Raw genomic sequence first — 72,089 nt, forward strand, 5'->3', positions numbered from 1 at the left:
TTGTAGATTTTAGATTTTATTTAGTATGTTGATGATCATTATGAATATTTTCGTGCTTGTGTCATAACCCCCTGCTGTTCCTTGAAGGAAGGACAGTTTCAGTAACAATAAAACAGCCTGAGAGCGAATCTCTTAATTCATTTAATTGTTCTGGAGAATCAGTTTTTTACCTCTCATGCCATGACTCAATGACTCAACCACATTCCAAACATCTGATTTTGTAACTGTGAAATACGTAAGAACAGTTTTGCCCTGCGTTAATAATGAGTCAAATACACTGAGGTTATTTTGGTTAATTATAATTTGTGTTTTGGCAAGTGCACATGTTGATATTCATAAATAGTTCCTTCAAAGTCAAACTGAAATCAAAATTTACTGGTTTGGTCACTGCTCACATGTGCATATTGAGCCATGGGGAGCGTACCGCAAGGTTCAACGACATATCATGCACCGCTGTATCTCTATTATGACAGACAATGCCTACTGGAGTAAGCCTTTATACATGTTTCTATAGGTTTATGTCTATTTTCATGAAGAGCTTATGTAGGCATCATATATATATGCTATTACGATATGTCTGGTTTTCTCCTAGAATTTCCAAAACTTGAGTATTGCACTGCAGACTTCACCCATATTGTACATTCAAGTCCACAGAACATCTCTTGAGCCTATAAGCACTCTGCCCACAAATAGTCCCTCAGTTCTAAATGACATCAGGAAGTTCTAGTGGGACAGAGAGAAGATAAAGTTGTTGTCTGTCATAAAAGCTGCTTTTGTCAACTTTGATGTCAACACCCATGTTAGTTGACTCTGATGTTTGAGAGCATATAGATAAGATGGTTCATCACATGAAGGTAAGCTGGTCTTGCAGCTACAAAGCAATCAAGCAGATGCAGAAAGCAAGATGAAGCACAGTAGGGCTGTCATGTTAGAGTCCTGCCCCAGCATACCATTTAGCACTGGTTTGAATGAGAGCAGGAGGCTTATCAGTGAGACAAAACACATTGCTAAATAGCCTATGTTTGTTGTTCACAGTTGCCTCCTTAACTCAAGGTGTATGATGAACATCATGCAAACAGATACTTTTTGTGATTGAAGCATGCTGTGTCACAGTGTTCAGAGAGTTCACTCAGATACTTTGGGATAGGGTTTTATTGGAATGCTTGCATTCCCGTTCTGTTATAGAGCATCTGCTAAGATTGGTAAATCAATTACAAAACAAAATACTTAAGGTAAGAAAAACCTAGAAAACAAAGAAAAGATACAAAAAAGTTCAAATACAACAGATTTTCTTTTGTTCCTTTTTGGATACTTAAATATTAGCCTTGAATATTTTTATGAATATTATTACATAGTCAGTAGAATATGACATCAATGGCATAAATATTTAATGGCAAAGCATGGACTTCCTAAAATACAAAATTGCTATTTACTAGGAAACAATACCACATATTTAACAAACCATTTAAAAGTAATGTTTTACCATGATTATCTCACAAACATTATAAAGATTATAACATTAAGATACACGTCCTTCTTTTTTGGCCTGTATGAATAGGAAACACTACGTGAAAACTGTTTAAATGAATATTACAAAGCATTAATGTCATTTTGTTCATTTGGAAGCTTTGCCACTCTTGCAGTATTAACATTAGCATAAAAAAATACAATATTAATTAAATAATAATAATAATCCTAATAATCTTATATTTCAAGGCACAACGGTCAGTGCATAAACAAAGAATGTAATTCACCATACATAAGATATACGATCTTAACATACATAAGATCATAGGATCCCATATAACCAATTCCTTTCAAAATAATCTTTTCTGAAAGAATCTTTAAAAGCTTTGACCACCTCCAACCTTGATAATCTCCAGAAGGTCCCTGCCAAGCCTCGTCCAGTTTCCTAAAAGCATCTCAGAGTTAAGATCGTGTTAACTGGTAGAGAGAGTGTTTAGTGTGATGTCTGCTCTGCCTTTTATGGAACGTCGAAAAAATGTTTTAGAAATCCAGCCCTGACCTTTAATGACTAAGCAGCTATACAGGGCTCATGGATACTGGACTTGTTCTAAGAGAACCTCCATAAACCTGCTTCACTCCACAAGAGTTATTTTATTCTGTTCACTTGTTCCAAATACATCCTCCTCATGTTTTATCCCACCTGTTCCCCTCTGCAGTGTACTTATTTTCCCGGGCTTTAACCTGGATTCTCCACAAGTGTTACTGTATTCTGTTCACTTCCTTCAAGTACAGCTTCTCTGTGATTTACCCTCTGAAGGCCCATCTGCAGTGTATTTACTCTCTTTGGCTTTAATCCTGGCCTGGCATCATTATGAAGTTCTGAGTTGGTGAAATGTTCTGAACTAGAGTTTGATTAAGTCCAGTTGTTGCTTCCCCTAAAATCACATGTCTTTGCCCAGGGACCGTTTCCATGATGACAACTTGCTCACCCTTGAGTAACGTTCCATTGTTAAGGCCAGATGTGTGTACTACTACTGAATGACCACTTGTTGTAATCACAGCCTCTGACACAGTTTCTCCAGAGAAGGAACCCTGATGCATCCACCCTAAACCTCTGTGACACAAAACTTTAGTTGAGTTCGGATGTTGAGATGTAATGGTGATGTTTTTTTCAGAATTGCCACTGAGTGCTCCTTGCTGGTCATAACTTGGATTTTTCTCAGCATGATAACTTTGGTTAAGAATTATCCCTTCAGCTCCTGACATTCCATTGACCAGGTACATGCCTTGCCCTAATTCAACAGAGGCCTGTCCTGCTAGTAGAACAGTGGGGGGCACCTGCTCGACCATGTAGTATAAAGGTTCCTGAACCACGAACATTTGGCCTTGCATGGATGAATTCTCACTCATCAGTATCGGGGCTGGTGGAGACTCAACAATAATTTCATTTTCAGTTTCCATTGTGTGACTAGAGCTCACAACATCTGATCTTTCACAGGCAATTTCTCTTGCTTTCTCAAAAGTTGCTTTGGACTCAAGTTCTAACTCAGGGCAGGCTAATCCACAGATTTGGGCCAGGGTAGTAAATTTCGGGCCCAGATCATCCAGAAACTCGAGGTCATCAAATGATTCAAGAAGGCTATCACAAGTCACTGAACTGGCAGTTGATCCCTGCCCCTCATAACTGCACAACAGCAGAGCTTCCTTTAGTTGTTCATTCTCTGCTTCATGTCTTGCTTTCTGCAAAACAAAAGCCAAATACATAAATCACAGAGATTACTGTTATACATTGTCATTAGTGTGATTGTCTGAAGCCATATTAAGATTTGATTAGATAATCAGAGGCATGTCTATAAAAAACATTTCAGTGATAAAACTCCTGCATCCAGGTGCAGTAAAATTACTGCAAAAGTTGTAGGTTTTGGGCTGTAATTTCTACAAACCTGAACGTTTGCATCACATATGGCCATATCATCACACCCTACTTTGTGTGCAAAGTTGATGATGATATGCATATAAAGTAATACTTTGATGACATTAATATAACATGCTTTATACAAGTAGCCACCATTGTAGCCACCTCTTTAACCAGCATGCAAAATTTTGTTTCTCCACCTGCTAGTGTTATCACAGTGTAGAGAGGATGGAGATGAAGTTCTAGCACCAAATTCCAGTTAGTGATTGAAAGACTTCCAAATTGTCCACCGTTTCACAAAATAGTCAATGTTTACTATACACATGCATGCTAAAAGACTTTCAGCAAGCAGTGGTCAAAAAACTATTTTTTTCCAATGCAATGACACATCTGTCTGGAAAACCCATCCAAATCACAGAGATGTATATCTTGATGGGAATACATTTATTAAATGACCACTGAGGAAGGAGAAAAACACTGATATAGCCAATGTGGATAGAAATAAAATTACCCAGGAAATTGTCCTTCTAAATATCTTTGGGGTCTATTTGACCCCAGGCTGTTTTAGCTGTATAAAACAAAAGAAATAGCAAAAACAAAATTTTTGGAAGATATTGAGATCACTATAACATGCAATTTTATGATCTTCAAAAAAACCCTAACCCAACATAGTAGTATTAGTAGTAGTGTGAAAACCACTGAGTTCACACAACATAGGGAACAGGAAAGCACAATTCCCCCAAGGTTTCAATTGCTGGGTGCAAATTACAAAGTATGTGCTGAATACTGCACACTACTCCTCATAACAGCATGCAGTATAGTACCCAGAATACAACAAATACCATAAACAGTACAACAGGGCAAGGGCATGGGACTGGGACTGAGGCAATTAGACTGATTTGTAAACTGTCTTTTCTTAGCATCTTTTGCTGGCCAACTGGTGTCCACTGCTGTAGAAAAAACATACTGACCTCTAACTCCTCCCCATAACATGACAACTGAAAGTAATTCATAATAACATGAAAGTCAAATACCTGTGTGAAATATCTTTGTAAAAACTGATCAGACAAGGCCATGTCACTCGCTCTTAAATACTGGAAGTTGTCATCTCTTGAAGTGTTGTAGGCCATCTCCATTGCACCAGTCTGTGCATAATCATACCCACCAAACACACCAACTGTGGCAGGGGCTTGTGAGTTCATGTGTACAGCCATGTTTGAAGACACATTGCCTGCTTGGACTCTCTCTCCTTCAGGTAATAGGATTAAGAGTGGAGCACTCAGCAGAGGAACCTCCTGCAAAGAGCAAATGTATAGCAAAATGCTTAACTACACATGAGTCTGCATGTCAAATGATCTCTGTTGCACTGAGCAGAGAAATTCTGAAGTTGCATCACAACCTAACAGTGTCAGAAATGTATTGTTGCTTGTGTGGATAAAAGAGAATTGTGGGAATGTCGTACCCTGTCTTCCCCTGGTCCTTCGGTATGATATGCTATTAAATATTCTTTTCTATCAAATGGCATGTCATTAAAGTATTGTGGAAAACCAACTCCTCCATTAGACATCCCACAGGAACAGCTCAGCAGGAGCACAGGTACCACTAAAACACACAAAGACAGAGAGCAGATGTTAAGGTATCTTGTGTCACGTCAGTTCCAACATCTGGTGTAAAGGCTCCCAGAAAAGGAGAGGCAATTCCCATTCACAATACTCTTGATTTCAGATGAAACACAGAGCAGGTTTCGACAGGTTTGAAGACAGAATTAAAGTCAACAGTGGAGTTTTAAAAGCAAAATTGGCACCCAAATGTGAAAGTCAAAACAAATTGCTGCCTGCAAGTAATAAATGTAATCAGATATCAAAGATGACAGCTTCTTTCAAGCTTGAAAAACTGCCTCAGGAAAGAACAAACAGATGGACAGTTGTAGTGATTGCTTGAAAAACATTCATTCTTCAATTCTGAATGGGACTTCTGTTTTGACTACATATATATTTGTGTGTGTGTGTGTGTGTGTGTGTGTGTGTGTGTGTGTGTGTGTCTCTGTGTCTGTATGTGTGGGGTTGAGGAATTGATGTATTAGTGCAGGGGGTATACAGAGCACTTTATTAGGAGCACGACTAATATAGGGTATGATTTTCTTTGCTCTGACAGGAAGCAGAATTTGTGGTTCCATCAATTATAAGAAGTCATACATGTCTTGCAGAAGCAAAGCAGCACCAGGCTGTCATAGTACCACCATGATTGAGTGCTAGTGTGATGTTCTTCTGGTGGAACGTGGTCTTAGCGTTACACCAGATGTAACAGGACCCATATCTTCTAAAAAATGACTCACCAGTCCACAAAATATTACCCCAAAAGTCTTGAGCTTATCTAGATGTTTTTTGGCAAATGCAGGGCGAGTCTTTGTGTTCTTTTTATTCAGCTGTGGTTTGCGCCTTGCAACTCTCCTATGGATGCCATTTTTGCCCTGAGTCTTTCTTATTGTGGAATCATGTTCAGTGATCTTAACTGAGGCAGTGAGGCCTGCAGTTCTTTAGATGTTCATCTGGGTTCCTTTGTGACCTCCTGGATGAGTCATTAATGTGTTCTTGGTGAAATTTTAGTAGTCCAGCCACTCCTGGAAAGGTTCACCACTGTTCTACATTTTCTCCTTTTGTGAGTAATGGCTTTCACTGTGGTTCACTGGAGCGCCAGAGACTTAGCAATGGCTTCAAACCCTTTCCAGACTAGTAGATTTCAATGACTGTTTCACATCTATATCTGAATCTCTTTAGAGCATGGCATCATGTGCTTCTTTCTAGCTTGCTTACATTGCCAGACAGGTTCCTATTCAAGTGATTTTTAAATTCAACTGGTCTGGCACAGACAAACTCTGGCAGTAGAATGGGCCATTCTGAAGATCTTAGTGACTTTGAACATGGCATTGTCATAGGATGCCACCTTCAACACAAGTCTCTGAAGCAGTGGACACATGTTCTCTTAAGTGATGGATCACGCTTCACTATCTGTCAGTCTGACAGATGAATCCAGATTTGGGAGATGCTGGGAGAACGCTACCTATCAGAATGTGTAATGGCAACAGTAAAGTTTCAAAGAGGAGGAATAATGGTCTGGGGCTTTTTTTGGGATCGGAGGCAGTTATAAACGATTACATATTAATTCCCATATATATTTGACACACACACATACCTACCTTATATCTACATTCACAGTTTGTATTATTCATCCTCTAGTCATTCAATGGTCATAGGACACTACCCACAAAGTACAAGGAGGTGTACTTGAAGCAGCCAGTCAGTCAGTCAGTGTGTATAAGTTGTTCTGTGTATTAACTATCATATGCATGTCTAACCCTGCGTGTTTATTGTTTATTTTGCAAACTGTTGTGTGTCTTGTAGAAAACAGAGGCATCATTAAGGGCCTTGAACTACTCACAAAGGAGGATTAGGACTCCTAGAAGAAGAAAACCAATGCCTAGGGCTCCAAACGAAGCAGTGGCAGCAGTTTTAACAGCACGACTGTGGCTGCACGTTCCTTCCTCTGAGCAGGTGCACACCTCTATCTGGAGGACTTGTTTGTCAGGACAGGCCAAACCCTGTTGATCTTTGATTTCCATGGTGACTTTGTAGGAACCAGGCCACAGGCTTTCCTGTGGTATCAGTACAGCCGCTTCATCTGAAGAGGTGCATAATGAATTACAGACATGCTGTGGAGTACGATCACTGATTATTTGTGATTATTTAATGGTTTCATTTAGTGTGTAGTCGGTTATTGAAGCTCTAAGCTAATTTTGAACCAGCACTGACCACTTTTCATCTTCACGTTCCATTTTCCTGTTGTCTCCTCTGGAATCACAAGGAACTGAAGAGGAGCACCATTGGGATGAGCATCTGCATCCACTGCTGCAACATTAACCTCTGGGACATCACTGCACACACGCTGCAGTGTACTGAGCAATGTAGGACAGTTGTCATTGACGTCCTCTACCTCTAATGCTATGGTTCCTGTGGCAGTCTGAGACGGCATATCTAGGGAAGAAAATCTTCAAATTAAATCTATCTATTCAATTTTCATAATCTGACAGACTCTAATCCTAAGAGATAGTGATCTTCTGACTCCAGGAGTTTGTGAAGTTTACATTTGTTTCATACCATCTGTTATGCAGAGGATCTTGGCATAATAGGTCCCATTGACAACATATGGTGATTCTCGATCTGGTATCTTGTTGAGTTTAATCTCAGATGTGCTTTCGTCAATGGACAGCCAGTTAGCAGGGTCATATCCTTTAGCATATCTAAAAATAAATAAAGCACATAGCACAAATTATGTCAGTTAGCAAAGTCACATATTTTACATGTATGCGGCATTTTATACTAATGTCATCTGATTTATTAAAATTACTTGATGCTTGTTATTGTTTAGCATGTAATCATTATTTGTGGCTTTAAATAAGCTAAGCCTCATATAATGCTCTGTATCTCTTCTTTGCCTTGTTGTACAATGTTGACGTGTGGCCTGAAGAGATCTCTGCCGATTTTCATCTATTTATTTGTTTTTAATTATTTTTTAACAACCAAGCAAATCAAACATTTTTAATACATTGTTCTCGTAGGGGTCAAGGTTAAGTAAGGGCTACTCTTGTTGAATCTGAATTGGGGCCATGTTCCAACTAAATGCCATTCATTTTTTTTTTACTTTTGAAGCCTAATAATATTCTCTGAATGCCTGAAGAATCTAGACTCTAGAACACTAACCTGACTTTTTCTGCTGGTTTTCCTGTGTCACCATCCATGGCAGGGTAAGTAGCAATAACTCTTGGCATGGAACTGCCTTTAGTTTTCTCTGACACAGGCACAACTTTAGGACTTGGCCTGTATTTTGGTCCATCTGGCCTATTGATCACACTAACCCTTATCATGTATATCTTGTGCTTTATTAGACTTGTGCCTGTTCCTCCACTGCCAGGTCTTATTGGTCTGCCTCCTGTGTCACCCACTCCTAGTGTTCCAGCACTAGTCCCGGATCCAGACCCCATTCCTGCTGCAGCTCTTGCAGGAGCTTTGTTTTCCAGAACCAAACCCAAATCTAGATTAGTGACTGTCTCAAAGTCAATAGGCTGCGGGAGAGATGGAGAAAAAGTGGAGAACTCACAGTAAGTTGCCAGTAAACAATTACATTTACATGACCATTACAAGTTATTACATTAGTATAGCACTTTGCAAAAGTATCCTGTACTAATCCTTTAAATTTCCAGTCAAAATTGCCATTAAGTACAAGTTGTTTATTTTCAGGAGATATTTCTAAGGAGATTAGATATAAGATAACCCACTTGCATAAGGAAGAGAAAATGAAAGAAGCTAAGAGAAAAAGCAGGAGCTTCCAAAACTATTCAGTTTTTAGAAAACCATTAAAAGATAAAGAGAAAATGGTGATCCTAAAAACACCACCTAGTTGAGCACCAGAACTGTCACCATCAGATAAATACCACTTAAAGCTTTCATTTTATAGAGGGAATAGAAAACCTCTCCACTCTTGCTTCAGATCTAAAAAATACTAGTTAAATTATCTAGAATGTCTCAGGTTAAAATAGTTGTTAAAAGATAAGATGTTTTTATTTATTTATAGATTTGGTTTTATCGCAAATCATTTTATTTAGAAAGTTTTATTCTATTGGTAGATAATTTTGCTTGTTTCAGTGCATGGTGCTGATAATTTGGCTTATTTTGAGAAATAAGCAAATGTTAAGCAGCTAATAGAATAAGACAGTTTCACTAGATAAAATTACTTGAAACAAATAAAAAGTCTTGAAATAAGTTAAATAATCTCATAATATTTCTATAACTGTTGTATTTATTTCCATAGAATGCGTATTAGGAATTAATGCATTAATGATTAGATTTCAGATGATTTCACCTGCATTTTTGCAAGGGATGGAGTGGACCAGAGTCCAGACCAAAACATCTCTGAATATGTTTGGGATTATGCCTAAGACTGAATTTAGAGGTGTGTGAAAATATCCCTGCAGAATTCTTTGAAAAACTGAAAGCAAATCTATTGAAAAGAATGGAACTTCTTTTGGAAGTGGAACTTCCTAGAAAAAGAGTACTAAAAAAATATTGCGGTGTCGATCAGAGAAAGAGTCAGGTTAGGCTATCTTAGTTTTAAGATAGGCTTAGCTTTGCTCGGAAAATGCTCATTAATAGTTAACAAGGCACAAAAGGCCACTAGAAAAGGCAGGTCACTCCTAGCCCTACTGTTACTCATATGGTTATTAACAGAAACCAACACTAACCTCAAACCCAAAAGAGAATAACAAATAAACTCAAAGAACAACAACATATAATATGAAACACGACATAAACAGTCCCTATTTATTGGGGCCGCAAGTGTGTCCCATGAGCATCTTCGAAAGCATTTTGCATAGCAAAGCTTCTGTGCTCATGAGAGGCAGCGGACCCTCGGGCAGCCGCCACAATTTTATACATAGTTGTTGAGGCTTCTGTGTAATGTTATATTAAATATATGTTTTCTGCTTTTTGCTGATGCTGACAAATGAATATTTTGTACATAAAGACTGAAAATGAAATACATGAACGGTGGTCTCTGACCTTTGAACAGTATTAATTTGCAGTGTTGTTTTTTACAGTTAAGAAAACTACTGACCATTCCTTCATATAGCTACAGAGCCCTGCTGGTGACATCCTGTATAAATAAAAATAATGCATGACCATGACTTAGTAAGGCGTGGGAACAAGAAAATTAAGTTGTGGCCATGCCTTAGTACTGACCATTCCTTCATATAGCTACAGAGCCCGACTGGTGACATCCTGTATAAATAAAAATAATGCATGGCCACAACTTAGTAAGGCGTGGGAATAAGATATTTAAGTCGGGGCCATGCCTTAGTAAAGTGTGGGAACAAGATCCTAGTGTGTGGCCACAACTTAATAAGCCATGATCTCGTTTCCATGCCTTACTAAGTCATGGCCACGACTTAATTATCCCATTCTCACACCTTACGAAGTTGTGGCCACGCATTATTTTTATTTATACAGGATGTCATCAGCGGGGCTCTGTATGTAGCAGTAAACTTGCAGTAGTAATTGTACTGATAAACTGTGTTCTTGTGTAAAAGTCAAATAAAATGTCATGTGTAAGAAAGTGCAGGGACGGACCTTGATGAGGTACAACACCCCCTCGTTTGTGTCAGGGTCTGTAATAATACTGAAATATCCATCCTCATTTCCTGACACAAGCTGAAATACAGTGAGCCAGTTGTCTGTCCGTTCCTCATCTTTATCCAGGGACTGGATGCGTAGAACTTCCACATCAGCCACATGCTCATCCACAGACACTGTATACTGTAAGAAAAATATCACCCATTAAAACCCAATATTTTCCTAAAATGCATGGACTAATGTTAGTTTTAAGAGGGAATGCATGATCAATATTTAGATGAAGTTGGAAAGAAAATGGTGATTCTAGATTGTTTTTGGATACATTCTCATATATAATAGCTTCTCAAATTAACATTTATTTCTCTTCTTTTCACCATGCAGAGTCAGAAGGAGATAATATTGAGGACAATGTAATTAAAGTAAAACAGTGGGATAGAGGTCCTTTATAATCAGCAGTTCAGTGTAAGTTCTGATTATAGTAGTTTTATAAGATGTGTAAGAATGTAGAGAACCTTTTACCTCATCTTTCTCCAGAGTGGGCATGTTGTCATTAATGTCTAGGACATGAATATTTACTGTAGTCGTTGCTGTGTTGCCGTCTGGAGCTCCATCCATATCAGTGGCTTTTACAGTAAGAACGTAAGAGTTTTGCGTCTGATGGGGAAAAGTTCAGTGTTGAGAAGGAAGGGTGTGAATTAGTATCAATGGTAGGAATGCATGATTTACAAACATTCATGAAAAGGTTGGCTATGTTCATAACAGTGTCTGTGTATGATAGTAGAAATAGCACAGCTAAAATGATTAGCAATAACCTCTCTATCCAGCGATGAGTCCTTCACACTGATATGCCCAGAGTGTTTATCAATGGAAAAGAACTGCTTGCCGTCTGGCTCCTGCTTGATTATGCTGAAGGCAATCTTAGTGTGAGCAGAGTTTGGCAAATCTGCATCTGTAGCATTGACTGTTGTTACAAACGTACCTGGAAGTTAAGAAACTGTTGTAAAACAATGACCAAACAATGAGTGTCTAACAAATACAGAGTCAGACCAAATTTCCCCAGTGAGTTTGTTTGGAAATGTTGAGAAAGCTGAAACAGTGTTTCTCTGATGTTACAGAAGCAGCCATCCATGTCCAGGTGAGTAAATGCTTTTAACAGCAGATCAGCCTCACCTACAGGACTGCCTTCATAAACGCTGGCTGGTTGTGGTTTCATAAACACAGGTGGGTTGTCATTCTGGTCTCCCACTTCAAAGGGTAAGTTAATGGCCTCTTCAGCAATGGTGTTATTTCTGTACCATGCAACACCTACAAGCTGTAGAAAAGAGAAACACTGCATTAAATGGCAGCTGGTTAGGAGTTTACAGTGTGACTGCAAATATACACTATATTGCCAAATGTATTCAGTGAATTTTTGACCATTCTTCCAGAAACGCATTTATGAGGTCAGACACTGATGTTGGATGAGAAGGCCTGGCTCACAGTCTCTGCTCTAATTCATCCCAAAAGTGTTCTGTTGGGTTGAGGTCAGGACTCTGTGAAGGCCAATCACGTTCTTCCACACCAAACTCACTCATCCATGTCTTTAAGGAACTTGCTTTGTGCAGTGGTGTGCAGTCATGTTGGAACAGGAAGTTGCCATCCCCAAACTGTTCATACAAAATTGGGAGCATAAAGTCCAAAATCTCTTGGTCTGCTAAAGCAAGAGTTCCTTTCACTGGAATTAAAGGGTCAAGCCCAGCTCCTGAAAAACAACCGCACACCATGATCCCGCCTCCATCAAACTTTACACTTGGCTTAATGCCAAGTACCGTTCTCCTGGCAACCTTCAAACCCAGACCCATCCATCGGAATGCCAGATGGAAAAGTGTGATTCACCACTCCAGAGAACACGCCTCCACTGCTCTAGAGCCCAGTGGCAGCACTTTACACCACTGCATTCAACGCTTTGCATTGCGCTTGGTGATGTAAGGCTTGGATGCACCTGCTCGGCCATGGAAACCCATTCCATAAAGCTCTCTATGCTGCACATGAAGTTTGGAGGTCTGTAGCGATTGGCTCTGCAGAAAGATGGTGACCTCTGCGCACTATGCACCTCAGCATCCCCTGACCCCACTCTGTGGCTGAGTTGCTGTCATTCCTAATCGCTTCCACTTTGATATAATAATCCTGACAGTATAGGAATATTTAGTAGTGAGGAAATTTCATGACTGGACATTCACTGAGGTCCTGAGAGCGACCCATTCTTTCACAACTGTTTGTAGAAGCAGTCAGGATGGTTAGGTGCTTTGTTTTTATAGACCTGTAGCCATGAAAGTGTTTGGAACACCTGAATTCAATTATTTAGATGGGTGAGTGAATACATTTGGCAATATAGTGTATCTGCCTTTATAAAATGCTGTATAAAAGTCGTAGGACTGAAACTGAAGGTGTGGCTAGTCTGAGGGCTACAAGCAAAGGCTTATTGTAGCACGTGCCCTCTGACAGAGTGACTTGCCCCACTTCCTGACATTGTGTGTATATATATGTGTGTGTGCTGGTGTTCTTTCCTCACTTTATATGAAGAAATATCCTCTCTGTCCAGAATTCCTGTGATCTGGACCTTTCCTGTCTTTTCATCCACCACAAATAAGTTATAGGGTGGCTGGTCAGCTCCAGGACCTTTCAGAGTGTAACGCAGGTTATCACCCACATCTGAGCCGATCTGAGACAGTTTCCGGAGAAACACACACAAGTTTTATTATTTCAGTTATTTCACATTTTCTTACGCCTCTGTTATTTGAGTAAACAGTCCTTAAAACTGGGATAAGCTACACATATGGATGGGGCACATATTGTAGAAGTTGTCTTACTTGTGTGATGAATGGATATTTAGTGTAATCCACATTCTCCACAAGCTTTACTGCAGGGATAACCCAGTCCCTTTTCCGCCGCTGGTTCTTGTAGTGTTTCTGGCAGTAAACTGCGTCAGCCAGGAGCTGAGATAACACAAAATAAAGAGGACACATCAGTCATTTTCCTAAATTCGACTCCATTAATATCTGACATGCAAACATAAGGATTTGCATACTGTCAAAGCTGAACTGAAAAAATGACAATTTACTTTAAACTGTCATGTCAAAAGACTGCAGAACCTTGTGAAGTAGCTTCTTAGATGCTTCAGTTCTATGTACTCAGTAAAATGTGAACAAAAAAGGTGCCTGTTTCATTTGATGTGCTATAAAGGTAAAGATTAAAGATGTGTGTGATCAGCAGCTTTAACTTAGTCAGAGAATGTAGTAAACAGATCTCTGATGCATTTAACAGAATGTTTTTATAAAAAAGTTGCAGAAGCCAAAAGCAGTGAAGTTATGCAGTTATTCTCAGCTCAGGTTTTGTCATCTACCCAACGTTGAAGAACCACTTGCCACTTTATTGGATTATATGACATTGATTGCTACATCCAGGGGCAATATAAAAGTGACCGTGCCTCCGTCCATCGATTTTTGGTTTGGTTAGAGTTAAAGCTAGCTAATGTCAGCTAATAGCCAATATAAACTCATGTGAATTTTCCAAGACAACCAACCTTATGATGTGAAATTCTACACTAGGACAAGATGGTGCCATACTTGATTGAAATGTGTAATTATGATTATTATTTTTACTCCAGTTTCACTGACATGAGGAGATTTTCTGGACTAAAATATGTGCATTAGGGGATTCAAATGGAGCATGTAAACAGAAATACAGTGGAGTTTATTGGAGCAGATTTTGAGTGTTTTTTGAGCAGAAATACTGGCTAATATTTTTTTTTTATTTTTTTTTTTTGTGATACTGTTTTGATCCCACAACCGGGGAAATTCCATCTCCGCATTTAACCCATCCATGCAAGTGAAACACCACACACACACTAGGGGGCAGTGAGCACACTTGCCCGGAGCGGTGGGCAGCCCTATCCACGGCGCCCGGGGAGCAATTGGGGGTTAGGTGTCTTGCTCAAGGACACCTCAGTCATGGACTGTCGGCGCTGGGGATTGAACCGGCAACCTTCCGGTCACAGGGCCAGATCCCTAACCTCCAGCCCACGACTGCCCCTTCATCTACAAGAAATCACACTGGCAAGAAAGGGAGTGTTTTGAAACAGCTTTGGAGAAGTAATATCAGTTTATAGATTGGATTTTTGTCATTTTTGAAGCTGAAAATCCTAACGCTGATGTCACACCTCAATAATGTTGCTCTGGCTTGTGAGGGTGCGCACTGTGTCTGTAGCTTAAACATTTCTGAAGTTGTGATAGTTAGAGCAATGTATGGTTCATATTTGATTTGCATACTAGGAGTAAAAGTATGAGAGACTGATGTGCAGCCGCCTGTCGCTGCATGACTAAATCGAAACACGAGCATCAGAACAGTAAGATTGCAACTACCAGCGCCGGAGTGGTGCCTGTTTTCAGACCAGGAGTTGCATGACGCAGAACTGTCTACCTCAAAGTCTACACACACAAAGTGGGTAGGCAAACTTTACAGATATAATTTCAGTGTCCAGCAATGTCATTACATCAGGCTGTAGGCTATTCTTAGGAATAGCAGTGCAGTCATTGCTCTACATTCCAGCACTTCTGTGGAGATACAAAACAAAAGCAATCGACCAGAAAGCTGGATTCACATAAACACAAGCAACACTGCAGCACCTTCACTCACCACAGGCACAACTCGACTGCACAGAAGATGATAAAGTTAAAATCAGACACTTGAGAAGCAAAAAATGATGAAAAACAGCAGCAAACTTTCAAACCTAAACCTAATGATCGAAGATAACAGCATATTACCATGGAACACGCTTATGTTCCATTTATGTTTTCTCTGTACGGTTAGACGTTTTGCCAGATGCCAGATTATGTAGTAAAATAACATTGTAAGCACCAAATTTGCAGAAAACTGATGGCTTTGTTTTACATTTGTTTTTGGTCAGGTAGAAACTGACAAACTGCAAGGCACAGGTTTAGTTTTAAATGTCCACATAGGTAGGTTTATATGTGCTCATGTATCTGAGGTTTAGGCACAGGTTGTGTTGTGAGCTGAAGTAAGTTAATAATACAAGGTGAATTTGTGCCTGTGTCCTCATCTTTCCCAATTTGGTCAGCACATTTGGTTTAGCAAGCCAGTGGAAAATGCTGAAAAACAAATTGCATTGAATTCACTTTCAGATGTGTACATAATTCCTTCTTGAGCAAAACACATTACATTGACACATCACTTTTTAGAGTTACTTGCATGTAATTAGACAGATTATATGACTAGTTACAGATTCCATCTATCAGTGGAATTCTGTGGTACAGTAAGCAACAGTGTGTATGTGTATAACACACGTGTTACATATATTCGTTATGTATTCAATATTGTTGTCTAACACTTTCTTCAAGATCTCCAACACATTTAACCTATTCAACTCACTGAGACCACCGGTGGTTCCAAAATGCATTTCATCATATTCTTCATAACTTTCATATTTCATAAGCTACATTCAAAAAGTGGGTGTCATATGAACGCTGGAACTGTCTTCTTTCCAGTAAAATAGATGAGTGATATAATATTAAACCCTTATAATAGAAGCTGAGCTCACAATTCTTTTTTCTACTGTAAGTCGACCTATTTTTCCACAAATATGGCATCTCTTCAGTGATAAAAAAGATGTTTGGCTTTCAATAGTAAATTATAAGTATATAGCAATATCTGTATAATCATAAAACATATTCTGAGGGCTACAATAAATAAATAAGGCTGTCTTGGTCTGGAAGGTTGCCAGGTTCAATCCCCTGAGCTGACAGGATGTGACTGAGGTGCCCTTGAGCAAGACACCTAATCCCAACTGCTCGCCAGGCGCTGCGGATAGGGCTGCCCACCGCTCTGGGCAAGTGTGCTTACTGCCCCCTAGTGTGTGTCTTCACTAGTGTGTATATGGTGTTTCACTGTATGGATGGGTTACACTGTAGAGGTGAAATTTCCTCATTGTGGGACTAATAAAGGTCACTTAATCTTAATCTTAAATAAATTAAATAAAAATTTACATTTATTTTATGCAGTTACCGAATAATTTGCCTTACGATTTAGTCGTGTAAATTCAGATGGACAAACCAAAATATACTCTGGAGAATAAGAGGTTAATAATGTTAATAAATTATTATTAAGAGGTTAATAAAGGCGCCTCCTGCAAGATAAATAAGAGGTAAAGAGAGGGAGGCTATTCTGTGTCTTGTGCTGCTGATATAGTGAACAGAAGCAACTGAGAATAATTCGGAAATTAATGTAAACATTTTAAATTTCTACCTTTTCACTCAAATGTTATGCTGATCATTTGTAATGAAAAAATATTGTATTAGATTAGAACAGAATGCGAAATAGAAGCATTTTTACTATCAATTTTGGACCCCACTGTATTAACTATTAGTTATTTGACTATTATTATATAATGTAAAGATTTTTATTTTCTATTTGTTTTAATATATTTATTTAGTTTATTAAATTGTTATTGACATACTGAACTGTAAATGAGGGCATGCAGGATGTTTTTTTTTTATTTGCTCATTGACGGTGATAAAATGGTGATAAAATGGTGATAAATTGGTGATGGTGGTCTGTTGTTTGTGTTTAATAACACACGTAACAGTGGTCAAATCACTGGAGTCCACAGCATTTAATGGCATATTGCTTTAATTAATAAAGTCCCGGGGTCTAAACTGACTGTGTTTGAATCCAACAGCTCTGAAGTTTCCTGTGTCTGTTTGTTTCCCGTCTCCTATCTGTAGGCTTTTTAGTTCTGTCTGCCTTCATTGTTTTCCCTGTGACTTGTTAGTGTTGCAGTTTGTATAATTTGCCCCTTATTTTATCTTTCTGTTTTAAAGAGAACTGTAGTAATAAAAATCGACAGTATTATATAACACTTATAATAATCTATAATACAGTCGTCTCTCTGTAATTTGTAGTAATGTCCTATAGGAATCTATAATGCTTATGTGGTGTCCTGTAATAAACTGTAGTAACTGTTCGAATTCACTGTAAAAGTCTTATGATAATTCTGAAGAATTTCCTGAAGAATTTTTACAGATCTTTTTCATACGGATGACTTTGTAAACGCTTGCTTGTGGTTGCCTGTTTTTTGTGTTTTCAGGTGTTCCTGTATGTGCCAGTCTCCTCCCACTCCTAGTTTCCGTGTTCCTTGCATTTTTTTTTTTCAGGTTTTAATCTTATCTGCCTTTTCTCTGGTACCTAATCTCTAATCACCCTGATTTAAACCTGACTGACTGTTTCTGAACCTGAACTGCTAATAATGATAACCATTCCTGGGTTTGTCCACACAAAAAACTCAGCACATACAAAGCACTAATGCAAATCACTACCCATACTCTGTAGAAATTAAACATAGTATTAAAAATCCTACTTGTGTCTGCAACTGTAACTGCTAATTATAAAATATAGACATCTTGCAGTTGTTTGATCACCAGACCAACATCATGGATTTTGGATTATTATTATTATTGTTGTTGTTGTTCTAAAAACATTTGAATTTACAATATAATCTAAATACGCACGCAAATCGTCCGTGTTTGGACAAAACCTCATATCTCTGTTCTAGTCATCATCATTCAAAACCTACAGCTGCTCCTTATTCAGTTATTTAGTTTAGTGATGAATGTTTAATGGATATGCTTTAGAATTACTTGGAATAAAATACTTTTGCATTGGCTTCCATTAAAAATGTATAAAATATCTTACTTTTAGAAGGTGTTGTTCCATAACAAACAATCGCTAATTGTGGACAATAATTTAAATGCTAAGTAACCTTATTTACGTTTATGGTATTTGGCAGACACTCTTATCCTGAGTGACTTATAATTTGATGATTTTACACAGGTAGGCGAAGGTAGTGTTAGGAGTCTTGCCCAAGGATTCTTATTGGTATAGTATAGGGAGCTTACCGAGGTGGGGATTGAACCGCAGTCTACAGCATAGAAGGCAGAGGTGTTACCCACTACACTGCACCAACCACTGCCATCATATGTATGCTGATGGAATATATATCAGTGTTAATGTAAAGTCATCATTCTGGAGATACAAGGTTTTCTTTCGTATGTGGCATGATTATTAAATAGACAGTAGTGTGCCTTTTTGAATATGGCTGCTTTCCAAAATAAGATACTCCGTCTCCAAGCTGCCTTTGTGTTGTTGTGAAGACAAATCAACATATCAAGTTCCAAACTCGATATGATTTATCTCATATGAACATCCTTGTATTATTTATCTTACGTTGAATTACAAATTTTTTAGACATACGAATAATGCTGCATATATGCGCATATGCTAGAGATATGACATTGCATATATGTTGATACAAGGTTTTGTTCCAACAATGATGAAATATGCTCTCAAAATGCAGTGGCGCAGTAGAGGAACCATCATTAATGGCTACCTGCAGAACCTTTTAATGGATGGATCGAAAGGTCACTAAACATGGACAATAATTTAGACTTTTTTTGCCGCACTCAGAAACACAATACACTCGTTAACGCGAAACATGCTGATAATAGAAGCCAGTGGACAGTGTGTTTAGAGTCAACAGTGTGATTTGAGTCTGTTTTTTACTGAGTACAGGCAAAAGCGTCCACATTTCTGTCCATGATCAGCAACATTATGTTACCGATACGGCAGAAAGAAAATATGTTGTAAGTGTTCTTTCAATAAACCATCCTTTAAATGTCCATTAGAGCTGTTCTATGGCATCATTCCAACAAACCACTGTAAGAGTTTGAGCCCCGATGCAGCACTCTTCTCTGAACACATCTCTGACAGAAATGCAGGAATTAATGTTAGAAATTAGGCATAGAGATGGCAGGTTTGTACAGGCATAATGGCAAGTTCTCTAACAACTTAATTCATGGCGAGAAATTTCACTCTTGAGTGTCTAAACTTCCAGGATGTCTTTGAAGAAATGAAGATAACACTGCATTATGCGTTCTCTGTCTTTATCTGTTAACTTGTATCCAGAAATAAGACACTTCAGCCGCTGCTGTGAAAAAGCGTGTAGCTTTTGCCAGGAAAAAGGATGCGGATGATCGAACACTTATTTCAAACCGTACAGTGCGGCCAGCACTGAGTTTAAACTTTTATGAGCCGGAAATCCTAACATAAAATCCTCTAATTGTCTTCAGACTCACCTTTACAGCAAGGAAGAGCAGCGGAGCCTGACTCAGTAAAGAGCGGATCTTCATTCTGCAGCGAGGTAAGCACAAAGAATCCAAGAGAGAACCATATAAGCTCCCCGGGTATCAACCAAACTATGGCTTTTGGCCATACCTGCTTGAGGAGTGGCCATCGGATCATGTGGAAGTGCATGCCCAAGTGTTTGCGTGTGTGTGTGTGCGTGTTTGTGTTCATTTCGTTGTAAGTCTTTAAAGATATTTGCATTGATTTCTCTGGAACTCCTCACTAACTGTGAGGAGGAGGTGATAGTGTTCTGCTTGAACTACCAGAGAAATAGTCTATGCAACATGTAAGGCTGCTGTGGCTCTGCCACGTTAACTACATGGTGTTGCCATGACTTATTTTATCATTTTTTTGTTTGATTACGATATGAAAGTGCATTTTATTTTCTCTTTGTTTGAGATACTGAAAGCTTCACTTGTAACACGGCACACTTTTATCTGATCACATGCTTTACTGATGTAATCTGTACTTCATTGTTCACAAACTCTTTTTTTATTTTTACATACAAGGTTTTGGTCTGAAGTTCTGTCAGAGTGAAAACATATATTGTAATATTTAGTATGACACAATTTAAGGGAAATTACAATGCCCTTATCAGAAATGAAACCAGTTTAGATGTTATAGGTTTCATATAAAGTGCTACTTGCCATTGGTTTTAGACTCAGCCTCCCTTTTTATGCAGAAGGAGATTTTATATGCCCTAGACGGTTCTGGGTGGCTGAAGCTGGGACTTCTTAGGTCTCTTGGTACATCATTCCTGCTTCAACCTCACTATTAGCCGCTAACACTGGCCACCTTCTGCTTCTCCATCACAAGACTACTATTGCAGAAACCTTCTGTGAACTGTGCTACCACCAACTTATTGACTAAAAGCTACAAAACAGCCCATGGACTTTATTTGTGTTGGGTAATGGTCACTCACTCGGTGACTGTTTGATGGTGTGGGTTGGGAGCTGGAAATTACTTTGGTTTGTTTATTTAGTACATCTCCTATTTCCTATTTCCTCTTCTGATAAGGGGTCGAGAGGTTTCTGCCTTTGTGGACACTGGCAGCACGTATTCAATGTTGCAGAGGTCCCTGTGGGAAGAGTTGAAAGAAAAAAAGAGGTGTGGAGGCCATGTGGGATTCTGAGCTTCTTGCTGGCTGATGGACAGGCCCGAACTGCCAGGGGTGTGGTGGATCTTATCTGTCACCTCCAAGAACATCATATCCAACATCCCTTCTATGTCATGGACAATGAGGACCTAGCCTTTCCTATCACTGCTGGTCTAGACTTCCTCCGAACGTATGGTCTCACCATTGACTTCTCACATAACACCTACTGCCTGCCATATGGAACATCTACTCCATTCAGTACCCCTGACAGCTCTGATCCTCACCACCCTTGCACGGTAAGCATGCTCCTTTACCTGGCACAGTCAACTCTGCATCCCCTAGTCCAGAGACACAACAGCTATTAGAGAATCTAGTAGCAAAGGCGGATACCACAGATCAATATCGGCACCTGCTGAGGGACTTGCTACATTGATGGCCTACCATGTGTATTAACCAGCTGGGGCGGACTACAGTGGTTTCACATCGGATTACCACCATCGATGAGCTGCCTATCCGCCAGCGACCTTACCGGGTGTCTATGGAGAAACGAAAATTCATCAAGGAGGAAGTGGATAGCATTCCCAAGTCAGCCTTTGTTACTACCGAGGGGCTATATGAGTTCCTAGTTCTTCCATTCGGCCTCAAGAAAGCGGCTGCGTCCTTCCAACGCCTCATGGAATCTGTCATGGGGGACCTCTAGGGAAGATCTTGCTTCATCTATATAGATGACATTGTGGTGTATTCAGCCTCAGTCCAGCAACATCTTCACCACCTCCAAGAGGTGTTCGACTGCCTTCATCGAGCAGGGCTTATGCTCAATCTGAGGAAGTGCAGCCTGTTACAGACATCCCTCAACTTTCTAGGTCACATTTCCAAGGATAGTATTAGTATGGAACCCGGAAAGATAGAGCCGGAAAGAGACTTCCCTCAGCCCCGGTCAGTGAAGGAAGTTCATAGGTTTTTGGGATTGGCCGGCTGGTACCACCGTTTCATTCCACATTTTGCTGGAAGGACTGACCCCCTTAATGCCCTGAAATGGAAGAACTCTACTTGGGCCTGGACAGAGCAATGCCAGAAAGCTTTTGATGACATCAAGCAAGCTCTAATCACTGCCCCGGTCTTGGTTCCTCCTGACTTCAGTCAACCATTCCAGCTCCAGACCGATGCTAGTGAGGTGGGGCTTGGTGCAGTGCTCACCCAGGAGGCTGAGGGGCAGGAGCATGTTATCGCTTATGCCTCAAGGCTCCTGAGGGGGGTGGAGAAAAACTATTCCACCGCAGAGAAGGAGTGTTTAGCTGTAGTATGGGCAGTGGAGAAGTGGCGAGTCTATCTGGAGGGACGACACTTCCTGGTGTTTACGGACCATGCTGCTCTCACCTGGGTGTTTAACCACCCAAAACCATCTGCGAGGTTAACCAGGTGGGCTATCCGGCTCCAGGGATTCGACTTCTCTGTCCGGTACCGAAAAGGCAAATTTAACATTGTGCCTGACACTCTCTCCCACAGCTCTTTCGAGCACGCAGAGGGTGTCTTGGCTACATTTCGGGTGGCTGGTACTGTGATGGATGACCTCCCCGTAGATTGGTCTGAGTTGGCTAAGGCACAGGATGAGGATGATGCCCTAGAACCACTCCGACAAATAGCTAAAGACCCAAAGGCAAAAGAGGATCGGATTCATTTTGTTGTCAGGAATGGCATGCTGTTCAGGGAAGTGCCCAGGCAGCATCAGGGTCAGGTTTGGCAAGTGGTGGTTCCAACAAAGTCTAATTCGACAACATTTGAAAATAAGGGGGTGTTGATAGGAGACCTATCTTTGCCTCTCACTGGGAAAACAGAGGTGTTCCTCATTTTAAATATGTGTATATTTGTCAAGCAGAGGAAGTCTAAGGGTCTGTTATCTGTGCATCAGGACATAAATGACAGCTCTCAGACTACAAAACATGAAAAGAATAAATGTCCAGGGCACTCTTATCCATATTATTTGGGAATGTCCACCTGTTGCTGCATTTTGGAAAAAGGTAGCATCTAATTAATCAGACTTGATGTCTGAATCAGTGCCTGCAACCTGAATCAGTGCCTGGAAGCTGCAATGTTTAACATTTCTAAATAATAATGATAACAATGATAAAAACGTTTGTTTTAGTTGGTTTCACTGTTGCTGAGATAGTGATCGCAGTTCACTGGAAACCAGCTCATTCTCTCTCCATTAGACTCTGGATGTTTTCTGTTTAGATGTTAATTAACTTCTAAAACTTCCTGGAGCTACCAGTGGTTCGTCCAATCACTTCATCTTATTCTTCAGAACTTTCATATTTCATAAGCTACATTCAAAAGTGAAGTGAGTGTTGTATGAAAGCTGGAATTGTCTTCTTTCCAGTCAAATAGATGTGTAATGTAAATTTAAACCCTTATAATAAAAGAAACTGAACTCACAATTTTTTTTCTACTGAAAGTCGATCACGAATCTTTTTTCCACAAATCTGGGCTATAAACTATAAACAGATGGCATCTCTTCAGTGATTAAACAGTGTAAAAATGATTATTATAAAATAATACAAAGCGCATCTATAATTTTTGGCTTTCAGCAGTAAATTGTACACATATAGCAAAACGTGTGATCAAAGATGTTCTGTTCATTTGAGGGGAGCTTTTACAAAAAAATAAATAAATAAATAAAAATTTACATTTATTTCATGCAGTTACTGAATAATTTGCCTTATGATTTGGTCATGTAAATTCAGATAGACAAACCAAAATATACCCTGCAGACAATGAGGCTATATGGAACTCTCAATAGCTTGAATTAATAATGCTAAGTCACTCTCAATCACTGGTATAGTGCTATCGATGCTTTGAAAAGCTTTCTATAAACCTGTTATCTCTCTATATATGCTGATTATGTATAGATGTATTGTTTATTTGTTTGGTTATTTGTCTCTGTTTTATTTGTACTTGTATTGTTTTTACATATTGTTTCGGTTCGGCTTAAGCTTGTGACACAAATAGTTTGTTAATAAACATTTGATCAAAAATTGCAACATTCACAGAGCAGCCCGCAGGTCCAGACTTCTATTACATACGCAAATAACTCTGTAATAACACAGTTTTTTACCTGATCATTTTACACTGTCTTCTATGTGTATATGTGAAGAATAGACTCAGATGTGGATGCCATCAGTTTTGCTTCAAGAAAGCAGTGAGTTAAAAACACTGAGATTATTTCAGTTAATGACACGTTGTGTTTGGCAAGTGTACATGTTCCTAAATTCAGTTATGAAGATCCTTTAAAGTCAACCCTGATATCAGAACTGACCCTTTTTAGTTCATTATATTAACAAAATACTTTCTTTCCCCATAATCTTGATTTGTGAAATGTGATGATGTTTGCCTGCCTCTAAAAAGTCTTCTGGGGAAAAGAATAAAACTAACCAACAGTATCACGTTTCACATCCTACTCACACCACCTGTCATCGAAACTCTCAATCAGCTCAGAGTTTCAGGCTGACTTTTAATGAGTATAATATCTGAATACTATCTGCGTGTCACACTTCCACCTGTCTGCTTTCATTTTGATGAATATCAGTTTTAACTTGGTTGAAATTATTGTCCATGATAAGCAACTGTAAGTTACACATGCGACAGAAGGACAATATGATAAAAAAAAATAAATAAATAAATAAATCTTTTAATGAACCGTCCTTTAAAATGTCCCTTAGAGAACCAAACATAGCTCTTCTATGGCATCACTCCAACAAACCTGTTTAGGCCCAGATCTAACACACCTCTCCCAAAACATCTCCAGCAAAGAAATTCAGAAATTTAATGTGTTAAAAAATGAGGCATAGAAATGGCAGGTTTGTACAGGCTTTGGAGCAATAATAAGGCAACATGACAACATTATGGCATGTGTAAAAGTTACGGTATGTTTTATTTTTTAATTTTTTCTCCCCATGTTAAACCTAACATAAAAAATATAATTTTTAAGACAATGTAATGCCATATGTACATGTGTTCTTCTTAAAGGAGTTATTTTTACTTAGAAAATCAAAAAGATGTGTAATATTTATATTTTAAATTTGATCTAGTATATTTAGCATTTTAGCATTATATTTAGTTTAGCATTTATTTAGGAGGCTAAAATTGATATGGTGGACTGAGTTACACTGTAAAATATAGCCAAGTCAACTTAATATCATAAGGCAAGATGAACAGATTATTTTGACTTATTAGTTTACTTCACAATTTTCCTGACTCCTAATAGTAAGTGGTTGTAATAATGTAACAGTCTTTGTAGTACCCTCAGCTAGGGTCCAGCTCCCCTGCAACCTAGTGGGAGAAGTGGCTTAGAAGAAGATGTAACCTCAGCATTAATTCTGTTGTTTGTCCAAGCCATCCATCTTGTCCATCTTGTCCTAACCAAGATACAACCTTAAATGTGAGTTTTAATGGAACTAAACAGAACTAAATGTAAGTTATGCAACTCTAGTGCCATCAAGTTGAGTTTTCACAGTGTATATGGGAGATTTCAAATTGAGTTATGAATATATTATGAGTTATGAATGATATTTATTTATAGTTTTCCATAATGAACATTAGGCCTATATCTTCTCCTTTGGTTCAGTGATAATGTAATCATTGACTAATGCCTGGTGTTGTGTTAGTCTGTTTTTTCAGATTTATATTTAATGTTTGGTTACTGTCACATCTGCAGAGGAAACAAACTTCCATTAGATGTAGTCATTGCCAGGTATTGTTTTGCATGGCAACTACTGAGCATCCTTCTGAATGTCTTTCCGTGTATGATCTGTGCTTTATTTCATTGCGACTCTAGAGAAAGTCTTTAGTCTCTCAGAGAAAGGCTTTTTGGTCTGTGGCCAAGGTAACAAAGTTTTTCCAGCAAAATATAAACTTCCCAACTTGTGTCACCATGTGTTTCACTTCCATTTAAACTTGCCTGCAAACATGTTGGGGCAGGGACAATTTAAGACCAAGAACTTTGTTAAATGTTCAAAAAAGATCTTTCACAGGTGGTGTCATCATGCTCAGGTATAAAATGAACATCCAGGACAGGATGAGTAAGGATGGGTCGAGGCTTGTCACTTGCAAAAAAACCATTAGCGAATAGTCCAGCTATGTAAGAACAGCATGCCTCAATGAGTGATTGCAAGAATACTGCTTATTTCACCCTCTACAGCAAACAATGCCTTCAAAAGATTCAAAGAATTCAGAAAAATCACAAGGCCAAAAACCATAACTACACACCAGTGACTATTGACCCCTCAGATAGCCCTGCACTATAGCACTACACAAGCTCGATACTTTGGCAAACAGTGGTCAGTAAAGAATGTTTGTCGCTGTATTCACAAAGGCAAATTAGGACTGTACTACGCACAGTGGAAGTGATACATCACAATGTCCAGAAATGCTGTCAACTTCTCTGGGCCCAAGCTCATCTGAAATGGATTGATGGAAGTGGACACTACACTGTGGTCTGACAAATTGACCTTTCAGATTGTCTGTGGAAATAATGGACGTTGTCAGCCAAGGGAAAGGACCATCTAGATTGTTATCGCTGAAAATGTGTGACGCATTATGAGTGTAAAATACAATGCATACAACAGAAGAACAGCATATAATGCAACTTTCAAAACTAGAATCCTTAGAAACTAAGCATATCTAACTCTGTCATGTCTGCAGCACACTGTCCTTAAAAGAATGATAATACTTTACACAATTTTCATTTACTTTCTACACTTCTGTGCATATAAAAGCAAGTCATTTTGTACTGTTGTACTCACACAGAAATACAGACTGAGATTGTTAACTTTTACTCAAGTAATATTTATTTTTATAATTTATACTTTTACTTAACTGCAGTATTTGTGTATGTATATGTACTTGTATATTCATTCCTAAGGGAAAATACACATACAATTTTACTTTTCAAGGGCATCAAAATCTTCCACAGTACTATGGTGGTCTTAACTATGTCTCTATCATTACTCTGGAATAATAGCGTTCATAAATATTCAAGTATTACTTTATTTAAAGGTTAGGCTACCTTTAAATAAAGTGCTCCCAACCTGATAGGATTTGTTCTGTGCACATTGTTTTCCACCAGATTTCACTGGAGCTTATGGATTAGTAATGCTACATATAAGCTTTGAGCAATTGAGCACTTCTTTGAATTGTGTTGGTACAGGTTTTGTTCTGACAGTAACTAAATACACTCTTAAAATGTAATGGCACAGTAGAAGGACTAAGTTTTGTATCTTTTAATGGATGGTTCTTCAATGGAATATGCATTTCCACCTATTTTTTTTGGAGCACACAGGCGTGGTCACACAGCTGATCAGGGAAGCCCGGGAGAACAAGGGGGACCTGGTGGTGCTGTGGTTGGATCTCACAAACGTTCATACCCCACATCCCAAACAAGTTTAAAGACCACATTCTGGACTACAATGAAAGTTACAGTCTAAGAGTCTGTGCTGAGTCTACAACATCAGATTGACACAGGCTTGAGAAGGGGATCATCACTGGATCACAGCACCATTTCAGTGATCTTATTCACACTCACCATGAACATGCTGGTGAAGTCTGTAGACGCCCAGTGCAGAGGTTCCCTCACCAAGTCCGGGACTGGAAGAGATGATCACCTGTGCTCGCACGTGCTTCAAGCCAGCAAAGTCCAGATCTCTGGTGCTGAAGAAAGGAAAGGTCACCATATTGGCAGTGCAACCAACCTTGAGCTGGAAGCCTGGCTAGCCACAGTGGATGAGTCAGGCCTACCTAGCAAGCATCAGCAGGTTTCTACGGAAGTGGTTGGGTCTACTTTGGAGCCTGAGCAACATCGCCCTGTACGACCAGAAAACACGAGCTGACGCTCACCATCAGCAGCTTGAGTGAGGAGTTCACGGTGAGCTGTGCCAGGGAGGTGCTACAATACAGAGAGTCAGAGGACCCGAAGGTCTCCCAGGCTGGGATCGAGGTGAGGACAGGGTGGAGGTGGAGGGCAGCAGAGGCTGTGGATGTGGCTGAGTCACGGATATGGCACAAGGCATTGGTGGGAGTAGTGACTCCTGGAAGAGCTGGCCTGGGTAGCGGTACAACATGTCGCTACAACAAGGCGCAGGGGAAGAACAGGAGAGTGCTGGTGCAGTGAAAGGGTGCAGGCAACAGTAGAGGAGGAGCGGGCTAGCAGAATGGTTGGAATGTGGCAGCAGGGAGCATGGACAAGCTGAGAGCATGCAGTGGACCTCAAAGTCTCATGGCCAGAGCTTTGGGAAGCAGAATCCCATCGTATATGATTCCTGATCCAGGCTGCCCATGATGTACTACCAAGCCAATCCAACCTGTTCAGCTGGGGATTGGTGTAGGCACCTCCCTGCAACCTGTGCTTGAAGAGGGGCACCCTGGAAAAACATCCTCAGCTGCTGTTCGAAAGTTCTGGGTGACTGCTGGAGCCATGACCAAGTCCTGAAGGCCATAGCGAACACAATCAGCTGTGGAATTGGCCACTGCAAGCGCCTCCATCAAGTGAAGAACATCATTGCTTTTGTCTGGGCTGGGGAGAAGCCACCATCAGCTGCCAGGGCCGACTTCTCTGGGCCCAAGCTCATCTGAAATGGATTGATTTACAGTGGGAACTACATCAGCTGCCAGGGCCACCTCATCTGGCCTACTAGCAACAGCACAAGACTGGGAGTTGAAAGTTGACCTGGGGAAGCAACTGAAATTCCCAGAAACTGTCACCACTACAACATTGCAGCTCGACATGCTACTCATCTCAGAGATCTCCAAGCAAATCGTTTTACTGGAACTCACCATACTCTGGGAAGACTTACATTGAGGAGGCCAACGAGAAGAAGAAGGCAAAGTACACTAGCTAATGGAGGAGTGCTGGAACAACAGGTGGCAAGCACAGTGTGAGCCCATCGAAGTGGGATGCAGAGGGTTTGCTGGCCAGTCTCTTTGCAGGGCTTGCAATATCCTGGACATCACAGGGGGCAGTATGCGAAGGGCCATTAAGGAGGCCACGGAGGTGGCAGAAGTTGCCTCAAGGTGGCTGTGGATACGGAGAGGAGAACCGTGAGTGGGGTAGCGCTACCTGGACACAAGCTGGGGCCTGATCAACCCCAGCTAGGACACCTGGGTGAGAGTATGTGATGTTCGAAAGACCGAAAAGTTCGAAAATGTCCCTTGGAGAACCAAACATAGCTCTTCTATGGCATCACTCCAACAAACCTTTTTAGGCCCATATCTAACACACCTCTCCCAAAACATCTCCAGCAAAGAAATTCAGAAATTTAATGTGTTAAAAAATGAGGCATAGAATTGGCGGGTATGTACAGGCTTTGGAGCAATAATAAGGCAACATGACAAAATTATGGACTGTGCAAAAGTTACGGTACATTTTATATTTTAATTTTGTCCCCCCATTTTTAACTTAACATAATGAATAGAATTTTGTAGGATAAAATGCCAGATTTACATGTGTTCTTTTAAAGAACATTATTACATTATTAAAGTTGTTGTTGCTGGGAGATCACAGCACAGACACAGAGGAAATCAGTTCCAGTCACTTCATTTGCAAAACAGATGTGAGCCACTGCAAGACCTCAATGACTTTCCCAATAACAGTCAACATAACCCAGAAAGAACCAGAAGATTCAGCCATTCAGAACATCCCAGGAGAGCCACCAGGCTCCAGGCCGTAGCCACAGCAGACACCCTTGTTTTTGGGGGTGACTCTATTCACGGCATGAAAAACAATCAGAAACTCTTAGCTCGATGTGAGCCAAATATCACAGTTTCAGAAAATCACCTCAACTTCTCCACAGTCACCTACTGCCTCATGGACAACCCTTCTCCTCACCACCACCACACACCCCAATCAAGGAGTTAGTGAAAGGGGCCAAAATTAAGCTTAGCCAAAATGATGATTTATTAAACAAATCTCCCCCACAACCTCAAAGGAAAAAACAAGCTCATAAACCATCAGATAGACAGCTCCGCTCGCAAGCTCATCACCAGCAGGAGCTCCACCCACCCTCCACCACTGTAAAGGAACAGGCCACCCCATGTAATCCAGGAAATTGACATCTTTTGGGTCCGTGCTGCTACAGTGATGATATCAGCGGTTCATGTTTTCAAAACAAGCATGGACCCTGTGTCCCAATTATCTCTCCCATTCCCGTTCTTATCAGAAGCAGAAAGAACAAGGAGTTTAGGTCAGATACTGTGAATACATCCAACCTGCAGTATGTTAGAAGTAACTCACAGTCTTTGAAACAAAGTGCACAGGTTATTAGTTTAGCTCTACTAAATATCAGATCGCTTACAAACAAGTCTTATATAATTAATGATTTAACTACAACTCACAGGCTTGATTTTATGCTTTTAACAGAGACATGGTTAAACTCATATAGTGCTGATATTGTGTTAACTGAGACGGCTCCACCAAACTTTAACTTTTTAAATGTTTCACGCACCGGCTAGAAAGGTGGAGGTGTAGCAATGCTGTTTAATGATACTTTCCAATGCAAGCAGTTACCACTTGGTGATTTCACATCTTTTGAATATTTAGGTGCGATTTTAAAAGGGGCACAAAGAATATTACTAGTAACTGTCTACAGACCTCCAAGGTACAATGCTAATTTTATTGATGACTTCACAGATATGTTATCTTTTATTTCTACTGAATTTGATCATTTTGTTATTGCTGGTGATTTTAACATTCATATTGATAATCCCAAGGATAATTACGCCAAAGAACTCTATGATGTACTTGAATCTTTTGAACTTTCTCAGCATGTGACTGGAAGCACACATTGCCATGGTCACACTTTGGATGTGGTTATCTCAAAGGGTCTTAACATTTCAGCCTCTATTAAGGATGTTGCATTGTCTGATCACTACTGTGTATTTTTTGAAATGTGTACTTCAATCCACAGCAGTGCCAGGCAAGTTAGGTTTAAGAAAAGACAGATAAATGACAGGACAGCTGCACTTTTTGTTACCAAAATGTGCTCTTCACCTTGCCAACCATCTGGCTCTGTTGATGCTCTGCTGGAAAGTTTCAACTCAAAAACTGCCAGTGTTTTGGATCAGATTGCACCAGTTAGAGTTAAAACCATGCAATGCAAGCAGAAAGCTCCATGGAGAAATGATCCTGCAGTTCAGCACCAAAAGAGAGAATGCAGAAAGGCTGAGCGCAGATGGCGTAAAACCAACCTTCACATACACAAATTTTCAAAGATAGGCTGCGTGATTACAATAGAATAATGTGCAAAGCTAGACAATACTTCTTCTCTAGCATTATTAACAATAATGTTAACAATAGCAAAATGCTTTTCACTATGGTTGACAGACTAACAAACCCACCTACATATATGGCCCCTGAGCTAGTTTCAACTGAGAAATGTAATGAGTTTGCAAAATTTTTTAATACTAAAATCCACACCATCAGACAAGCTATCTGTACGCCTACATCTACCAACGAGACGTTTCTCTCCAAAACCACGCAAAAGCATGTTCAACATGTCCCAGTTTAGTGTTATTAATGAAGAAGGTTTAATCGATACAGTGAGCCATCTCAAATCATCCACTTGCAGTCTTGATACATTACCAACCAAGTTTTTAAAGAATGTCTTTTCCTCAATATTAGTGAACATTCTTCAAATAGTAAATTCCCCACTCATGTCAGGTGTATTTCCGAGTGCATTAAAAACTGCAGTTGTGAAGCCTCTCTTGAAAAAGAAAACTCCAGATACAAGCCTGTTAAATAATTATAGACCAATTTCTAATCTACCATTCATTAGAAAAATAATAGAAAAAAATGTCTTCAAGCAAATTATGCACTTTCTGTCCACAAATAGCTGTCTAGACAAATTTCAGTCAGGCTTCCAACCTAATCATAGTACTGAGACTGCACTAATTAAGGTTATCAATGACATTCGCCTAAATACAGACTCAGGAAACATGTCTGTTCTACTACTGCTCGATCTCAGCACTGCCTTTGACACCATTGACCACAAAATTCTCATAGATAGACTTGAGAACTGGGTTGGACTCTCAGGAACTGTCCTAAAATGGTTCAGTTCATACCTTCAAGGAAGGAACTTCTTTGTGGAAATGGAAGGTAATGTTTCTGAGACTGTGCCAGTGACCTGTGGTGTACTCCAGGGCTCAATTCTTGGGCCACTCTTATTTAATTTATATATGATTCCTCTAGGTGAAATCATGCATACTTATGGGATATCTTACCACAGCTATGCAGATGACACTCAGATCTACATGGCTCTCTGCCCAAATGACTACGGTCCCCTAGACTCACTGTGCAAATGCCTTGAGCACATAAACAAATGGATGAAACACAACTTTCTGCAGTTGAATAAAGATAAAACAGAGATTATTTTATTTGGGAATAGCAATGAAAGACACAGACTATCTAGATTTGAGAGGCCTAAAATCTAAAGAACTAGTACGTAACCTTGGTGTACAAATGGACTCTGATCTCATGTCAAAGCTGTCACCAAATCAGCTTTCTATCACCTCAAAAACATCAACAAAATCAGAGATTTTCTGGCTAAAGCAGACCTGGAGAAACTCATCCACGCCTTTGTTTCTAGTAGGATTGATTACTGTAATGGGCTCCTAACTGGACTCCCAAAAAAGACAATCAAACAGCTTCAGCTGATTCAAAACGCAGTTACTAGAGTTCTCACTATGAGTAAAAGAAGGGAGCACATCACTCCTATCCTTAAATCCCTACACTGGATACCAGTATGTTACAGAATAGACTTTAAGGTACTATTACTGGTCTATAAATGTCTTAATGGTGCAGGACCAGTATATTTATTAGATGTGCTCCAGCAATATGAGCCGGGCAGAACTCTCAGATCATCAGGAACTGGTCAGTTAGTGCAGCCTAAGGTAAAAACTGAACACGGAGAGGCGGCATTTAGCTACTACGCTGCTATGAAATGGAACCAGCTGACAGAGAGCATTAGAAGAGCCCCAACACTAGACACTTTTAAATCCAGAATGAAAACTTTCATGTTTGAGTAGGCCTTTAGCTCAGTTTAATCCACTTTTATCCTGTAACGGCACTCTTATCCTCATTCATTTCACTTCTTTATATCTATTGTTTTAATCATGTTTCTTATTTTTATTCTAATTTTTTATCTCCTTCTTTTAAATTTGATTAACTTCTTTTAAATCTATTGTTTTAATTGTTTTTTTTATTTTTTAATTTACATAAATTTTATTTTATTTACATTAATTACATTTTTCTGTATTTTTTCATTTGTAAAGCACTTTGAATGACCGTTGTGTATGAAAGGTGCTATATAAATAAACTTGCCTTGCCTTGCCTATGAGTTATGAATGATATTTATTTATAGTTTTCCATAATGAACATTAGGCCTACATCTTCTCCTTTGGTTCAATAAAAACGCAGTCAATGACTAACACCTGATGTCACGTGTTACAGTTTTTATTTAATGTTTTTACAATTTATATTTAATGTTTGTTACTAAACATATGTTAAAATAAAATCTTGAAGGAAAAACAACTGAGTGAGGGTGTGGGGGAAGTCAGAGAACTTTCTAGCAGAACAAATCAAACATCCTTGAGGGCTTTTTTGATTAGGCCTTCTTTAGTGTTAAGAGGTGGGTATGTGAGTTTAAATGCCTGCAGCTAAAAGAATCCAGATAAACCTGTTTCAGGTTTACGAAAGCATTCAGTTCAGGAGGAAAACATTCAGGAGTAATGCAAAATTCGTGTTCTGTGGCAATCTTTAGTTTCAACACAAGCAAAACACCGGGGCAATTATCTTCTCAAGAGATTAAAGACAGAAATCAATAATTTCATATGAGCAAAGCTGAATAAAAGTAATGCTCTCTCAGAGAAAGGCTTTTTGGTCTGTAGCCAAGGTAACACGTTTTTCCAGCAAAATGTAAACGTCCCAACTTGTGTCACCATGTGTTTCACTACCATTTAAACTTGCCCGCAAAAATGTTGGGACAGGGACAATTTAAGACCAAGAACTATGTTAAATGTTCAAAAAATTCTTTCACAGGTGATGTCGTCATGTTTGGGTATAAAATGAACATCCAGGAAAGGCCTCATTCTTTATGAGCAAGGATGGGTCAAGGCTTGTCACTTTGCAAAAAAAAAACAAAAATCACCAGTGAATAGTCCAGCTATGTAAGAACAACATACCTCAATGAGTGATTGCAAAGTTTTGGCTTATTTCACCCTCTACAGTGCATAATATCTTCAAAAGATTCAAAGAATTCAGAAAAATCACAAGGCCAAAAACCATAACTACACACCAGTGACTATTGACCCCTCAGATAGCCCTGCACTATAGCACTACACAAGCTCAGCGATACTTTGGCAAACAGTGGTCAGTAAAGAATGTTTGTCGCTGTATTCACAAATGCAAATTAGGACTGTACTACGCACAGTGGAAGCAACATATCACAATGTCCAGAAATGCTGTCAACTTCTCTGGGCCCAAGCTCATCTGAAATGGATTGATTTACAGTGGGAACTACATCAGCTGCCAGGGCCACCTCATCTGGCCTGCCACCAACAGCACAAGACTGGGAGTTGAAAGTTGACCTGGGGAAGCAACTGAAATTCCCAGAAACTGTCGCCACTACAACATTGCGGCTCGACTTGCTACTCATCTCAGAGATCTCCAAGCAAATCGTTTTACTGGAACTCACCATACTCTGGGAAGACCGCATTAAGGAGGCCAGCGAGAAGAAGAGGGCAAAGTACACTGAGCTAGTGGAGGAATGCCGGAACAACGGGTGGCGACCACGGTGTGAGCCCATCGAAGTGGGATGCAGAGGGTTTGCTGGCTAGTCTCTTTGCAGGGCCTACAATATCCTGGACATCACAGGGGGCAGTATGCGAAGGGCCATTAAGGAGGCCACTGAGGTGGCAGAAGTTGCCTCAAGGTGGCTGTGGATACAGAGAGGAGAACTGTGGGTAGGGTAGCGCTACCTGGACACAAGCTGGGGCCTGATCAACCCCAGTTGGGTCACCTGGATGAGAGTGGATGATGTTCGAAAGACCTGAAACACTCCATGACCCCAGGTAACATCACTGATGATGTGTCCAGGTTGCATCAAGTTGACGTATGTTACAAGTGACACTGAAACTCAAAGGTTTTTATAATAGAAGCCAGTAGGCAGTGTGTTTTGACTCAACATGTTCTCTTGATGAGTTCAGGCAAAAATGTCTAAATTATTGTCCATGATAAGCAACCGCATTTTACACATGTGACAGAAGGAGAAAATGATCAAAAAAAAAAAAATCTTTTAATGAACCGTCCTTTAAAATGTCCCTTGGAGAACCAAACATAGCTCTTCTATGGCATCACTCCAACAAGCCTTTTTAGGCCCATATCTAACACACTTCTCCCAAAACATCTCTGGCAAAGAAATTCAGAAATTTAATGTGTTAAAATTGAGGCATAGAAATGGCGGGTATGTACAGGCTTTGGAGCAATAATAAGGCAACATGACAAAATTATGGACTGTGCAAAAGTTACGGTACATTTTATATTTTAATTTTGTCCCCCCATGTTTAACCTAACATAATGAATAGAATTTTGTAGGATAAAATGCCACATTTACATGTGTTCTTTTTCAGAGTCTTTATTTTTACTTACTGTCTGTAAAGCACTTTGAGCTGCCATCAGTGTAGAAAGCGCACCAGTAATTAAATGATTATTATTATTATTATTAATAATAATAATAATAATAATAATAATAATAATAAATAATTATTTCCCTGGGGGTGTTCAAGCTGTAGCAAATGACTGTATATAGTATATTTAGCATTTTAGCATTATATTTAGTTTAGCATTTAGGAGGCTATAAATTTATATGGTGGGCTTAAAGTTACTCTGTAAAATATAGTCAAGTCAACTTAATATCATAAGGCAAGATAAACAGATTTTTTTGACTTATTCAACTTAGTTTACTCCACAATTTTCCTGACTCCTAACTGACTCCTCGACTCATTTCCTGACCCCTCCCCAGCCCCCTGCAACCCAGAAGGAGAAGTGGCTTAGAAGAAGATGTAACCTCAGCTTTAATTCTATTGTTTGGAACCTAACCAAGATACAACCTTACAAATGTGAGTTTTAATGGAACTAATCAGAACTAAATATACGTTATGCAACTCTAGTGCCATCAAGTTCAGTTTTCACAGTGTATATGGGAGATTTCAAATTGAGTTATGAATACATTATGAGTTATGAATGATAGTTATTTATAGTTTTCCATAATGAACATTAGGCCTATATCTTCTCCTTTGGTTCAGTGATAATGTAATCATTGACTAATGCCTGGTTTCGAGTGTTACAGTTTTCATTTTCAAATTTATATTTAATGTTTGTTACTAAACATATGTTAAAATAAAATCTTGAAGGAAAAACAACTGAGTGAGGGTGTGGGGGAAGTCAGAGAACTTTCTAGGAGAACAAATCAAACATCCTTGAGGGCTTTTTTGATTAGGCCTTCTTTAGTGTTAAGAGGTGGGTATGTGAGTTTAAATGCCTGCAGCTAAAAGAATCCAGATAAACCTGTTTCAGGTTTACGAAAGCATTCAGTTCAGGAGGAAAACATTCAGGAGTAATGCAAAATTCATGTTCTGTGGCAATCTTTAGTTTCAACACAAGCAAAACACCGGGGCAATTATCTTCTCAAGAGATTAAAGACAGAAATCAATAATTTCATATGAGCAAAGCTGAATAAAAGTAATGCTCTCTCAGAGAAAGGCTTTTTGGTCTGTAGCCAAGGTAACACGTTTTTCCAGCAAAATGTAAACGTCCCAACTTGTGTCACCATGTGTTTCACTACCATTTAAACTTGCCCACAAAAATGTTGGGACAGGGACAATTTAAGACCAAGAACTATGTTAAATGTTCAAAAAAGATCTTTCACAGGTGATGTCGTCATGTTTGGGTATAAAATGAACATCCAGGAAAGGCCTCATTCTTTATGAGCAAGGATGGGTCAAGGCTTGTCAATTAGCAAAAAAAAAATCACCAGTGAATAGTCCAGCTATGTAAAAACAACATACCTCAATGAGTGATTGCAAAGATTTGGATTATTTCACCCTCTACAGTGCATAATATCTTCAAAAGATTCAAGGAATCCAGAAAAATCACAAGGCAAAAACCATAACTACACACCAGTGACTTTTGACCCCTCAGATAGCCCTGCACTATAGCACTACACAAGCTCAGCGATACTTTGGCAAACAGTGGTCAGTAAAGAATGTTTGTCGCTGTATCCACAAATGCAAATTAGGACTGTACTACGCACAGTGGAAGCGACATATCACAATGTCCAGAAATGCTGCTGACTTCTCTGGGCCCAAGCTCATCTGAAATGGATTGATTTACAGTGGGAACTACACTGTGGTCTGACAAATTGACCTTTCAGATTGTCTGTGGAAATAATGGATGTTGTTGGCCAAAGGAAAGGACCATCCAGATTGTTACCGCTGAAAATGTGTGGCGCATTACGAGTGTAATATACAATGCATACAACAGAAGAACAGCATATAATACCACTTTCAAAACTAGAATAATTGGCATCTTCAGTCCCAAAACAAGTATTAAATGTTTCTTAAAAGGAAAGGTGATGTTATATGGTAGTAATCATGTTCCTGTCTCTACTACTTTGGAAGTATCATATTTAAAATATATTTCCATCCATCCATCCAATTTCTAAGCCGCATTCTCCATTAGGGTCGAGGGGGGTCCTGGAGCCTATCCCAGCAGTCTTCGGGCAGAAGGCAGGATACACCCTGGACAGGTTGCCAGTCCAAAAAAATAAATAAAAAATATTTGCAAAAAAAAAAAAAAGTTTATAAAGGTAAAACATCAAGTATTGTGTTTGGTATTGTTTTCTATTAAATACAGGTCAAACAGAATTTACAGAACACTTTGTTTTCACTAGTACTTCACACACTGTTCCAACTTTTTTGGCATGTGGTTTGCAGTATAAATGTATTATCAGATGTTTGTGAGGTACTGGTGAAGTGAGGCAGATTAAAGTGTGGAAGCAGCACTGATCCACTGCTAAAGCCAAAGGGCTTGTTATGCAAGACTGATCAAATTTCTAGTAGGGCACAGGACACACTGGCTATTTACATATAACCCTTATTTCAGCTCGTTTCAGGCTTCTGTGTTTTCACAATCTTTACACAAGTGTAACTGGAGTTGATTCAACAGGATTATGTTGAATATTGGCCCAAACTCTGATTTATAGACTATGAACTATCTACTACGAGCTTTTAGTCTTTTAAAAATATCTACTACACTGTTTAGAACTGAAAGGCTGTTGCCTGGAATGCACTTAATTACATGGTGACTGAAAGCACAGCAATGCAAATCATGCACACAATTACTACAACTAACACAACTACAGTTATACATTATAGTTCTAAAATAAAACTATAATAATAATTTAAAACTACTAAACTTCAAAATGAACTATTTTTAATTTAAGCACTTCACTTAAGATGACAACCTAAATGTAGGCCATCATGATCAAACTACTACTTTACAGGCAGCAATATATAGATAACAGTTTTAAATAACACAATGTTACTAAGATACTTTAGGAAGTATTTGCATGGATATGCCATCTCCAATTTCAGTGAATTCATTCTTTCTCGACAAGATGTTTTATTTACTTATTGTTTATTTGGTATTCCAGTGTATAATAAGCAAAACATCACCTACAATCTACATACCCACAAACAAAAACAAATACAGACATTACCTTTTGGCCCTCTAGTAGAAAAATGGCAGTGTATATCAGAGTACATTCAAGCTTACAATAGAAAATGTACTTATTTTTGCTTTTGTACTCTTTGATATTCTGCACATACAAAAACAAGAAGTACCTTAAGTCCAAGAAGTATGCCCTTAAAAAAAAAAGTTATGCCTTTATGATGGTCCAGTTGTACAGCAAATATACAAAATTCTTTAGGATCATGCAGCAAACTGAACCCATTTCTCCAAAAGCACAAGTAACCCCCTAAAAGCCATGTAACATTATCCCAGCGTTCAAGCTTGGTTTTGAATTCAGTTTTTAGTATCGTTTGACGTTTAGTGTCAGTAGTGCGATGTGTAAATAACTTCAGCCGTTGCGATCCAGATATTCAGGTTCTGAGCTCACCACAGTGAAAAGCGCAAAGAGTACAAAGAAGTTAAAAAAATTCACTCAGCAGACAAAGACCTACAATTTTAAGTAGTGAAATCTTAATAAAATGTAACTAATAATACCAACTGGCTGCAGTTTGAGTTATTTTGAGTTTTTAAATGAGAACCAAGACATTATATAAAGCACTGAATTGCCCAAACTGAAAACAGTGAATAAAAGTTAAAGCTGGGGACAGACTGAAAGGTAGTCTCTGTCACTGTAAAAAACACTGAACGATAGCTTAAGAATAGACTTCAGAACTTAGTTTTAGAATTGTTTATTTAATAAAAGGCCCACTTAAATCTAAAACCATTTGTCATTAGCTTCCTTAATGGATTAGATTTATTCTTACTTTCCCTCCAATAACCAATCTAGCATCTTCTGCTGATATCTGGCCTATTTAGATACCGATATGCCATCTATACCAATGTCCATTATTATTTTCCTATTACATAATTTAATAAATACATTACATCAAAATAAAATGTAGGCATTTAAGTTTCCCAAAGTTGAAAAAGCTCAGGTAGTAAAACCATCCAATCCTACAATCAGATACTAAGTTAGCTATTAAAAAGGGTAATTTAGTAATATAAATTTCTACATAAAACAGTTTGTCATATTTTTACATTTGAAACATTTGAAATAATAAAATATTAAGGCAAAACAGAGAAGCTTTAAAACATTCAACTAATTGAAAAGCTTCTGTCTGTAATAAGTTTAATTTCAAGTGTTACATGGCACAACCAACAACAATCTTTATTTTGACACGATTTTAAGAAAATCAAATTTTTTGAGCACCGAATGATAAAATGGACTATTCTGTTAACAATTAATTTGTACTATAAAATGTTCTATAAAATAAATGTTAATACACTAAACAGATTCTTGTAGATACAAAAAACACACATTATCATCATATCATATTCTTTCTAATAAATGTTTTGTTATCATTTTGAAAGTCCAAAACTGATATATTCAAACAATTTTCTGTGTCCACTGCTTTATCTGTTTGCCCAGGCTTACACACTCTGCTACACTATCCAATGTGCTTTTGATGCTACTGCTAATTTTTGAAGTCAAATAATTAATCATTTGAATTAATTCAAATATTGACTTTGCACAGCTGCTTTTTCTATCTCAGTTTTCTGGAACCTCAACTGAAAACACTAGTATTACTGTGGATGCATTTTGTGTGGATTTTAATATAGGATACGGACATGGAGCCTATGAAGCTACTGATGGAAGCTGACCCGTGTATATTTTAAAAGTGCTGGCAAATGACTAATGGTAAAGATTCAAAAGGGCCCTCTTTGCAATGTGACACTCAAAACCATATTGACGTACACTACTGAAGTTCACAAATTAAAACCTTAATAAAAAAAAAACAATCCTTTCAAATAAAGCTGAAAAAGTGTTAGATGTTACTTGTATTCAAAGACAAGTATGCAATGTGCAAAGTGTAATGAAGATAAAAGAAAGTTGAAAATCTTTCCAGGTCAATAGAAAGTTAATGCAATGAGGGGTTTTATTATCCATGCATCTTTACAGGGGGCTTTTTTGAGTTGACACAACCTTCTTCTCTTGGATGACCACTTTCTGTGAGGAGGTTGGAACTCTGCTTATCTGGATGGAGCTTCCGTTCAATCCCACAGTCCCGCTTTGTGACCCTGCGCTGGAGGTCATGCCCCTCTGCAGTGATCCATGAACAACTCCTGATGGCCCACCCTGCGCTTCCATATACAGCATGTTCTGAGACCCACCTGTGGCAACACCTCTTTGCAGAGATCCATGCATCATGGGGCCTGACTGGCCTTCCACTACCATTACACCTTGAGAGCCAGCAATTCCGCCTCTCTGCAGTGTCCCCTGGAGGTACTGCCCACCCTGTGCTCCCCTCTCCACCAGCAGGAGCTGCGAACCAGATAGGTTAGCTGTCTGCAGCAGTCCTGTGTTCAGTGCCTGGGTGGATCCTCCACCTGTCTCCAGCAGCATCACTCTGTCTCCTCTGCTTATCGTGCCTTGTGCAGGAACAGTGCCCTGGACTAGAACTCTCTCAGCCATTGGAGCACCGTTCAGCATGTACATGCTTTGTCCCAATCCAACGGTGGGCCCCTCGGCCAACAGCACGGTGCTGGAAACTTGTGGCTCCACCACATAGTACAGAGGCTGTTGCTGCACCAACAGGGTCTGTGCTGGCTGGACGTCAATCAAAGTCTGGGCAGGCTTCATGTCAATCAGAGTCTGAGCAGGCTTCCTGTCAGCCACTACTGAGGCTTGGCTGTTGGTAACCATGACATTCTCCTCCACATGCATGGATGAAAATGGTGCAGGCCTAGCAGGAACATTCATAGTATTGACAATGTTGGTTTCTATGGAGACTGGTTCTGAGCGTTCCACGATGGGTTTCGGAATAGAGGGAGGAGGGGCTGAGACCTCTGTTGTGAATGTTGTGCCTCCACATATCTCAGCGAGAGTGGTGAACTTGGGCCCGAGGTCGTTGAGGAACTCCAGATCATTGTGCGATTCAAGGAGACTACAGCAGCCAATGGAACCAACTGGTGAACCCCGACCTTCATAGTCATATACCAGCAGAGCATTTTTGGCCGTGACATCCAGCTGATGACTCTTCTGCAAAAAGGGGAAAGATGAATGCATGTTGAGCCCTGGATTCCAAAGCTTATTGTTAAATTATTAACCCTAAGTCTTCAAGGGATTAAAGTACTTTATATTTTAAGTTACTATATGTAACCTAACCTCCAATTGTGAATTTAATGCATTTCAAGTACTTTACTATATATAGAGCTAAACAGGACTACAGTAGAGAAGGGCACAGCACAGCAGAATTAGGTGTTTTGATAACACTTTATTTGAAGGCTACCTTGATTGGGGCTTTATAACACATGCATAAACATTCAAAATCTTATTGAAAAAATGTATAAAGCAATAATTGAGTATAGTTTATGGTAGTAATCGTAAGATGACATATAAAAAACATTAAGTGAATGATTTCCTATTGATATAAAAGCCCTTTAACTAAAACTGCCTTACACTGTTATGCCCTACAGAATCTCTAGGCAGAGGCCTTGTTAACAACACCATAAGTTCTATATTTTTTTTTATCAGTAAAGGTATAAAAGCACAATTTCCCCTAAGGATACCCAACTCTGTTTTGTCATGTCTGCAGCACACTGACCTTAAAAGAATGATAATACTTTACACAATTTTCATTTACTTTCTACACTTCTGTGCATATAAAAGCAAGTCATTTTGTACTGTTGTACTCACACAGAAATCCAGTCTGAGATCGTTAACTTTTATACTTTTACTTAACTGCAGTATTTCTGTGTGTATATGTACTTGTATATTCATTCCTAAGGCAAAATACATACATACATATACACTCACCAGCCACTTTATTAGGTACCTTGCTAGTAAAAGGTTGGACCCCCTTTTGCCTTCAGAACTGCCTTAATTCTTCGTGGCATCCTTTCAACAAGGTTTTGGAAACATTCCTCAGAGATTTTATTTATTTATTTGAGTTACTGTTGCCTTTCTATCATCTCGAACCAGTCTGCCCATTCTCCTCTGAGCTCTCACATCAACAAGGCATTTTCGTCCACATGACTGGTGCTCACTGGATATTTTCTCTTTTTCAGACCATTCTCTGTAAATCCTAGAGATGGTTGTGTGTGAAAATCCCAGTAGATCATCAGTTTCTGAAATACTCAGACCAGCCCGTCTGGCACAAACAACCATGCCACATTGAAGGTCACTTACATCACCTTTCTTCCCCATTCTGATGCTCGGTTTGCACTTCAGCAAGTTGACTTGACCACCTCTACATGCCTAAATGCATTGAGTTGCGGCCATGTGATTGGCTGATTAGCTATTTGTATTAACAAAGAATTTAACAGTACATACAGTACCTAATAAAGTGGCCGGTGAGTGTATATACAAATTTACTTAAATTCAAGGGCAACAAAATTTTCCACAGTACTAGTATATCGCTGTTGTCAGAAGAAAAATCTCCAAAATTAGAACTTTACAGGAGAAAGAAAAAACATACTGTAATTTTATTGCAAGTCAATGGAACCAGACATCATTCCAAGTCATTTTGGGCAGTTTCTTTTGCTCCACTCATCATGAAATTTACACACAATATATAGGGCAATAGGTCATTTGAAATTATGTCAAAAAAGGAGTTACGAGGTTTTCTTCCGACAGCAGCGATATGGTGGTCTTAACTAGGTCTCTGCCATTACTCAGGAATGATGGCGTTCATAAATATTCAAGTATGACTTTATTTAAAGGTTAGGCTACCGAATAAAACATTTTTAAAGTATTACTGTGCACCAACACTTCAATTAACTTCTAATGCAGTTGAACCATTACTGGTGAGTTGCACGTAAAGGAAGGCAAAACTGTGCCAGGAACCTCTAAATGTGGAGCTCACTCTCCTGCCAATCTCTGAACACTGCATTGTCATTGCTTGCTAATTCATATCTACTTACACGTGAGTAGTACAGATTCAAGAAATCATCTGAGAGAGCCATTCCATCATCGTCAAATTCCTCTCTTATTATATAGCCATCCTCGCCTGCAGACGGCAGGTAACCAGCTCCTGCTCCTTCTATACCGTTCCCACCAGGCCAATAGGTGCCTTTAGGTGCCATGTTGCCCAATCCACCATCAACCTCTGGTGCAGTGAGGTGCATGGGCATATCCTGTCAAAGTGAGGAGGGACTACATGAGCGCTTAAGCATTTTTTGCACTGTGCATGACTTGAGATGTTAAACATAACATAGATGTACAGCATAATAGAATTTTGACTTTCGAATGTTTGAAGGGGTTTAAAGGCTATTCAGGTAACCATGAAAATCTTCGTCTTCAGGGACCATCTTTGTTTGGGATCAAGGTTTCATAAATTGAAAAGTAACTTTTCCCTTGCAAATAAAGTTTCTTTATTCAAATGGTATGAATTAGCATGAAATATATTTCAAACAAACTCTGTAGCTAACTGTTTCATTTTGCCGTTCTTGGATATAATAAATGATTTGTGTAATGGGTTTTCAGGAGAGGACGTGATACTCTTGCTGAAGACATTATTCATTAACTCTCCCTTTTTTTAAAACTCATGAGCAGCATGTCCACTGCTGGCACTTTTTACAATCATATCTGAGATTTTTTGGGCATTAAGAATTTTGGGCATTACATATTACACTTGTACCGATGATGCCTTCCATGTCAAAATTACCTGACCTTTTGTAAGCTATTTGTGACTTTTTACTCCATTATCTTGTGATGAAATTTGCATAGTGAATGCTTAAACAGTCATTACAATTTCTGAATACTGGAACTCCATGTGCACAACTCAAACACACTCCTACTATATTAATCATACATTCCATAACTAGGATTAACAGAACAGAATGGAAGACAAAGTTAAAGTTTCTGGCTTTACCCGGTCTTCTCCCTGTCCTTCTGTATGGTAGGCGATCAAGTGCTCTTTGGTGTCAAAGGGCATATCAGCGAAGGCTCCTCCCATAGCGGCTGCACCACATTGACAGAAGAGCAGCAAAAGTGGGATAACTGTGGAGAAAAACTAATTAATCAGCTGAGGCTAAAACATGGTAAATATCAGTAAATAGGTTATTATGTACAACCTAATTCCAATGAAGTTGGAACATTGTGTAAAACATAAATAAAAACAGAATACAATGATTTGCAAATCCTTTTCAATCTATATTCAATTGAATACACTAAAAGACAAGATATTCAATGTTCAAATGAATAAACTTTTGTTTTTTGCAAATATTCACTCAATTTTTAATTTGATGCCTTCAACACGTTCCAAAGAAGTTGGGACAGGGGCAACAAGACTGGGAAAGTTGAGGAATGCTCAAAAAACATGTGTTTGGAACATTCCACAGGTGAACAGGTTAATTGGAAACAGGTCAGTGTCATGATTGGGTATAAAGGGAGCATCCCTTAAAGGCTCAGTCATTCACAAGCAAGGATGAGGTGAGGTTCACCACTTTGTGAACAACATTGTTGAGAACAATGTTTCTCAACATGCAATTGCAATGAATTTAGGGATTTCATCATCTACAGTCCATAATATCATCAAAAGATTCAGAGAATCTGGAGAAATCTCTGCAAGTAAGCAGCAAGGCAGAAAACCAACATTGAATGCCCGTGACCTTCGATCCCCAGGCGGCACTACATTAAAAACCCACATCATTCTGTAATGGTTATTACCACATGGGCTCAGGAACACTTCAGAAAACCATTGTCAGTGAACACAGTTCGTTGCTCCATCTACAAGTGTAAGTTAAAACTCTGCAATACAAAGCGAAAGCCATATATCAACAACACCCAGAAACGCCGCCGGCTTCTCTGGGCCCGAGCTCATCTGAGATAGACTGACGCAAAGTGGAAAAGTGCCCTGTGGTCTGATGAGTCCACATTTCAAATTGATTTTGGAAATCATGGACGTCGTGTCCTTCGGGCCAAAGAGGAAAAGGACTGTCCGGATTGTTATCAGTACAAAGTTCAAAAGCCAGCATCTGGTATGGGGGTGTGTTAGTGCCCATGGCATGGGTAACTTGCACATCTGTGAAGGCACCATTAATGCTGAAAGGTACATACAGGTTTTGGAGCAACATATGCTGCCATCCAAGCAACGTCTACGTGGCGTCGTAGTAAAAGAGTGCGGGTACTAGACTGGCCTGCCTGCAGTCCAGACCTGTCTCCCATTGAAAATGTGTGGCGCATTATGAAGTGCAAAGTATGATAATGGAGACCCCGGACTCTTGAGCAACTGAAGTTCTACATCAAGCAAGAATGGGAAAGAATTCCACCTACAAAGCTTCAACAATTAGTGTCCTCAGTTCCCAAATGCTTATTGAGTGTTGTTAAAAGGAAAGGTGATGTAACACAGTGGTAAACATGCCCCTGTCCCAACTTCTTTGGAACGTGTTGCAGGCTTCAAATTCAAAATGAGTGAATATTTGCAAAAAACAATAAAGTTTATCTGATTGAACGTTAAATGTCTTGTCTTTGTAGTGTATTCAAGTGATATAGGTTGAAAAGGATTTGCAAATCATCGTATTCTGTTTTTATTTATGTTTTACACAACGTCCCAACTTCATTGGAATTGGAATTGTATTTGCTCCATGAGGGTATACAGTTTTTAAAGTAAATACAAACGTCCATACTCAAGGGTTCCTGTGTCAATGTCAACTACTGTCACATTGCTACATTTAGGCCAAACTCCATTCCTCAGAAATCATAAGGGAATATTGCCTCCTCTAAGATCTAGTTTGGACCACTGAGATGAAACAGACACAACACTGAACTCACGTAAGAGCAGAAGGAGTCCCAGGAGAAGCAGACCAATTCCAGCTTTGCCAAGCACCGAGCCCTTCTGTTGAGCCCCACGGGCACCACATAGACCATGATGATTACAGGTGCATACATCCAGTTTTAGCACCTGTGGCTCTGGACATGCCTCCCCCTGCTGGTCACGCACCTCCACTGTCACTTCCTGAGTACCCGGCCACAGACTTTCATGAGTTCTCAAGATGGCCGTTGTCTCTAAAATAACATTGAAACAGTAACATCAAAGTAAAAATAAGGGAGAGCTGATACTGAAGACTGGTCATGTTATTTTAGTACTAGACAAAATTTTCTACACCCAGCTCCACAGTCCTTTTTGCTAAATACAAGCTATCATTTGTTTTTCATAGGCTAAAATCCTCTGAAGTAATTTTTGTTTACTCTAAACAACAACTCTAACTCAATCAACTAACACTGCATACCATTTAAGTGCTCCACACTCCATTTTCCCTTAGTTTTTTCAGGAACTATGCTGAAAGTGAAAGGGGCTCCATTGGGAGGAGCATCTTCATCTATTGCAGTGACATATATGGCTTCCTGGTTGGTGCACAAAGTCTGTGCCTGGCTCGTCAGAGTAGGGCAGTGGTCATTAAAGTCCTCCACCTGGATGGCAACTGTGCCTGTAGCTGTAGTATAGGGTACGTCTGTGATAAGAGATAATAATAATAAGAAGAATAAGAATAATAATTTACATTCATATAGTGCCTTTCACAAACCCAAGGTACATTTTCAGCTCCACTAAGTTTGGCTGAATGATTCTGAAAGCAGTTTCCAAATTTATAATGGAACAAAATGACAAACTAATCAAATCACAAGTACATTATCTAACATCTTTATTTCCATTGATCTGTGTTTTGCTGTATTGATGATAAATGGTGCTCCCTGCAGAACAAGTAATGCAGTAATTCCTGCAGTAACCTGTTGGCAGTATCATTAACAGTTCTACTGTGCAAGTAGGTGGTTATATAACAGCACTGCATAAAGAAGTCTTTTTTTAAATCTCCAAATACAATGCAGACTGAGAAAGTGGATACAGATTCTATTTAGACAGCTGGTCTGATTCGTATGTAAATCAATTCTGTAAGCACTTCATCAAATAAAGAATAATATAATTTTCACTGATACACCATGCTGCTAATGTTAATTCATGGTGCCCCCTACAGGACAGGTTGTATAAGTGCCATGAGCAATAAAACTTAGTAGGCAGACCTATACCACCCCCTAGTGAGTATATAACTGCATTGCTACAGTTTTCAATGTAGCATGAAAGACTAAACATATTTTACAGTACATTATCAGTTCTATATTCTCTGCAATTAAATCCTGAGTAAAAACAGCAGTCAGTCTTTTTAAAGCAATTACAGCGTGGATAATTTAGCAGGTTGAAGTCTGAATAAATGGATATCTGAACACACACACACACACACACACACACACATATATATATACACACACACACACACATATATACACACACACACACACACACACACACACACATATATATATATATATATATATATATATATATATATATATATATATATAAAACCAAGATAACTTTTTTGGCTTATTACTGCACACAAGGGGCTTTGTTACCTTGACTGATGCAAAGGATCTGGGCTGTGTATGTCCCATTGACCAAGTGTGGAGATTCCCGGTCTGGAATTTTGTTTAGTCTAATTTCAGCTGTTTTCTCATCAATGGACAGCCAGTTGTCTGGGTCAGCGCCTTTGACATATCTGAAAGAAAAAGGGAAAAAAAAACTCTGTATTTGTTTTGTAGATCAATCTTGCATGAACAAGTAATTCTATAAATTGTGGAAAGAAAATATAAAGGCACACTAACCTGACGTTCTTAGAAGGTAACCCTGTATCTCCATCGAGGGCAGGGTACTTAGCAATGACTTTCGTTATATCAACCGTCTTGCCATCTTCAGAAAGGGGGATTGCCTTTACTTTGGGGTTGAAGCGTGGACCCTCAGGCTGGTTTTTTACGTTGATGTTCACATTGTACACTTTACCACTTCCAAGGGTACCTGGGCTTCCTGGTACAATAGACCCTCCTCCAGTACTCCAACTTGATCCTGAACTTCCTCCTCCGCTACCACTACCGCTACCACTACCACCACCACTACCACTACCACTACCACTACCACTACCACTACCACTACCACTACCACCAACAGCTCCTGGGATCACCACTCCAATTGTTCCTGCACCTCCTGTCACTGAGGGATGGTAGGGAGCCTTGTTGGACACCGCAATGCCCAGATTCATGTTTTTGACCTCCTCATAATCCACAGCCTGAAAGCAGAGAATATGCATCACTTCATCTGTACATGCTAGTACAGATGCTGCAACTATTTGATGATCAAATGATCAAAGCAAAAGAGATTTTCATAATGTAGGTAATTATAGAATTATTGCACCGTTAGAAAAAAAAAGTTTTTTTTAAACTTAATCTTTTAAGACCCCAAAAACACAATAACAATACCATTTGAACCACACAGCAGCGCAGAAACTCAAATATGACATATTAATGTGTTTTTTTTTTCTTGGTTGAAAAAGCATGAATATTGCTTTGAGACTGCATGTTTCTTGTAGTTCTTGGCAGTGTGTTTGGCTTTGTTATCAGTTTTGCTGATAACACAGGACTGCTGTTGGCTGGCTATTTTTGGTTGACTGACAGCTCTGAATTGGTTTAATATATGATAAATAATAATAAAGTGTTTATTAGGAACATCTTAGAATTTAATTAGGGTTGTTTGAATTTGACCCCCACCTCCCTGCCCTCCTGTCTGATCCGATTCCTTGAACATGAAGTATCAGCGGAAATTGAGTATAATGTTTGTGTTGTGCAAAAATAAATAAATAAATAAACAAAACAAAAAAAATAACTTAAATAAAAAAGATTCTAAAAGGTTTTTTTTTTAATTATTATTTTAAAACATCACACTATATTTTTTCATTAAAATGCTTAAATGTAACAAGTTATATGTACAGCAAATTCGCTCAATGGGTGAAGCGGCAGGGTTAGGGTAACTTTCAGGCGTCCTCACAGGTGTTTTAAGGCAGCCCTGGTGCAATCAAATCTTTGTGTTTTCATAATTAATACAGCTGTACAATTCAGGTAAGACACACAAGGCCAATTTTTACAACTACTAAAATTAATACAACAGTAAAAGTACTTCATTTTTACTATGTACATAATACAACATTCTGGACTGATCTTTTATGATATGTGGAAAATTATCTGTCAACCTTGTTGAGCATCAGGACTCCCTCGTTGGTGTTTGGATCAGTGTAAATGCTGAAATGCCCCCCTTCATTCCCTGACACAATGTCAAACTTGGCCAGCCAGCTATCGGTGCCCTCCATGTCCAGATCTTTCGCTTTGATTCTCATCACCTCTACGCCATCTGTGTTCTCCTCAATACTGCCCTCATACTGCAGACAAGGAAGAGAAACAGTAAGTCTCTTTACAGTACAATAACAGCCTCGTTAATAGTCTCATTAACCTATATTTCTGTGTCCCAAAGAACCAAGAGCACAATCAACATTCACACTAAATGATGATAAAACAGTAAAAAAAACTTACATTTTCATTTTCTAGTGTTGGGACATTATCATTTACGTCCAGGACCAGGACTTCAAACGATGCTGTTCCTGTGCGGCACCCAGGGGCCCCATTGAGATCTGAAGCTTTTACAGTAAGTGTGTAGTGATCAACACTCTGCAGAGAGATTGGCATTTTAATTAGACACTGTTTTGACTTATGAGTAAAATACACTGATCAGGCATAACATTATGACCTTGTTTCTATGCTCATTGTCCATTTTATCAGCTCCACTTACTATATAGGTGCACTTTGTAGTTCTACAATTACAGACTTTGTTAGACCACTTTTACCCTGTTCTTCAGTGGTACTATTTGTGTGGTGGATCATTCCCAGCACTGAAGTAACATTGATGTGGTTGTGGTGTGTTAGTTTGTGTTGCGCTGGTCTGAGTGGATCAGATACAGCAGTGCTGCTGGAATGTTTAAACACCTCTGTGTCACTTCTTGACTGACAATAGCCCACCAATCAAAAATATCCAGCTGGGAGCACCCTGTGACCACTGACGAAGGACAAAAGGATGACCAACACAAACTGCAGCAGCAATGAGCTATCGTCTCTGCCTTTACATCTGCAAGGTGGATGGACAAGGTACAAGTGTCTAATAGAGTGGACAGTGAGTGGACAGTGAGTGGACACAGTGTTTAAAAACTCCACCAGCACTGCTGTATCTGCTCCCCTTGTACTGGCACAACACACACTGACACACCACCACCACCACATCAGTGTTACTGCAGTGCTAAGAATGATCCACCAAACAAATAGTACCTGCCCTGTGAGGATCCACAGGGGTCCTGACCACTTAAGAACAAGGTAAAAGGGGGGCTAACAAATTATGCAGAGGAACAGATGGACTACAGTCTGTAATTGTTGAACTACAAAGTGCAGCTATATAGAAAGTGGACCTGATAAAATGGACATTAAGCTTAGAAGCAAGGAGGTGGTCATAATGTTATGCCTGATCAGTGGCTTAATGTATACATAGTTATATATCACAAGCTACACAAACAATAGTAATTAGCAAATAAAAATAGCAATAGTAAATAGCAATTAAAGACATACTGGGATCTTTCTGCACTGAAAAGCAGCTATAGTGAAAAAGTGGAAAGCCACTGTCTTTCATGGTGCATGACTTCTCACCTCTCTGTCTAGGTTAGGATTGCTAACCAGCACTTCTCCATTGGAATTAATCTTGAACATCATGTTCCCTGGAGGGTCCTGATTTATTATGTCATAGCGGATCTGAGAGTTGGGGTTCCCAGGTTCGTCAGCATCGGTGGCTAAAACCCTCATTACAACGGTATCTAGAGGATTTAAAGACAGAGTCATTAGCATAACTAACAACGGTTATGCATACCCATGAACATACCATACTCTCAGCTAGTGATGGGACCGGTATCAGTGTCATGCAAAACCAGAAATATTTAGTTTTTGTAGTATTGATAGATAACAAGTACTACAACTATGTACAACAACCAATACTCTATTTCATTTAATAACAGTGTCCCTGTTTCTAAGATGACAAACTCTACAATATGTAAAGTACATACACTACTGTGTGAAAGTTTTAGGTATCTAAGCATTTCTAAACAATTTACCTCAGCAGTGAGTTAATCACAGTATACATTAGAATAAAGTCATATTCATAATTCAAATAAAATCAATAAAAAGTAACAAGAATTTCCTGGTTCAATATTTTTCCTGGACCTTCACAGACACCACAGAGACTGGTTAATATCATCAATTACATCATGAGCACAATTTACTGAAGCACAATTTACTGAAATGTTTAAACAAACACACCAACATCCAGAAAATCACTACTTATTTCATATATATATATATGTATTTCATATATAATAAAATTGTTAATTAATACTCTATACATTTTGTTTATTCAAATATTAACACTTTTCTCAGCAAATAAACACAAACTACACAAATAAATAGATTTCAAAAATGTGTCTTGTGTACCTGAGACTTTCCCACAGTACTGTATGATATATTTGTAAAATACTATGATACTGAATTTTATCAGTGTGATCTCACCAACATTTAACTTGCCATCCTGTTAAATTTCCAACAAATATCTTTCACCATCATGGTATGCTGCATGTTGGCAATATCAGTGAGAGGGTAATGAGTTAGGGACTTGCCTACAGCGCTGAGTTCTTTCACAGAGCCTGGCGAGATAGTGGCAGGAAAGATGGGTGCATTGTCATTCTGATCCTTCACTTTTATCCTAAGCTGAATGTCATTCTCTGCCACTGTGCCATTTCTGAACGTAGCAATTCCAGAGAGCTGTGAAGGTGAGAAGGGTTAATATTGTTACTTAACAATGTTGTCACAAGACACTGATTCATAAAGAGCCCATTCTCATAGAAAACCAATTTCCCCAGGACTTTTTTTTTAAACAAAAAGTTTGGCGCCGCAGTATATAAACATTGTTAAAGTCTCGAAATGTACAGTTCACCCTGTCCAAACTGAAGAAACACTGTGTTTTTTTTAATGTCAAGAAAACAATGCATTAATATCATATTGATCTATTCAGCCTACAGCAAATTAGCCCCACCAACTAATGGTGAATTTTCAATTTTTCAGCCTGGACTGCTTTTAAAATAAAGCACAATAAAAAAGCAGCCAATCAGAACAGATATCCTTTATGTATCAGTCTTGACTGCACAGTGACAAAAACATCCTGTTTATTTCAAAGAGATAAAAAGATGGAAAATGGTCATAAAGAAAATTAATCATGGCTAATTTTGGTGCACAAACCCACACAGTGGATTTTAGCCAAAAACAAACAAACAAACAAAAAACAACAAACAACAAGAAAAATGTAGAATATGGGCCTTTTGCTCTAAACAGACCTACATTGTACTGCGAAATCATCTCTCGGTCCAGGATACCAGTTATCTGAACATAACCATTGTTAGGGATCACAACAAACAGGTTGAAGGGTGCCTGGTCTGCTCCAACGCCCCTTAAGGCATAGGTTATTAAGTTTTTTCCATCGTCATCTTTGTCTGAGCGAATCTGAAACATACATATCAGACATAAGTTATCAAGAAAACCTAGAATCTCAAAAGCAGTATCTTCACAGCAGGGGTAAAAAACATTTTTAGCTTCAGTTAATGTAACTTGAAAAAATGGAAAGGTTTGCTTTTGACCATTTATCACAAAATGTTTGTACAGTGTAAATGGCAGCTGGTATTTCTGAATGGGTAAAAAATGTTTTTTATGTCAAAGAGAAGAAAGCAAGATTTTGATGAGAGCATTCTCACTCTAGCAATGAATTCCTTTTTGGTGTAGTCCACATTCTCCTCCAGAACTTGCGGAGGAACGATCCATTCCCTCTTCTGCCGATGAAGGGCTACAGAAAAGTCTGCTCTGGCTTCAGCTTCCCTCACGCACTAGAAAAAGATGGTTTAGCTATTAAAACTTACAAGCATTTTGCATGGTAGCCTCAGCATCTACAATGGGATCATTCTTCTGTTTTGTCTTTTATACTGTAGCACGTCTTCTCTTCTGTTCCTCTATGCAATGACATGCATTGAATGTTCCATGTCTACTAAATATGAACCATTGGACTTGATGTTAATCATAGTGCAAATATAGATTTCAGGAGAATCAAAGCACAACAGCACCTATAGTATTCCACACCTATAGGTAAAGGCACAACACAGTACCACGGAAGGCACAAAATGGTGGACAAATCAAGGGCCTGTCTCAACAGCCATCTGCTTGACAGGATATTCTCTATCGCAACACTTTGCTCCTGTCAACCAAACATCTCCCTCTGCCAATACAGCACAAAGCAGTGACAAGCCAGCCCGCTTCAGTGATTAAAGCCATATTCAAGAACCGCTGAAACAGCGCAATGGCAGCACCACAATTAAATGGTTTTACTATTACAAAGCACAGCACACACAGACATTTCACCCTGTAACTGGTACGTTGCCTATCGAAAGTTGGTGTTGATGTACTGCCAAAGACTGTCACAGCACTTACAGAGATTCCTCCACACTGTAAGAAATGATTCGATGTTTTAACTTCAAATAATAAGTAATCTGGTTGCCTTAAAGTTCACTGAACTTTTAAGGTACTAATCTGTGTTTAACATTCCTATAAATTATTTGTTCAATCAACTCAAAATTGTAAGGCAGTTAAAAGTAAAAACAAAGTTAAAGCATCAATTCATTTTTATCAGTGAGGACTTTTTTAAAAGTGACTGTCACTAATAAATAAAGTATTTATGATGTTTGTCCTGATGTTCTGCATTAACTGAACAAAACATTTCTGAATGAAACGTATTTCTACAAAACGAACAACGTCTATTATTGACATTGTATATTCTGACTGCTTTCTGTATAAAAGCACAGTAAATATGAGCTGTCCGATATAACAAACGGTCATCAGGCTGTGTCAAGTATGCTAGATTAGGAAAAAGCTACAGTATTTTTTATATTCTTCATTTTAAACCAACTTTTTCTATAGCTAATATACACACAGGGCATCTTCCTGGCCTTCCTTGTATCAGGCTAACTACTAGACATTCTGATTCAAGATGACTGCAATCACACAAGCACAGAGTGAGATACAATTATCTGTTGCCAAACATGAATAATTCAAATATGAGACAGTGTCACTCCATGTCACTCATACTGGATAATTGCTTGTTCTAACATGTTTGTAGACAATTCACTTCCTCAATAACTGGGAATTATGACTTCTCACGTTTTCAGTATAAAATCAAGTCAAAAAACGGTTGTTTCCAACTCCAGTTCTGGGGACGACACACTGCACACTATTTCACTTTCCCTAATCTTAAAGGGGGATTCTATCAATTCTTCAAAACGTCTGCATAATTCAAACATTGCGATAAAAACAAAGTGAATCTACATGTCTACATGTTTGCTGAGTGTTTAGCAGTAATGTGTTGGGAATGAGAAAACAGTGGTAAATCTTTGGCTACTATGTAGCCTTTTAACAACCTACATACAGTACTGTGCGAAAGTCTCAGGCACACAAGACACATTTTAAAAATCTATTTATTTGTGTAATTTGTGTTTATTTGCTGAGAAAAGTGTTACTATTTGAATAAACAAAATTTATAGAATATTAATTAATAATTGTGTGTATATATATATATATATATATATATATATATATATATATATATATATATATGAAATAAATAGTGATTTTCTGGATGTTGGTGTGTTTGTTTAACCATTTCCAAACCTCTCCTCGAGGAAGCCTAGTATTATAAGCATTATATGTAGTTAGTTATGTTCAGTATTATATGTAGTTAAAAAGCAACTCCTGGTTTGACCAACCAGTGCTTCAGTAAATTGTGCTCATGATGGAATTGATGATATTAACAAGTCTCTGTGGCGGCTGTGAAGGTCCAGGAAAAATATGGACCCAAGAAATTCTTTATGTTTATTTGAATTATGAATATGACTTTATTCTAATGTATATTGTGATAAACTCACTGCTGAGGTAAATTGTTAAAAATTTGCTTAGATGCCTAAAACCTTCGCACATTACTGCATATCTACATTATATACATTATATGGATTTGAAAAAGTACATTCTAGTCCAAAGGACTGTGTCAAAACAATCCTAAAACAGTATCTTACACATTAGACAGCATATCCATAACCTTTTTTGTGATATAACTTTTCGAGGCATTAAACACTTCAGACGTCTGGTTCCTATCACCACTGCTGTGAACAATTCCGACGGAAGATTCTGCAGAACGGAATATTTCACATTAAACCACTCCAAACGACTTAACAATTGGCTTATGGACAAGTCATAAAAAATTGAAATCCCTTTTTAACACTGTCCTCACAGCTCTATGATCACCTGCTGCTGAATCAGGTAATCGTGTTGATATTTTCCACTGTTGTTGGAACTGTTGTTGGGAAAACAACAATGTGAAATTCATTAGGCCCTTGAACTGGGAATGTGAGCCACTTCCATACACCTTAGCAAAATGAAGGCCATCTTTCAAATCAACACTACAGGATGCTTCGAGTCTTTTCGAAAGCCGTGTCATGAAAGCGATCTCAGCCAACACCCTCTACCAAACCACATCATGTTAACAGTTTCCAAACGTTAGGAAGTGATAAAACAACAAAGACTGGAATGTGAGACTCAATTCCAACCTAATCATGTGGAAAAGCCCATTTTATAGGAATGTTATTACCTGGCCTTCTTGCTATGAGACTGAACCAAACAATTTACTTGGAGCTGGAAATGAACATATAGCAATTGGGCATACTGGCTGAACCAGCAGGACAAGTGGGGTCTCGAAACCACAGTCCACAGCACGGGTCAGAACAATACACACACACACACACACACACACACACAAACACACACACAAACGCAACGATTACTGTGGGACGCTGACTAACCTTACGGTCTACACAGTGCAGCTGTAGGCGACCATTTATTTGACAAGACTGCAACCTTAACACAACCTTACGCGTCTGTTCGTTCAAAGACCAACGGCTCACTCAACGCGCTCAGAGATAAAGTGGTAACCTGAGCGGCACTCGGAGCTTATCGTGGGGGATTCACAGCCGAGAGAAACACGGAAACGTCTCTAAAAAACTCGAAACGAACTAAGTTACTCACTGATAAAGCGAAGCAGAAGAGACCGAGAGCTGCTGTACACAGAGACCGGGCCATGTCCGGAAGAGCGGGGTTCCTGGGCCCTCGAGCTGCCGTCCGCGAGCACTTTAGTCCGAGTAGAGTCGAGTCCAACCGTCAAACGCCGAGAGAGAGAGAGCTGAAGATAAATGAAGGAGGTCTACTCTCTCTCCATCACCACACACCCTCACCCTGGGCTGGGAACTGCACGTCACGGGCGCGTATGTGAGAGAGAGAAGGTGAGAGAGAGAGAGAGAGAGAGAGAGAGAGAGAGAGAGAGAGACAGACAGAGAATATCAGGTGATTTCCGTAAACATCGTAACGAACTTTCTCTTCCACTCTGCTTAGTCAGTGTCTGTACATTTATTCGTGATAATATGTTAGCATAAACACTACGTCATCGCCTTCCACTAAATCCCCATGTAGAACTCTTTCCGTAAATAAAGTGCATTTTGGGCCTCGAAAAATTTGTTTTTCCTTTTGTATTTTTTGACAAAGTACTAATCAAACTAAGTGCTTTACCTTGAGAAAATATTACTTTCCCACGTCAAGCTGTCAAATCAGATACCAGATGAGCTGGTTTTAAAGGAAATGTACAGCATCTTTGCAACACTGTTACTCATTTTAGGGAGATGTATGAACGGCATGCGTCAACTGAATTTAGCAATAAATACTTTTATTCAAATGTTTTTTTATTTTAAAATGTTTTGTTCCTGGTAAAAGAAAAACAGGGTTGAAACCTGTTAAGGTAACTAAGTCTGAAATAAGCTGCAGTTCAGGAGTGGTTAGCTTGACCGATACACATGTTGCATGTTAACTACTAATAATAACCATAATAACCAGGTCACCAAAAAAACAAAACACTAAGCACTTTATTGGGAACACATCCTTTTATCTACTCTCACTGTCCAGTTTAATCAGCACCACTTACAAGACAGGAGCGCTTTATAGTTGTACAGTTCCAGACTGTTGTCCATCTGTTTCTCTGCACTTTCTTAGCCCTGTTACCCTGTTCTTCAATGGTCAGGACTCCCAGAGGACCACCTTAGCGCAGGTATTATTTGGGTAGTGAATCACTGTCGGCCTATCGCCTCACAACAAGAAGGGCCTGGGTTTGTTTCCCCAGCTGGGCGACCTGGGACCTTTCTGTGTGGAGTTTGCTCTCCCCGTGTGTGTGGGTTTCCTGTGGGTTCTCCGGTTTCGTCCCACAGTCCAAAGACACACAGTTTGGCCAACTGGGCATGGTAAATTGCCCCTCGGTGTGACTGAATGTGTGTGTCTGTCTGTCTACCCTGTGATGGACTGGCGACATGTCCAGGGAGTATCCTGCCTTCCGCCCGATGTCAGCTGGGATAGGCTCCAGCACCCCCCACGACCCAGAAGGAGAAGTGGCTTAGATCATCACGGTCTGCACTGCAGTGACACTGACATTGTGGTGGTATGTTAGTGTGTGTTGTGCTGGTATGAGTGGATCAGTAACAGCAGCGCTGCTGGAGTTTTTAAATGCTGTGTCCACTTACTGTCCACTGTATTAGACACTCCTACCTTGTCAGTCCACCTTGTAGATGTAAAGATACTGAAGTGTTACTAAGGTGTTAACACTGCTTTGTCTATGGTATATGATAAATGGAACGCTCCAAGTTTTATGAGGAGGGACAGGTTTTGGTTACGTGAATGCACATAAAATGCTGGACACTGGATTAAACTGATAACCAAATATGATAACCACCACTGCAATTATGGGACAGCCAAAAATCACCACATTAATGCAATTAAAACAATTTTTGTGAGCATCTAAATAATAATAATAATAATAATAATAACAGCTGTATTTTAAGTTAAGGCACAGTTCCCTTCAAAAAAAAAAAAAAACAAACAGTCAATTTGAAAAAACTAATGAAACATAAACTGAACTCTATTCATGGAAAGTGTCAACAGCAATATATCTATAAAACTTTACTGTGGTATATTGCTCTGATAATCAAGTAGTTTATACATAATTAACATGTTATTTGTACTTTATTTAACAGACATTAACCAACTAAGCAGTGTCTCACACAGTCAAATACACAGACAGTCATTCAAAGGCACTGAGTGAGAGAGAGATATTCATAAAAGCAGTGAGACAGAGAAAGAGTTAAGCTGAGTTCTGCAGTGAGCTGACAGAACTAAAAGTCTCTGATAGTGTACTGTCATATACAAGGTGAGACAGAGGTTAAAAAGTATATTGATCTTCATCTTTGACTGCATTTCCTGCATCCCAACAGTATATAAATGATTTTATACAGGTAAACTGTGTGGGTCGCCACCTATGGCCAACATAATATCCATAATGTTCATAATAGTAACGATTTTTGGCCAAATGAAAGGGAAAAATGTTTTTCCTAAGATTGTCTCAAGCGTCTGTGAATATTGTGTTCATGACCAATCAATGATTTCTGAATTATTTCTCCTGAACCGCCTTAAGAAAAAGAGAAGATTAACTTCAGCGTTTCCTTGTAAGTTCTGGGGAAATATGAAGATGAATGAGAAAAGTATTAGGACTCCTTCTATGCGACAGGAAGGAGGACTGAGATACAGCAGAAAGCTGTAGAAAAGTGATGATCACTTTTCCTGTGTAAATATTATTCAGCTAAGTTTAGGGTAAGATGAGTCAGAAGCGTTAATTAATCTGTGAGATGGTAGTTTGATTACAGAGAGAAACTCTGATGGTTGTTTCTCAAGAGGTAAATTTGAGAAACAGGAGGAAATATCTTTCACATGAATCTACATATCATATTTACAAACAGATTAGATTTAGTAGAGAAAAATCTCTCACACACACCGACACAGACACACACACACACACACACACACACACACACACACACACACACACACACACACACACACACATATATATATATATATATATATATATATATATATATATATATATTTTGCTGCTGTCGGAAGAAAACATTGTATCTGGATTTTTGTTGATTTTTAGTTTTTGACAGGATGTAAAAATACCTGTGGTTTTATATATTATACTGTATGTAAAGTTCATGATGAAAGGACAATCAGAAATGACCCAAAATTACTTGGAAAAAAGTCTTTCATTAAAGACTTTCATTAAAAGTAGAGTATGTTTTTCCCTTCTTTTGTAAAGTTCTAATTTTGGAGATACGAGGTTCTGAGAACAGTGATATATATATATATATATATATATATATATATATATATATATATATATATATATATGATAATCTATGATGATATATATATATATATATATATATATATATATATATATATATATATATATATATATATATATATATATATCTGTGGGAATTATGCTCAAACACTCTACTACTCCTCTACTCTCGTCCGTCCAACCAGCATATTCTGCTGATATCATTGTTACTGAAATGCAATCTCTACCATAAACAGTTGATAAGAGGTAGTTCAGGCATAAACACTGAATAACCTTTTCATTCATGCAGACTTCCATTCAGGCGAGATTGTGGTTTTGGTTTCTTTTGCCCTCAAGAAGTGTATATTTAAGCATCTGACAACATCTGCCCATAGAATGCCATTTGTTTTTCTTTCACAGGCTTAAAGTAGAAAATGAAAAAGTCATCTTTTTATGTGAATTTCACTGCAGCTTGGTTTGGCACAGTGTTATGCACATACACAGATAATGTGAAACTGTAGTTAAGCTATTCTTTAATACCTTTGGACACACCCCAAATACAAAAGGCAAGTCTCACTCTGCCTAAGTGGTGTTTCATTTTCAGTGTATGCTGTTTGTCACGGTCTTTCCCCTAATTATACTACAGTTTGATCTATGAGTAACAATGTGCTTATAAATATAGCTGTGTATACTAGGGCTGCACCAATCATGAAGTTTTATGACTGACTATGATTCTGATGTCTTCATGGTAAAATCGATGATCGATTTTTAGTTGATTTTTTTAATAGCCTTTTTTATTTTTAACTGAACTCATGAAAAACCCCAGGCACATATTCAGCTCTTTCAATGAGACAAAGCAGCTTTATAAATAACATTATTTATACTTTAATGGGCCGAACTGTCATTTCAACTTCTTAAATGCAAGTTACCTATTTAAATAACTTTAATCAAATAAAGTGCTACACTGAAAGTAAGAGGCAACTGGCTATTCAGCACAATGAGTCATGATCATCATCAGATCAGTGAAAATAAAAATAAATGAATGACTGCTAATTTGAAGCAAAAATCAGCCATATCCAGACCTGGCCGATCCTGTGTGTGCTTCCCTAGAGTGCAGTACTGTGCAGATGTTAGTGACCACTTTTCATATAATTAATTTATGGTCAAAATGGCCATTAAGTACGTGTTATTCACTTTTCAGCATTAAAAAAAAATCTGAAAATACACACAATAACAGTATTTTTGGTATTTAGTGTCTCTGCACTTTGCCTTCCATTCTTTTTAGGAGACTTGTGTTCCGTTTTTCAAAAGATATCTGCAGAAATATTTTCCACACCTCCAAAGTTTCAGAAGTCTTAGAAGTTAGCTGCATTTTCTTCAAGTAATCCCAAACACATTTAATGATGTTAAGGTCTGGACTTTGGGGCAGTCAGTCCTTGTTCTTTGTTTCATTTCCAAAATTTTATTGCCTGTTTTCTCAGTAACAGCTTCTTGACAGCTGCAGATCCTTCAGACATGGTTTATCTGATGATGACAGCTCCTGATGACAGATGTTGTCTACCAGGACTTGTCTGGTTGTTAGGAGCCCTATTTTCTACGGCTTTTAATCATGTTTCACTTATTTTCCTTTGACTTCTTCCTTGGTTATGCAAGCAGACTATGTTTTCTCTGATCTCCTAAGAAATATCTCCCGAAATGTCCATTTTGACTGGAAACTAAATCTCTGATTTTTGCATAGGACTGTGTACTGCAGTCATGAGCAACTGCTGTGCGAGATACTTTCAGAAGTTGGACCTGTTATATTCGGAAACATGCTGTCATCCTGTCTTCATTAGCGTGAGTTACTGTGTTTAGGGTGATAATCATCTTGCAGGCCCGAACTTTGTGCTGCGCTTCAAGGATGATTTTAGCTTCATGCCTCTTTAGCCAGGAGCTCACAGCTCTAATAACACATCCTCCCTGAAGCTTGTGCCATCACATTTGCAAAAATGTACATACAAATATCTGGCAAATCATAGGAATGATATTCACTCCCAACAGGGTTCACCATTAACTACTACCCTATCAAAACTACTAGGCCAACTACAAGTCCAGCTCAGCGTTTAAACACTGAAACTGGACACTGTGTTATTGTTAGGTAATCTTACGTAACACTACTCTCTGATGTCTTGTTGCCAGAGGAATGGATCAAACTTTGAACTTTATTAACATGTGTCCTGAAAAGACTCAAACGGTGTGTGTGACAAGGAGTGTGAAAGAGAGTGTGAGAGGGTGAGGCTCTGGGTGTGGCTCTCTGCTGGAGGGACTGGGTTGGAAAGAGAGAGAGAAAAAAAAAGGTGGGGGGTGCCAGTGGAGAGAACGGAGAGAGAAAAAATGAGTCAACTTATCCTGCCCTGCCTCTAGGCATGCTGAAACAGACATTTTTTAGCTCTCTGCATTCCCTTACCACTCTCTCTCTCTTTGTCTGCCTACCTTGTTTAACCTTGCCGAGCATAGTAGAATACAGAAGCCCTTGCGCTGCTTAAGTTCTTTAAAGGAATTTTCTAGCATTTTTAACATAATCTCTATGTACTTTGTCTGCAGCATGCGGTCGCTTACCATGGAGAATGATTTCCCTGCACACTCAAAGCACAATAGAACACTTACAATAGAACTTGGTGGGGAGCTGCTTCAATGCCTGCCCGTTGGCTTCTATTATAATAGTGCTTTGAAGCGACAGGTTTTCTGCTCTTTTACAGAAACACATGCAGGTAAACATGTTAAAATGATTGAAATCAAAAAATTGTAAGCAAAAGTTTGAACACTCCTTGTCAAATTACACATTTTCTTGAGATTTTTATTTGTTTATTCATTTTTGGACAATACAGATAAACATTATATAAAATGCAGCACATGTTATATATATAAAGCTTCTAGCTAAACGTAATATGTAATTTGGATAGGTTAGGTGAAGTTATTGTAAGAATGAAAGTAAGTTAACACGTCCTCTACAGGGAACAATTTGTTTTTTGCTTGAGGCTTTTTATGCAAATTTTAGTGCAATATGTTTTGAGTGCAACATATTGGAAAAATGAAACATCTGTTATAAAATGTCCCATAACTTCTGCACAAGCCACATTTTAAGTTGTTATTTTTTCCAATATGTTAAATTTTACAAATAATAAGTGCGATAAATCTGCAGAAGTGTGTTAACTGTGTGTTAACTGTCTTCTGCTGCAGATAATCATGTTCCCGGCAAGGCACAGCACTATCCATCCATACCACTGTAATTTATACATTGTAACCTAACCTGTTGTAAATTTAAAAACCTCTATTAGTAGCCTATATTTAGTGCGTTATTTCTTGATTAATATATATGCTTGTATATATACTCTTTTTGTATTTTTAATGTTATATTTGGCATTCTTAGCGAGGAGCAAAGTAAGCTTTTCATTGTATATAAGGAAACCTGTTTCCTCTGTGCAAATGACAATAAACACTTTGAACTTGAACTGTAGAAAATGTGCCCCTTTTTTTCACTTAGGAAATCAATAAAACATGTTATATGACCAGGGGGCCAAACTTTTGTACACAACTGTAGGTGGTTATCAATCGTTCGCTACATATGCAACAGGTATTGATTAGGTTGAAAAAGCACTGACATACTCCTTTAAGTACTTTATTACCTATAACCCTTAAAAGACTTTCACACTTTGCCCTCTCTTAGTGCAGTTGGGGGTCTATTTAGGGAGGACATACTGAATGTGACCTGCATGTTAATTAACTTTTACCACTGCCTGAGACACTACATAAATCTGTTCCCAAGACTGGACTTGTGGGCCAGGGATGGCAAGGCAAAAAGACGAAAAAAACAAAGGAGACAAAGCAGAGATACATCAAGCAAACCAGTCTGGCAGGAAACTCCCTTGATTGAGCAGCAAATTCACACAAATACTCCCAGGTCTGCTGTCGCTGCCAGTGTACAAACATGTCTTTCACGCATTCACAGCACAGAGGTGACTCACTGAGCGGTTACCGACTGAAAGAATGGAGGAACAGAAAGTGAGGCAGGGAAGGAGGGTGTGGCAGGTGATTTGTTTTCTGTTGTGTGTCCAAGGGTGGGGCTATAACCCAACCCTGTTCCCCTGCGGCGCATGTCAATCACCAAGATTCCCACTCCTCACCGTATAGTGCTACAGAGACGAATTCTGTGGCACTGTGTTAAACCAACAGTATTGGAGCTCTGAGAAGACATGAGACTTTATCAGTGGATATTTAGTATCAAATCTGCTGCTAAGCGATTTTGGTGTTTTAGAAATAGGTTTGATTTCCCGCCTGCTAAGCAGAGCAGATGACATGGCTCACAATGGAACTTGAGAGCAGAACAAAACACTTCCTATAACTTAGATTCCTTATAACTTTAGCTAAATGACCCCTTATGGAAAAGTCACATGGATTTCACATCAATAAAAAATGGTTTGTGTACATTTCACAAAAAAATATTTTATCAGATATTTTATGATTTATCAAAAAAAAAAAAAGTAAAAAAAGTGCCTTTTCTTTAAGGCACTGTACAGGTGTATGCAAAGGTTTGAACTCGAGAAATTACACTGTGCTGACTTTTCAAGTAAAACTAAATGAACACATTCTCCACAGGGAACAAACTTAAATTTGGCATTATTTCTGCTAATGTTATTGCACAATTTAAATTTATTTCAAATTTGAGTTTAAAATACAACAGCACATATAAAATATTGCGTTTTTGTGTGCAATGTGTTGAAGCTGGCAAATACAACAGTAACTGTGCAGTGGCACTTGCTTTCCATAAAAGGGAATCAACTAAAAAAAGAGAACTCCTGCTGTTAATCAGTGGTTCCCAAACCTGCTCTTGGAGTAGCCCTGCCCTGGATATATATCCCCTGCTCCAACACACCTAATCCAGTGGATCAGCTCATTAACAAGCCCTTACTGAGTTGAAGCTGTTCTGTTACACCAAGAAAACACTCAAATGTGCGCAGCAGGTCCACTCCAGGACCAGACCTCAAAACCAGCTGGACACAATGTCCTCACTGTGGTTTAGCATTTAAGTACTTAACTGTATGCAAATTACTGCCCCCTTCTGTTTCATTTCTGCATGTTGTATCACTCAGTGTGGAGACCTAACAGGACAGGCTTGAGCTCAGCTTAGGATAAAGCAATATATATCACAATAATATCAAAATAATACTACTACTAATAATAATAATAATTCCTTAATGTTAAAGTTTGAATAGAATCATATAAAACGTGTCTGATGTAGTATTTAACTCATTTACCAAGATGGAACATAAAGCATGATTAAAAAAAGATATTGCACATTTACTAGGCCTTAACATTTAATACTGAACATTCTCTTCCAACGTAAGCCGTGTTTATACTATCAATGCCGGTGTTCTAACACTTTGCCCTGCCACTGAGTGTTAAAATGTGCAGAGGATCATTTTTAGTGGTCTAACTGAGTATGTGCTTATTGTTAGTCTAGTGTAGTAACTTAATGGCTCTGTTTGAAATAGCCTACTACATACCGCTTGCGTACTGATTTCGCAGTAGAGATGGAAGGATCGCATATCTATGTATTGGTATCGGGCAATTTTCAGCCCAAATATGCATTCGGTGATCCGCTGATATTTCTCTAACTTAGCTGACCCTAAGAGCTGATCAGTGACGTACAGCATATGAGCCATATGAGGCACCAGAGTGTAACTGCTGCAAGCAGGAATCAGAAAATTCAAACAAGACGCTGGCAAAAAGGCAGAAAACTGCAGCCTCACCTTATCCGTTTCACGAGTATAATACATTTGTACTTAAGTACATCATTTCACATTTGGCTTATATTTCACTGCAAACTCACTGTGTTTATTATCAAAGCTTTGAGAATACATTTCTGTTAGCACGTTACTGAGGGCTAATCTTAGCTTACTGCAGTAGCGTTAGCTTTATGACCCACAGTTTTGGCAGGTGCTGAAAATAAATATAAGCTGCAGAGCTACAAAAGCAATCGTATGTCAGTCCTTTTAATTTTTATTATTTATTTAGGGGACTATTTTGTCCTGTTAGCTGTACCTGTTGCATGGCCTATAGTTATTTCACTGGATACACTAGCCTGAGGCTCCAGAGTGTAACTGCTGCAGCATTTAAGCTGGAAAATGAAGAAAATTCAAACACATTTGTTTTGCTGTTAAATTTACATATTAACAACTCTTCAGAATCGCTTACCGCTCCTATGTGTATTCAGCACGATCGGCATCGACTATCAGCTGATCATGCTGATCAGTATTGCCCCCAAAAACACTGATTGGCAAAATCCCTAGTAAACAGCATGCAGTGAGTGACCAACATGAATTTCGCCACTACACCAAAGATACCAGGATGACGTACTACTCCAGCAAAATATTCCAATGTGCAGCAAAACTTTCATCATATACTGCAAGACGGTACGCCAGGAGGATGTTACCACTTACATATCTGCCTAGTTTGCTCTAAATATGAAAATGAAGCGACTTACAAACCAAAAAATTAAAATAATAAAAACAGGTGTGTTTAGAAACCACAACGGGTTACCATGCAAACAAATCCAAAACGGACAACTGACATTTTTTTATTTGTGGCTTTGAAGATGAGTAGAAAACAAGCCCTCCACTCTTCCATGTGATGTTTCAGAATTCAGCAGGTAAATCTTCATGGCCAAAATATATCCACACGTGTTGCTAAAGACTTCAACTGTAAAATGACTAGTGAGCATTGCTAAGCTGTTGAGGTCAAAATAATAATAAATCACATCATTTTTAATTTTGATCAACACTGAAAATGGGTCCTACAGACCTGAACACCACACAAGGGTTAATATTATTAATTGCTCCCTGATAAAGTGATTTAGGGTATCAAAAAATCCTAGTCATTCTTTTATTTTTGGTAACATTTTCTGAAAGCATGATTTAAAAATACACCTACAGTTTTATGTTGTGCATTATAAATATAAATATAAATATAAATGTCTTATGGTAGGACATGTTCATTTTTTTTAATAGATCACCGTTTAATAAGTCTGCCTATCTTGCCTAAATTTACTAAATGTCTCTGAACTAGCTACCACAAAGTGGACTTCTTAACTTTGTTAACTATTGAACAGTAGTCTCTTAGCTAGCAAGCATTACACACCTATAGAAAATGATTTGTACCCTACGCCTGAAACACAAGTCGCTTCAAATTTGGCATATGTTGCATTATTTGGGGTGTAGAGTTTCCATTACTTATACAACATGCTACAAAAGCAGTTTGGAGCCATCACCCCATAGAAAGTTAGATAATGTAGTCCTCCTGTGAACTTCAGCAGCAACAAACAACTGACAAAAAGCTTTCAAGTATTTTTAATCACTTGCTCACACTTAACAGAGGTGAGAGACCACAATGAGGACGTATATGAGCAATCCAACATGCAGCTACCTGCAGCTTCATCTCACTGTCCTCGGGTTGTTTTTCAGTTTTTGAGTTATGAGCTTCAAAGCCATGGATAGCAGAAAAATAACACAGCAATTGTTGCTCGCTTTAGGATAAGGAGGGGAGTGCAGTGGTGCTTAATAACCACTTTGAGGGAATAAATGAATAAAAACATAATAAATAGGTTTCATCCAGTGAAATTAATAACTGGAGGCTCAGCTATTTATAAAGGTGGCCTAAAGACTATTATATAGCTACAGGATGCTAAATAATAGCCTAGCGTCAAACCTGAATAAATTCAAACTTTTTTGCAGCTGTGTAGCTCGTAGCTCTGCACAGAGTGTCAAAGAACAGCTCCATTAAAGGAGAATAGCTGACATGCACACTAAAAGCCCTTTGCCACAACAGTGTGAACAGTTCTTTGACTTTTTGGGACAACTTTACAAAGAAACCAATCCAGATTGCTTTATCACCCAGTTCAACCCTCGCTTCTGTACTTTATTCCACTAGTGCAACACACAAAAAACCCAGACTGCTTTAGTGTTTTTTCATGAATAAAATTTTGAAATGCTTGTTTTTGTCTTTAAACTGTTGCTGCACATTCATGTGGGGTCTGGGTGGCAAAGTGCTCCTCCGCAAGTTCCTGCTCGAGGAGGATTAGGTGTTGTTCTGAAGCTGCAGAATGTGTTTATGGGTCTCTCTGACCTCCACAGTAACGCCCTCACTTAACATTTTTGTGTCTTTCTTTTTGGCTCCTTTTCTAAAAAGAGCAATAAATCTCTCTCTTTCTTTGTCTCTTCTTAGCCGCCTGCACTCCCAGTTTTCTGTTCCCCTGCTCTACCCCTCCCTCGTTCACTCATTCACTCAGATGTTCTCAGTGTGTGTGTCTCTTTAATGACACTGTTCAACACAAAACAACTCAAGCTCTCCATGGCAACAGCTGGGAGTGAAACTTGAGCAGAGAGATAAGAGGGAGGGACACAGAGAGAGTGTATGTGTGAGAGTGAGAGAGAGAGAGAGAGAGAGAGAGAGAGAGAGGGTGTTAGCTGAATATTTCTGAGGTACAACGTAACAAGTAGTTTACAAACATGTGTTTCCACACTAAATTGAAAATTAAAATGCTGTTTTTAGGGAGCAATATTTTTAAAAGTAGAGGACAGTTTAGCAGTCTGAACCATTTATTTACAGACCTGAAATGGTTTGGACAAAGTATGTACTGTATACCTTTAAATCAGTTTCACAGATTGTTGATCTGTTTACTGTTTACTATTTGCAGGTGACTGACCTGTTTACAAGTAATGTCTTTCAGCAAAGCACCCACTTTTTAAATGTTGGCTTAACTGAACATTTTTTCATTTAATGAAGGAGGTCAGACTTTCAAACATATATATATATATATATATATATATATATAGATAGATAGATAGATAGATAGATAGATAGATAGATCCATGCATACATAATATCAAACATTCTGACATAAACTGAAATGGGCTCCACTGTTCTTTTAGGAACAGTTAATGTTCTTTACACTTCTTCTTAAATGGCTTGTTTGTGTTTATTATGTTTTCACCAGGTACTAAAATATTGGTGGTGACTGGAATCTAAGACAATATTTTAGCTTTTTTTTAACTTCTGTATCAAAAACCTATTGTACTGTGGTGGAAAACTATCATGAAATGCATGTTTCGATACTCTAGTACATTCTTTGTTTCAGCACATGCTCATATGAAGTTTCACAGGGTGACAAAGAAATGTAATATTGAATATGATTATACATGTACTTTCGTGAGCACCATGTAAAGGTGATAAAAGGTTTACATTTGTAAATAAATTTTCTTTTATTTCCCCTTACAAATAGAATTTGTTTTATGCTTTGTTGTTTAATGGATGCATATCGCTGCTGTTGGATCAAAAGCTTGTATCTACAAAATAGTAACTGTACAACAAAAAGACAATACAGATGTTACTTTTGATGTAAGTCAATGGAACCAAACGTTTTTCCATGTCTTTTTGGACCACTTCCTTTGGTCCGTCAAAAACTGAGAAATGACAAAAATGGAGATAGGAAGTTTTGTTCCGACAGCATGACGTAACACCAAATTTGAGTTTCAGTCTGAGTTTCAGTTTTGAAGAACAGTTTTTGTTTGCAATGCTAAGTGAACTTAATCATGTGTAGTAAACAAGATTTAAAGTAGTAAAAGACAAGCAGTCAACAGAATGCTTAATGCTCTGTTTTATTTATTTATTTTTTCCGTTTCTCCAGATGGGTCCAATTTTCTCCAATTTCAGAAATTAAGCTCCTGAGAAAAAATAAACCTTGGATATTTCTTTCTTTGGTCAAATACTGCCTCACAGATGGCTTAACTCTTGTGCTACTGATTCTTAATGGCTTAGCTGAATGATATTACCATAAGTAAAGTCATCATTTTCTTTAACAACGCTAAGGAATCTTTCAGCAGCCTATCAGTGTAGAAGAGAACCCCAAACATTACTATGTGTCTCATATTTACCTCATACTCATCTTATTTGTCACTTCTTACAATGAAATGTTTCTGTTAAAGAGGAAATCTAAAGGGAAGAGGGGATTTTTCACATCTCTGCTTAATTAAATGGTTAAGATGTAAACAAAGTAATTCATAGTGGTTGGAATGTTCTGTTCTAGAGAAACTTGAAGAGTCAGCATTGTTCACAGTGGTGGTGATAGGAACCAGATGCCTGAAGGATTTAATTGTTTTTATGACTGTTTAAGGATAAATTAAGGACTAAAACATCTTTCTAAAATCTATTCAGAATAGACCCTAACAAAAATTTGTTTTTTTCCAGATTTATCCCTATTTTACCAGCATCAACACTGCACATAAAAACTCAGAAGACACATGTAGGTTCACTGGGGGTTTTAGACAGTAAATCAAATGGCTGCATTTATGTGTAGACCCTGCAAACCCACCATAGTAAAGAAAGTCAGTAAGCTTATCTACAATGAACCACTTTGTTTAGCTTTGTTTACATCTCAATGACAGAAATCTTGACAGAAAAATCTCCTGGAATCTCATTCAGTGTCACCGGAAATCAGATCAGTGTTGTAAAACTGGATTCTGTGAATAAAAAGTTAAAGAAAAGGGTGAAATGATCTGCTCTCATTGTGCACATTGGGCAGCCTGGTTGCAATGTTGTGTTATAGCTTTGTTTACCTCTGCAAAGGCTGTCCTTCATCCAGGGTCTAACTGAATTGGTCATGTGCTTCCAAATGGTGCACTGTAGATGTGAATATAGTGATTAAAATAACACAGGTGTAAATTGTGTTAAACTCAGTCAGTAATCAAAAGTAATCAAAGTCAAAGGCAATCAGAAATCAAAACCTGCTTCCTTCTGGATGTATTTCTGAGTGTCCTTATCAAGTGCTTTGGCTAAATGATAGACACAGATGGAAGATTAAACAGATTTAATATTTATTTTCCCACCCAGGTGCATGCGACTCAGAAGACGTTTAGTGAGATGGGCAAAAGTTATTACATTTTGATAGAAGATTACGGGAAAGCAGGAAATCTGTCTTTTAAACTATATGAAACGATATGAAATGGTGAACTAACGATATAACAAAAGGGTACATTTTGATATCAGGTTGACTTTTAGCTCCTACTTAGAAATCTGTGATCCTTCAAAAACAATGAGATGTGCTTTGTTTTCCTGAGGATGATCTTAAGAATGGCATTTTTCATTTGTGTTGATGAAAAAACAAAGCACAGTAAAAGTAAATGCACAGGTGTTTATCACAGATGTGCCCAGACAAAACCTGAGAGGTTGGCTAAGGTTGCATGTGTCACTTCACACATGACTGTATTACAGTGATTAAGAACTTTTGAACAAACACGATGAGACGATGCGTCACTGAGAGAGTGACTTAGTCAGAGGGAAAGCAGTCGGTGTGAATGTGAATGTGACAGTGCATGTATGCGTGTGCACAGGAGCTGGTCTACATGATGTGATATTTATCATACACCTGTAGGGTATACCTGTCTATTAGCACACCTGAACTCTCTCTCTCTCTCATATACACACCCTCACACAAATGCATACACACAGAGCTTATTACCGCAAAGTCACACCCAGAATTGTGCAAGATTTCTGCTGTGACAAACCTATCATTGTTTACTGTTTACTGTACTGTGATATCAGTAAGAAATGGGGGTTCTTCAAGGGTTTTGCAGTAAAGTCACTGGATGTATTTTGAAGTATGGTAACTTAAATAGCCTTTTGAATACTTAAAGGGTTCGTTATCTGGTTAAATGGTTCTTCTCTATGTTAGAGAGCCTCTTTTATGTAGGTGTTTGAAGAACCTTTAAAATGTTTCTATATAGCACCAAAAAGGGTTCCACTGTTATAATGAGTCCAAAACCTTTTATTCAGAACTTGCTTGCTAAGAGTGTATATGCTGAGCTCTACATCTTTAACAATAAAGGTACCTAAGTAATTCTGGCCTTGAATTCATAGTTCATAGTCAAAACTTTAACTGGTGTAGAACCTTTAATCAATTGGTCTCCGTCTTCCAAATACCAGGCCTTTGTGGATAAGACTGGACAACCCTGATGTAAGCAAGTGTAATCAGGTGTGCTTAAGCTTGTTTGGAATGAAAACT

At 38.6% G+C, this 72,089-nt stretch overlaps 2 protein-coding genes and 1 pseudogene across 2 annotated transcripts; 1 reads left to right on the top strand and 2 right to left on the bottom strand.

The window, feature by feature from the left end:
• Positions 1-1,134: 1,134 nt before the first annotated feature.
• LOC108416229 (desmoglein-2-like) lies at positions 1,135-19,873 on the bottom strand. Its single transcript, XM_017689259.1, has 14 exons — positions 19,749-19,873; positions 13,413-13,538; positions 13,115-13,264; positions 11,734-11,875; positions 11,376-11,542; positions 11,083-11,217; positions 10,561-10,746; positions 8,140-8,501; positions 7,537-7,679; positions 7,192-7,413; positions 6,821-7,060; positions 4,845-4,984; positions 4,417-4,677; positions 1,135-3,207 (listed from the first exon to the last, which is right to left on the bottom strand). The coding sequence occupies exons 1-14, from the start codon at positions 19,800-19,802 to the stop codon at positions 2,317-2,319; spliced, it is 3,219 nt and encodes a 1,072-aa protein (XP_017544748.1). The 5' UTR covers positions 19,803-19,873; the 3' UTR covers positions 1,135-2,316.
• A 7,794-nt stretch (positions 19,874-27,667) lies between these two features.
• Positions 27,668-34,906, top strand: LOC108414585 (annotated as a pseudogene).
• Positions 34,907-38,611: 3,705 nt separating this feature from the next.
• On the bottom strand, positions 38,612-57,036 carry LOC108416239 (desmoglein-2-like). The gene is made up of 14 exons (XM_017689268.2): positions 56,803-57,036; positions 53,436-53,564; positions 53,026-53,187; positions 52,308-52,452; positions 51,292-51,455; positions 50,134-50,268; positions 49,797-49,982; positions 48,382-48,839; positions 48,133-48,275; positions 46,956-47,177; positions 46,498-46,731; positions 44,597-44,724; positions 43,647-43,859; positions 38,612-41,763 (listed from the first exon to the last, which is right to left on the bottom strand). Exons 1-14 carry the CDS (start codon positions 56,854-56,856, stop codon positions 40,678-40,680), a joined length of 3,459 nt encoding a protein of 1,152 aa, XP_017544757.1. The 5' UTR covers positions 56,857-57,036; the 3' UTR covers positions 38,612-40,677.
• Between the last annotated feature and the right edge of the window lie 15,053 nt (positions 57,037-72,089).

This window comes from Pygocentrus nattereri, chromosome 4 (genome assembly GCF_015220715.1).
Source record: "Pygocentrus nattereri isolate fPygNat1 chromosome 4, fPygNat1.pri, whole genome shotgun sequence".
NCBI lineage: Eukaryota > Metazoa > Chordata > Actinopteri > Characiformes > Serrasalmidae > Pygocentrus > Pygocentrus nattereri.

Coding starts and splice junctions, on each gene's coding strand:
- LOC108416229 (XM_017689259.1), bottom strand. CDS start 19,802: ATGAAGATCCGCTCTTTACTGAGTCAGGCTCCGCTGCTCTTCCTTGCT. Junction 13,265..13,412: donor AATATCCATTCATCACACAA/GTAAGACAACTT, acceptor AAACTGTCTCAG/ATCGGCTCAGATGTGGGTGA. Junction 8,502..10,560: donor GGGTGTTGTACCTCATCAAG/GTCCGTCCCTGC, acceptor TCTCTCCCGCAG/CCTATTGACTTTGAGACAGT.
- LOC108416239 (XM_017689268.2), bottom strand. CDS start 56,856: ATGGCCCGGTCTCTGTGTACAGCAGCTCTCGGTCTCTTCTGCTTCGCT. Junction 48,276..48,381: donor TTACCTTCTAAGAACGTCAG/GTTAGTGTGCCT, acceptor TTTTTCTTTCAG/ATATGTCAAAGGCGCTGACC. Junction 46,732..46,955: donor GAGTGTGGAGCACTTAAATG/GTATGCAGTGTT, acceptor ATGTTATTTTAG/AGACAACGGCCATCTTGAGA.